The sequence below is a fragment of the Podarcis raffonei genome, chromosome 6 (assembly GCF_027172205.1).
Source record: "Podarcis raffonei isolate rPodRaf1 chromosome 6, rPodRaf1.pri, whole genome shotgun sequence".
NCBI classification, from domain to species: Eukaryota; Metazoa; Chordata; class Lepidosauria; order Squamata; family Lacertidae; genus Podarcis; species Podarcis raffonei.
In genome coordinates this window covers 56,294,296-56,366,384 of record NC_070607.1, presented here as the reverse complement: position 1 = coordinate 56,366,384, position 72,089 = coordinate 56,294,296, and the positions used below count along the sequence as shown (strand labels likewise).

The window sequence follows — 72,089 nt, the reverse complement described above, 5'->3', positions numbered from 1 at the left end:
TCATGGGAGCTGTGTTCCTGCTCAACCTGCTATCTAGGTGCAGCTTCAGAGTGCTTCCCATTCTCTTTTCCTGTGGTTCTTTCTCTTTTAACTGGACTTTGTCCATATAACCCTTCAAATAGAGAGCAGTTCTCTTGAATGTAGCACTCATGGTAACCTTATTTCCAACTCTAGCACCACCGGAGCCCTGGCATTGGAAGAGGGACAGCCATGGAGCTTTCTGTACCTGCAATGAGGAGGCGTCGGATGGCAGACCCCCCTTTCCCCCTGCAATGAGGTCAGTAATATGCTGCAGCTCCTGCAACACCCTCACAGAGACCACAAGCTTGGGCTCTTGCACATTATATCAATTTTAACTGGGTCCTCCTGCTGCCAGGTGCCATATAAATATTCCATTATTGTTAACATTCTTTGTTCATGTTATCAGCAAGCATGCTGCTTAGGGAGTCTGAGGGTGTGCAGACATTAGCACCTTAAAATGCAGCAAGGTCGTTTCCCCTGCTGTGTTTCAAACCACATTTTACTTCACGCCATTACCTGATTTGTTTCGCCAGATCTGCAACCCTTCTGAACTCCTATTCAACAAAGCAAACATCTGTGCATGTGCTGTCCTCTGCACATGCGCAACAGGTGTCTCAAATATACACGCCAAAGCTTAACTGTGGCCTATGTTTCCGAAACTCAAGAAACTACTGAAGCCATATAGCTTGTGGCTAACATCATGTGTGTTCTGCTTCAAGCATCAGCCCGGGGAGTGCGCTGGAGCCTGAGTAAATGGTAATGTGTACACAGCCTGGGATTTTGTGTTGTTTTGTTTAACCACTGAGGAGAACCATTTGGGATAGAAAATGTGTTCAGTTTTAATACAATTTTCTCTGACCTCGTTACTGTTTGAACATTGCACTATTTGATTTGTGACTGATGTCTGAGATACATATGTGCCAGGGCTAGGCCTTTTTTTGTTGTTGTTCATTTGGTTGATTACGATGGCATGATTCCCCCTTTGGTTTTTGAACTGTTCCCTTGACTTTTGCTGTTGGCTTAGGTTGCTCCTTTTTTTATCTTCCAGAAGTATTCTACTATTAGAACAAAGGGCTTAGAACAAGTGAGTTTACTAGGGCCCAGCCTTGGTGCCTGTGTTTTCAACGCCAGGCAAGTCTCAGCCTTGGTAGAGGTGGCATTAATAACTGTTATGTACAGGACTTCCGGGTTAGCGCCATCGGCTAATGGCGGATTCCCTCCGAGCTCCGGAGGGAATCGGCTCCGCAGGATCCGGGTTTTGCCGCTGCGGCGATGCGGGGACCCTCAGAAATCACAGGCGCTGAAGCCTGTGAACCTGGTGACTCGGCGGGCACCATTTGCGCCCCCCTGACCCGCGAAGGAGCCTTTTTAAAGGCTTCGGAACGGGGGACGGGGTGAGCGGCGCGGTGCTGAGAGTCGACTGCTTCTCCTGCGGAGTGAAGCCGCATGCCATGGTCGGAGAGCGCTGACTTCTTCTTGTGAACAATTGGACTCTAAAAGCAACAACCCGTGAGTAATACGGAAATTGGATTTGTAAAGAAAATTTTTTTTTGATTTAGGCACGATCGGGGAAGGCGCAAACAGGAAGTCCGTCTCCCCGTCTTATAAATAATCTAAAGCAAGGACTAGCTAACTAAGGTCAAGAGAATTTCTTCTTCTTTATTGGGTAAAAGACATTAATTTCACGATTTGGCAGTATAAGTAATTTTACTGGAGGATAAGAGCTAATTTTGAGAGCTGAAGTGCCACCCCCCCGGACCCGGGAGAGATCCGCGAGAGAGCCTGTTGAGGAGATATAGAAGAGTTTGACAGCTGTCAAATTAGCTGTCAAGAAGGAAAAAGAGAACTTTGTTTCTGCTGTCTCTGCTGGATATATTTGCTACAATTTGGTTATATTTTGTTGAAAACAAGGAAGAACTGATACAAACTAACTTGATTTTTGGATTTGAACTGGAAGGAAGATAAAGTAACCAAAATCCCTCTAGAGGGGATTTTGGGACATTACAAGAATGGCTGAAGGAGGAAAAATTCAAGCTAAATTGGACAGAGTGTTTCTTCTCTTGGGAAAGTTACAAGGCCAAATTGATGTTTTGGCTACAAATGTTGCAACTCTGGACTTAACAGTAAACAAATTCATTGAATTTGATAAGGACTTGACTCATGAAGTTCATGCAACTGGACAAGAAGAGAAACTTGAAAGATTTGAGAGTGTGGAGAAAGAGATATATGTTGTTTCTGAGGAAAAGGAAGGAGGAGATGTAATGTTGCAGACGACAAAGGAGAGCCAGAGGCCTGACATGATGGCTACAAAGGAAAATAAGTACTGGATGATGAAAATCTGTTTTGAATTGAAGATTGAAGAATGGAGAGATCTCCTTATGTGGAGATCTGAAGACCTATGGATTACAAATTTGATTAAGGTGGAAGTTGGAGCTTTTGGGACATTTGGACTTAAAAGGAGTAAGAAACAAGATTCGGGCTCCACTTTTAAGTATGGAGGTCTGGCTGGAAGAAATATGGACCCTATTGGGACAGAGCTTCTCCGAGTTCTGGTGTTTAATATTAAGGACTACCAAAAAAAACCGGCAGAGAGGAATTGAGAGAGAATTAAGAGCCTCGGACGTGAGGTCTCCAGGCTGATAGTAGACTAAGACTGATGGACATTTGTTGGGGATTGAAACCGGGAAAGGGGGGGGGTTTGGGAATCCAAAGGGTGCATAATTATAATCTGTTTTTTTTATTTTGTTTTGTTATTAGTATGAAAATTGAGGAATTCGTGGAACGGAATTTGCGTCGACTTTAGAAAAAAGTTTTAAGAATGAGCACTGATGTTTAAATACTGATGTTTATAAGTTAAAATTGGTTTTTCTAAAATGAATTAAATATAAAAAGGTCAAAAATTGGGGACAAGAACTTGTTGAATTAACAATTTGAATTGGAATATAAGAAGGGGAGGTGTGGGGAAGTCAGGGAAATATGTTATTGAAAATAAGGATTGTAAACTTTATGTGTTTTTAACTTTTTTGTTTTTTCTTTTTTTTTGATTTTTTAATGTATAAAGGTGGAAAAACTCAATAAATATCTTTTAAAAAAAACTGTTATGTATTGAGTTGAATAGGATCCAAAATGCAGCAGTCTGATTGGTCCTAGAACAATAGGATCCAAAATGCAGCAGTCTGATTGGTCCCAGAACAATAGGATCCAAAAGGCAGCAGTCTGATTGGTCCTAGAACAATGCAGCAGTATGATTGGTCTGCAGGAGCCACCCAATCCGGCTCCAGATGGAAGTGAATCCACAACCTGATTGGTCTACAGGAGAATTCCAGAATTAGCCAATCACGTGCAGCCCATTGTGTAAATAATGTATATAAAGCAGATACTTTGAGGGGACATCCATTCCTCCTCACCACTATGAGCTGAATAAAGAGCATGAAATCCACTCTCGACTCTGAGTATATTTCAATAACAAAGCAGAGGTTAGGTTTCTGAGCACAGCAAAAGTATATTTCCCTCACTCAGTGAGTAACTGCAACTCTTCCACCCACAGCTGGAAGGAGTGTGTGTGTAAGGTTCTAAATGCATGGCTTCAGACCCTGAGACCCAGAGCTTCTCTCTTTTTAGAACTGAGGGGTGTGTGTGTAAGCAAACTGCCAAAGTTGTATGAGGAATGTAGGCAGACCATTCTCTTTTCTTTTTCAAGGCAAAAAAAGAAAAAAGAAAAAAGTTGCCATATTTTCACTCCATAACTCACAGAGACATAAGCCCATTCAGTGAATTTCGAAGTGGGTTAAAGGTATGTCTCTTAATTATCCTCCCAAAATATTCTCGGTTAATGGCTTTCAAATGTTGGCATCTGTCCTTTCCTTGTGCACTTTGGCTGCTGGCTCCGTCTCAAGCATACAGCAACTCCTCCAGGACTGAGATATTTAAACACCATCTCCTCTCCGGTTTCAGCAGCGTGTTGTAAAGAAAACAACTCCTGCCGGCTGCAGCAGGAAATCACTATTTGGCTTTATGAGGCACTTCTTCCTGACAGCCCTCACTGAAAAGCCTTTGCGAGATTTACAGGGTTAGTATCCCACAGCCAGTCCAGCCCGGTCCCTTTTTGCTCCATCACAACTCCTCCTGGAAAGAGCAGAGCGGTGGGCCTGGAATGTGGCACTCTCCAGAATAAGAGACCCTCCACTCTATTCGCTTGTTAGGCTTGGCCATGACTGGAGACAAGAAATGGATGAGGAAAGGAGTCCCTTGCTGACAGCAGATCCAGGAACCAGAAACTAGGGGTATAAAAACAGGGAGGTCCAAAATACAGTCCAAATGCAGAATAGAGTATCTGTATAAACATACCGGAGTAGAGGCCCGAGGCAGTAAAAACATCCTTTGCTCCAATGATCCAAACAAAAGAAAACACAACACTTGCCTTACCCAGCCAGTGATAATAGAAGAACTTTCATTGAAGAAGAAAACAAGCCACCCCCCCAAAAAAAAACATCCACCCAGAAATATGGATTCTGGCACTAATAAGAAGCAAATAGCTTTACACACAAAGGTGCAACTTGCTGTTGGACCAGGCAAATGGATATGAGACAAACCCCGAGTACTGTGTTTGAGCCAATCATAGATGGAAGACGATTCCTCAATTCTGCAGACATAGCTTGCCTTGCCCACAGCACCAAGTTATATCCTCCCAACATCTGACAAACAGGATATGGGCTTTCTTTTTAGTAAACACTAATCAGCAAACTAATTTCTTAGGAATAAAACTCCATGTTTCTGGCCAGTGTAGGATTCCTACCAATCTTCTCATTGTACTACTGCAGCCAATGGGGGGGGGGAGAGATTGAAATTAAGAGGAATTTGGAAATCCAATACTGTCTATTAGCGTTGCCACCAGCTACATCAGCCTTCCAAAAAGCCTACAAGCTCACATGGTTTTTTAACTACACTATATCCTACCTCTTTCTATGTACTCACATTTGCTATGTATGGTCTAAGAAAAGAAACAACTTATATCGTGTTTCACTGTCTGTTTGCTGGAGAGCGAGACCAGTTTCATACATGCTAACAGCTTAGTGCTGTTAAACTTTTCTCACCGTACAATCGGTGTACAGTTTCTAAGGGCCCAACTACTTGTGATGTTAAATGTGACTCTGCATATAATGTGCTGGTTTTCTGAATTACAAATTGTATCAGGTTGTGGAGGGTGGGGAGCTGATAATAGGATCAAGGCAGGCACAGAGCAGGAATGTAACCCTTTCACTCCTTGCAGCCCCAATGAAAACCCTTTTTCAGAAGCTGGCATTTGCTTTTGGAGGAAATTTCCCATTGGCAAACAAGCAGTGGGTGGGACAGGCTCTCTAAAGCTCATATAATTTGCATTGTATGGATTTGAAACCATGTTTAAACCCCTACATGGTCTCTACACAGCATGTATCACATGGTGGCCTTTTCAGAGGTGTCTCCTCACCTGTGTTAGCTCTCTCCATTCTGAGGTGCGTCTTTACCATTTTAGATTGTTGGTAAATACACACCCCACCACAATTTTTTGGGTGCGAATGATGGAGACCTGATTAGATAAATGGATTAGTTGCTGCTGCTGTGTTTTGTTTTTTGTTTTTGGTTTTGTAAATTACTATTTAATGAATTGTTATGAGTGGTAGTGTAGTTTAAGGACTGTGTTGTTTTATGGATTTATGTACTATGCGAAGGGCAGTACAATGGTACCTTGAGTTAAGAACTTCATTCATTCTGGAGGTCTGTTCTTAACCTGAAACTGTTCTTAACCCGAGGTACCACTTTAGCTAATGGGGCCTCCCACTGCTGCCACACGATTTCTGTTCTCATCCTGAAGCAAAGTTCTTAACCTGAGGTACTATTTCTGGGTTAGCGGAGTCTGTAATCTGAAGCGTCTGCACCCTGAAGCATCTGTAACCTGAGGTACCACTGTATATATATAATCTGAAACAACAACAACCATTATTCGTCTATCTAACAAATTTCAAACTTCCTGCACATATGTTGTCACCTGTGATAAAGTATGTTCTGTCTGAAGTGACATGGCAGCACGGGCATCTGCTTCTCCATCCCCCTCCTCCAGACTCGGGTGAAATGGATGAAGCTAGAGGAAAGTCTCATTTCCCTTGTTGGGTTTCTTTAAAAAATATTTAAAAATTTAATATGTGCATTAGCCTGGTGCATCTATGCACATGCTTTTGAAGAGTGGCAGTGCAGAGTGGCAGTGCGGGGCGGGGGGGGGGCTTCTGGTAAAGCTGATAGGGTTTTCTTACACCCCTGTCAGTTTCACTTGAATCCACAGACAGAGGACAAGCTTGAAAGGCCAGGCAATGCCAAAAGGTGGTTTAAATACACATCGTTCCCAACCTTGTTTTGCTGGGACTGCATCCGAATGAGCATGCAGGGAGGAAATGTCTTCCCCCACACTAAGCCGAGGGGGAGTGGGTAGGTTTAGCAAGATAGAAAGAAACATTGTGAACTGTTCAAATGTGTAAAAGCAGGGGAAGAATCCCATGTGCTCATGAAATATGCCAGTGTGATTTTGTCCACATTCTTACTTGCTTCAGGAAACGTAGAAAAGTGGCAATTTATGAGCCTGAGTTAAACTGGTACAGTTGGGGAGTATGTTGCACTCCACCTTTTCTCAGCTTGTTACCCCGTCCCTTCCCTAGAGTACCATTCCAGGAGCTAAGAAGAAAGAGCCACCAGCTGCCACATTATCAAGGCCTGTCTGACACTACACTTGACACATCAGCATCAATACAGAGGCTGTTTGTTCACCTATATTCATGCAGCTGATTCAAGGTGGGCATCTGAGGATGAAGCTTAAGTATATCGGAGTTGAGAAGAATGCTGGTATTTAATGAAGTGAAGGCTGCTGGGATTTCTGCATTTTGGTTGGCTCCCACAGTACATGTGCGGGTGTGCACATGCACGCACATCTGTGGATTGGGAGAGTGAACACAAGCCATTATAAAGGCAGCAAACATCTGCTAGCATGTTGCGATGGCCAACATTTATATCAGGAAACTGATGCCGGTTTGGTGTGCAAATGAAAAGCAGCCCCAGACACAGCAAAAGTTGGTCAGCAGTAAGAACTGATGTAAACTAAACTGAACTAGAGTGGCCACCCAGGGCTTTTTAGTTTTGGAGAGGGGGCAGGAGGGAAAGAGGAGGTACCATTTATTATCTTAGTTGGTGTTTATAACTTTGAACCAAACCATAGCAAATTCATTGTTTAAACAAGGCTGCCTGGGAAATGGAGATAAACCCCCCCCCCCATGAAAAAGTGGTGTCCTCTGCTTGTTTAGTCTCTCTAAGCTAGTCATGGGCAATTGCATTCCATAAAAGTCTGAAAAATCATAACAGGTGTATTATGTGACTTAGACCATCAACACCTCTCTGATTACAAGAACTCTCTCGTGGCAAAATTCCCTCATGGAAATCATTTTGGCAATCCTATAAAGAGGTAATTTACTGTTTGCAGTGGAGTGTGCAGCACATGTACCACAAAGCCACAAAGTGACGAAGGATTCACCCTTACGCAACAGAACTGCCTCCTTCACCTCCCCATGTGCCTCCAGTGTGGTGTAGTGGTTAGGAGCGGTAGACTTGTAATCTGGTGAACCAGGTTCGCGTCTCTGCTCCTCCACCTGCAGCTGCTGGGTGACCTTGGGCCAGTCACACTTCTCTGAAGTCTCTGAGCCCCACTCACCTCACAGAGTGTTTGTTGTGGGGGAGGAAGGGAAAGGAGAATGTTAGCCGCTTTGAAACTCCTTCGGGTAGTGTTAAAGCAGAATATCAAATCCAAACTCCTCCTCCTCCTCCTCCTCCTCCTTCTCCTCCTCCTCCTCTTCTTCTTCTTCTTCTTCTTCTTCTTCTTCTTCTTCTTCTTCTTCTTCTTCTTCTCAAACAGGGGTGGACTTTGGTAATCTTTCATAATATGGCACCCTGTGCGAGGCCAACCTTGGCACCCCCAAATGGACCTTCTCAATTGTCGATCTCAAATCTGCATCCACTCAGCTTGGCGCCCTGTGCTGGGGAACTGCCCATACTGCCCTAAATCTGGCACTGCTCTCCAGTCTATTATGGGGTTTGTCCAACACTCTGGAGCAGATTTGTGGAGGGTGTGGGGCATGAACAGGGGGAGGAGAGGGGGTGAAAGTGATGTTGTGCAAGTGGAAATCTTTACACTAATGGAAGGAGGATGTTGGATACTGCCCATGGGTGTTGGGCTCTTGAGAAGATCACCTTTCTCCTTTGGATGCTGAGATGGTTGTGTGAATGTAAGTACTTGTACCTCAAACTGCTGATCATAGTTTTGAAAGTGCATCATGTCAAAGAGCAGCGGTTCTCAACCTGTGGGTCCTCAGATGTTGTTGGACTACAACTCCCATCATCCCTGAGCCTTTGCTAGCTAGGGGTGATGGGAGTTGTAGTTCAACAACGTCTGGGGACCCACAGGTTGAGAAAGGTTGTCCTAGAGAAACCTAGTTGTGCCACCAGGGCATTTCTGGAGCAAGAACAAGTTCTCACACTTGACTTAGGAGAACTTTCCTTATATAGCTGGGTATTGCTTGAGACAAAGCTCATTCTCTTCGTATCAACTACTTATTGAATCCCTTCCCACTCCCCCACCAGAGTAAACTCCACCCAACTGCCCCTTTTCTCCTCCAACCTGGTAGCAATGCAGAACTTAGAGGAATACGGACTGTGTTCACTCAGGGCTGTGCTGCCGGAGAAGCCAAAGTTCCCAGACAGACTGCAGTTTGGCACACGGAGGTCTTGGGCCTGCCAAGTTGGCCTCACTTCCAGTATTGCAGGATTCAGAGTGCTTCTGTTCCCACAAGATATTACATGATAGCAATGCAGATCAGATCTGGCTCTTCCACTCCTAGGCAACTATCAAACGACTTCAAGGCAGAGCAAAAGGGTTGTTTCTCGGAGTCCTGGAAATAAATGCAATGCAGAGTGCATTTATTCATTCATCCATGTACAGTATTTATAAGCCTGCTCTTCGTTGAATATTTTCAATCCTAGAGTTGGGGGACTAAGTAATAAAGCTAAAGAGCGGGTACCAACAACATACAAGCATTGCAAAAGCATATAGACTTGTGCAACAAACAGCTAGTGAATAATTCTATCATAAGGTAGACAAGCAAAACTACAATGGCAAAAATTAAAACAACCCACTTAACCAAATACATAGGTGGAAAAACACACAAGGCATTCAATCAGATTAAATGGCCAGTGGATTTAGCAATAGTTCCCACCCCATTTTTCACTTATGACTGACAACACTGCCCCCAAACACAAAGAGGTCCCCAGGCTGTGCCAACAGATTCTCACTCAGTGGCTTTTGAAACAACAGCTTATCAACTTTCACCCCCACTCTCCAAGCCGTCCAGGCTCTCGCTCTGAGTGGTATGAACTGTTGTCCACAAGCATCCACAGCAGGAAGCTATCACAACACGGGGTTCGTGGTACAAAACTACAAAACTTTGGCATTGGTTTGGAGGGCACCCAAAATGTGGGGGTTAATGAAGCTAACTACATACCCTCCAACATTCCTCAGAGCAAATTAGAAATGTGTAAGCAACTGCAGCATCTTGGGTGGATCAGCTGACTCCCCCCCGACAGCCCCCCCAGCTGCCCTGAGACTCCCCTTCACCCCAGTGCACAAAATGGGGAGACTCATCAGATTTCAAAAGGCATCACCAATTCAGCTCATGGGAGAGATCTGCTTCCAGATGACCTGTTTAGTGAGCATTCATTCTGATTTGTTTGCAGGGAAATTATACAGTGTTGCAATACCATGCAATTGTTGTCCCTCACTTCCCAGTGCTTTCCCCCATCACATTCCTTATTGCAAAAAAATCCACTTTTGTGGGCAAGTAGGTTAGTTGTGCAAAAACTCAAATCCCCTGTAATTGCACAACCTAAGTTCCTTGGCATGTGATTGAATCCTTCCCATAAACAATCTCTGGATCCCCAGAGATGTTTGCTTGATATCATAATTTCATCATTTATCTCACCCTTTTTATTTTATTTAATTTTTTAAAAATCTATTTATGCTTTCTCTATATACTACTCTGGGAGCTGTAGAGCAGCTAACAAACATTTTAAGTAACAAAGAGCCTGACTATTTTTAACACCTCGAAGTCAACTGGCAGTGATATTTCTGTGGATTCTGGTGTACCAAAGTCGTTTTCACTGTGTGCTTTTTGTTGACTTTTCCAGCCAGGCCTGTAAATGATAACAGCTTTCTGTACTCCTCGCAGCACAACTTCTGTAGCACTTTTCTTTCCTCGTCTCATTGCAGGTTGGGGGGGGGGGAGGAAAAGCCCCGCACAGGCAAAATCAAGCCAGCAATTGTCTGAAGCGAAGGGGGACAAGGTGAAGCTGCCTAGACTACAGCCGTCAAGCCATTTGTTTTCTGGAGGGAAAAGCAGCAAGGCGGCTGATGGATCTGAAATGTTAATTTCTTCCAGCTGTTGTCAGTCTGGCAGGCTCTCAAAGGAAGTTTAATAGACTGCAGCCTTCTCTGCTTGTCCCCCCCTCCCCATTCCACCAGCTCCGCTTAGCAGAGGCAGCGCAGCACAACCAATGATTAAACAAAAGTCGTGACTCCCACGGAATTGTTTTTCTTTTTGGCTTGGCTCACTTCAGTGCCATGTGTTTCCTTGCCCTTTAAATTTTCAGCTTCTTAAAGGGGAGGAAACGGTTTCGGCCAAGGGGGTAGGCAGCCAATGGGGGGCACGTTTAGATGTGACTGAAAGTCAGGTGACTAGCCTTGGACGCCATTTCACAGCACTCCACAGCATGTGCCAGTTTGGTATTGCGGCCAGACAGGAAGCAGGATGGAGAAAGTTTTTGCGATGAAGGCGAAGAGAAAGAAGAAAACCCTCACATTTTATTGATTTTTTTCCTTTGAAAAATGTGTGGCTAGAAATAGCATGTGCGGTTGAAAGCAACGATTGCTATAAGGGCAAGGAAAGTACCATATTGAACCAGAATACAGATGTGTTTACTACAATATCCTAAGAGCCAGTGCCAGCCCCATTGCATGGTAGAGCAAAGGATAACCACAACCTTGGCTACTCCACTTAAACACAACCCTCTACAACTGGCTGAGTGGAGGGTCAGTGTAACTCTACATCAGCCAGTGAAAACATCAAGAGAGCTGTCTGTCTGCCATTTAAAGCTCTTTCTTTTGTGGTGAGAGTCACCAAAAGTAATTCAAGACACATCTCAATGAGCCTGACCAAGTACTGGCAACACTTTTTCAGATTTCCTGACCCACACGCCCCTCCACTTCAGACATGCAAGGAAAGCACTTTGGTTCATGTTAGTCCCTCACCTTTCTACAAAGCTGTTGGAGACCAGCAAGAGGCCTCTCTGGTTCCTACAAGTGAGCCTTGCATTCACACATCCCACTGGAGAAGGTTTTCCTTGCAAAGGTTTGCTAGGTCACCAGAACAGGAGCACAGAGCCTGCAGTTTCAGCATCCCCTTACTGTTTGTTGAAAGTTAAGCTGGTGCCATTTTATAACAGCAGACAGAAGAGGAGGAAATGAAACCCTGCCTGAAAAAAATATATTTAAAAAGATTTTCTGACGTGTGTCATCCTCTAGGCTTGGGATGAAAAGAATGCAAGCAGGATTTAGATATAGATCTTGGATATTGCTCTTGAAATAGCAACAGAAACTAGTATCAAAAACATTTATATTTCGGAAGAAAAGGAAAGAGATGTGATGCGGGGCGATTTTGTGAGAGGAGCCAATCTACACTAAAGATTTTGGCTCAGAAAATTCAGTCACACTCTTTTTGTATTATTTATTCAAAGCCCACTGACTCCTCATTTTAATCCTTTTGTTTCATATAATTCTCACAACTACTTATAGGTCTCTTGTATCCTAATTTTATCAATGAGGAATTGAAGCTGAAAGGGGTTGTAATATGACCAAGGCCACACAATGAGGTGGTGGCCAAGGTGTGATCTGAAGTCAAGCTTCCCAGGGAGAAGATCAGCTTAGGACTGCAATGTCTCAATAATTCAACTGCCATCCTGTATGTACTTACCTGGAAGTAAGTGCCACTGGACTTAAGGGGATTTAATTTCTGAAACATTTGTTTACAAAAGCAAACTGGTCCACCCTGGCAGAAATAGCTTGGTTTCTTTCGAGTGAGAATAAAAAGCTTTATAACACACAGAGTGTCCCTCTATGCACTGACTGCAAAAAGAAAAAAAAGGAGAAAGGAAGGAGATAGATTAAATCACTATAAATTGCTGTGGTGATTTGGAGGCTAAATTTGAAATCAAGTTGGATTTGAGTTTGTTGATGTCTCTGGTAACCTCTTACATCATGGATGTTGGCTCATATTATGGATGTATGATCTGTATTGTTTTATTGGTACTGTTGCTGCAGGTTTATCATGGCCTTTAGCTAGAACAAGAAACATGTGTTGTGTTGTAAGTATTACTGACACTCTAAACTGCAAGACTACTAAGGTGATGGCTCCTATACTACCAGGTGTTGTTTTGTTTTTTGATGTAGTTGCTGTGGTTCTTCTACTCAAATGTTTCTCTTTATCCATTAGGTTCAAGGTTAATATCCTTCATCTCCATCTGGCTGGACATCTTCCCTGGGCCAGCACTTTGGCCGAACCTCAACTCTTAATAAAGGGAAGTGCATTTCCCAAAGCAATTTCCATGCAGAGGCACTGCACGAAAAGAGCTCTGTGCGTTAATGCCTTTTCTCGAGGTGGGAAAGCAGAGGCAGAGCTCAGGGAATGTAGTTCCCTTGCAGTCAATTAGCAATTCGACAATAAACTTTCATTATTAATATGCTCCATAATAAATTGCTGGTGGTTAAGCTGATGAAAATTAAAGCTCCCCTAAATGTAATCCATCAAAAGGGCCCTCTGGATGAAATTTGCTGGAAAGGCCATCTCACAAAGTCCATCTCACTTGCTGTTTAATAGATCTGTCTGGGGTTCCAGAAAATGGATTCCTATCTAGTCTGATCTGTTGGACCCCCTGACGGTATATGTTTCAGAAGGATTTCCATATTTATCCAGACACAGGTTTGGAGCAGGGAAGGTACTAATCCAGGGAAACTACTTATCTTAACCCCAGGAAAAATAGCAAGGCTCCAGACATTAGTATGGGTGCAGTATTGTTACCCAGTACTGGAGCATGGGATTCTGCTCAAAACCAAGTCAATCTATGAGCCCATCTAAGTCATTTCGTACTGTCTACATTGAGTGACAATGGCTTTGCAAAATTTAAGAAGGGCTTTCTCCCAATCGTATCTGAAGATGCCAGGGAATGCACCTGGGACTGCATGGAAAACATGTCTCTACCACTGAACTACTTAAATTAAGAGTCGCACAACAGAAATCTGCTTTGTGGGGAAAGCATCAACCCATTTCTTTGTCCTTTACTTGCTAGGGTGGTACATTGTTTCTAAACTGATTGCCCCTTGCCCCGAGAGTGTTTGGGGTCCGTACCATAATTGATTTATACTAACTCACTACTCAGCAAACAGCATTTTGCTACACAGGGCAAAGGAAGGGATGTACATATTTAACTCCCATTTGTAGGACTTGCACCCATGGTGGGGAAAACAAGCACCAGCAAGGCTACTATCATTGCAGCAATGTAGTCGTGAAAACTACCCCTGGTGCAGTTCTCCTTTCATGAAACTCCTTTCATGAAAAGTAATGGTGGACAACTTGTGACCCTTCAAATGTTGTCGGCCCCCATCTCCCATCAGCGCCAGGCAGCATGAATAATCCTCAGGGGTTAAAAGTGCAGAAGTCTTCCCAGGGGTCTGCAAGGACAACCTCCTCAGCAGTTATGTAGCACAGATTGCCACTTAGAAACCATCATTTTGTCTTCAATTGAAGAGATAAATAGCCCATCTGATTTTTTTAAAAAAATCCCATCTAAAATTCTGCATATGTGCTCGCCATACAGTTTTAAGTGAAAACTGATCCTGATTTAAGTGATCTAAATTCATATATTTACCTAATCTGGACTGATTTTCAGAGTCTCCCCTGAACACACAGGGCCAGGTGGCAGTAATTGCTGGCCAATGACCCGCAACCCCTTGGGAAATAGTCTGAGAAGCATGACGCTCAATGCGTCACTGCTGCTAACGTCAGGGGAAGTGTGCCTGTCTGGCCAGCTGGCGCTGCGCAAATGGGAGAACAACAAACCCATTTACTCACTGCCCCTGCCCAGTCAGGCTGCTCAAGGCCCACGTGACCCTCCAGGCCTGTAGGCATGGGACTTGCCTTGGCATCTGGACAGCTCTTCGTTTTGGAGAGGCTTCCAAGGGAACTGTAAAAACCAAGCGTGGCAGGAGATTAATTAATTGAAACTGAAGACATCTGTTGTTAATTAATTCCCCGAAGCATGGTTAACTCTTCCTTTGCCCACTGCCTGCAGGTTTCAAAGCTTGCAAACCCCTCCGTCCTACTAAGATTCAGACTGTGTCTGCAGTCTATGTTTGGTACGTAGGTGGCTTTTTGGGGCAGGGGTAAGTTGCTCAGATGGGATAGAGGAGGCAGGGAGCATTGTACAAAAGGGGCATTTCAACAAATGTGGCTTTCCTTGCCTCTGCATTACTGTATCCTGGCAAGCGGCACCTGCTAAAATTGTCTTGTTGTTGTTGTTGTTTAGTCGTCTAGTCGTGTCCGACTCTTCGTGACCCCATGGACCAGAGCACGCCAGGCACTCCTGTCTTCCACTGCCTCCTGCAGTTTGGTCAAATTCTCTTATGTAGTGGCAAAACTTATAAATAAATGAGGGGTGGGGGAGATACTTGCTTCAGTCAATAGGAATTCCTCCCAATGAGGAGGAAGATTTTGTATCCTTAAGCATCCACAGACAGGAATAACCCCATTCAGAAAAACCCCCTAAACATGGGGGATGGTTGAACAATTCAGTGTAGAAACTACTTGTGTTTATTTTTCTGTAAATATGAGTTTCCCAAAAAAACCTATGGGTATATATGTACTTGAACAAGTTCAGAGTTCCTTTCTTTTTATTGCCATGTAGTCATTGCCATGTAGTCATTATTTTTCAAGTATTAAAGTGGATTATAGGGTTAAATTTAAATTTATTTAAATAAATTTATTTATTTAAATAAATATATTTTATTTATTTAAAATAAAATAAAGTATTTTATTTTATTTTATGCTAAAGGGTGACATTTTGTCACTCAACAGTTATATCCAATTCTACAGTACTAGAATCATAGAATAGAATCATAGAATCATAGAGTTGGAAGAGACCACAAGGGCCATTGAGTCCAACCCCCTGCCAAGCAGGAAACACCATCAGAGCACTCCTGACATATGGTTGTCAAGCCTCTGCTTAAAGACCTCCAAAGAAGGAGATTCCACCACACTCCTTGGCAGCAAATTCCACTGTCGAACAGCTCTTACTGTCAGGAAGTTCTTCCTAATGTTTAGGTGAATCTTCTTTCTTGTAGTAGAATCTTCTTTCTTGTAGTAGAATCTTCTTTCTTGCAGTTTGGAACCATTGCTCCGTGTCCGCTTCTCTGGAGCAGCAGAAAACAACCTTTCTCCCTCCTCTATGTGACATCCTTTTATATATTTGAACATGGCTATCATATCACCCCTTAATGACTAATTTACTAATGACTTCCCGCTCACCCATCATCAATGTTTATAATAAAAATTTCCAACAATTGCATTTTAAAATTGCACCTGATGTGGGAAAGCCCAGTCACACAAGCCCCTCTAGTAGACACACTGATTTAAGGAGAGATGACCATCTATACCTCTCCACCTGGGAATCCTGCACAATTGGGCTTCCTGGTTGCAAGGAGGAGCCCTAAGTGCAAATGGGCCTGTCTCATGAGTTTTGAATGCACAGCCGACAAGGGTAGAGATGGCAAGAAGCTGCATTGCATTTGGGGATGTGACCAGCAGTGTGCATGGGATGGGGGAATGTCTGTGCATCCTAATGTTTATTGACATACTGGGGAAAGCTTTATGATTGATTTACACAGACCGAGCTGCAGCTAAAGGCATAAAAGCAGAGCAGGGCTTTTTTCTGATTAGTTGGCAAACTTACCGCTAGTCTATTCCTAATTGGGCTAGAGTGATGTTATGCTCCCCGCAAAGGTGGAAGAGATCAAGTCAGCCACGTCATATCCCACCCTGCTCCACCAAGCCCTTCCCAAGCATTAGGTACATAGTGCTGCTTGAAAGCTTTTAAGCAACAGAATTAAAAAAAAATACTGCTGCAAGCCGCACATTCCAGTTTAATGGGAATCCTTTGTCCAGCCACCAACCTTTGCACTTCTATCTGATAAGCTGCATGGACAGGGGCTAAGCGGAAAGGCAAAGCATGTAAGGAACCAATCAAAATAAAACTTCTGGGTTTAGAGGTTAAGAGTAAGCATCACTAAAGAGCAGATGCTCTGAAGGGAATGGGAATATGTAGAAAGAAGGAATTTGGATTGCAGGGGATGGAGGGGGAGCAACTGAGGAAGAGTGTGGAAGAAGCACAGAAGGAGGATTGGGGAGGCTGAGCAAACAAGAAAAAGGGGGCAAAAATTGCACATATACCTAAGCAGACCAGACAGACAGGATTGTCATTGGTGCATTTACTAACTAGCTGTCTGGGAACTGAAAATGACTAAGTGATAGGTTTCTGGCCAGGGTAATGTGAGACACACAAGGCCAAGAAAGAAAAGGAGCTGATATTGTATCTTCTAACCAGTCCAGCATTGGCCTAATGTCCAGCAGATGAATGTACATTGGACTTCAACTACTGAGTCAGGTCCCACAAAAGAGTTGAAAACAAAACAGGTTTATTAAACAGTTTCCCTCATAGGGGAAGCAAGTGGTAACCAGGAAAAGGACATTTTCAGCAGTGATGTCCCATCTATGGAGGACCTTCCCCAGGGAAGTTCACCTACGGCATGCCTTGTTGTCTTTGGCAACCAAGAGACATTTATTTATTTCCCCAGGCCTTTAAAGTATATAAAGTACTTTTGAGAGGTGGGTCTCCTGCTGTTTCTGCCATTGTTTTATGCCGTTTGATATGTTATTTCTGCATGTTGTGTTTTATTTGTTTTAAACCATGCCATGCACTGCCCTGGAATCAATGATGGAGGGAGGCACAGAATTTTAAACTCAAGTAAACAGATGTGACCTGGCATTCCTCTGCCCACTCCACCCACAGTTGTTGAGTGTATATTTAAAATGTCCAAAGCAGCAAAGGAGGATGGAGCCATTGTTCTTCCCACATCACCAGCTCAATTCTCCTACCTTGTTTGCGTGGGGAGAAACTGAAATCCTGCTGCTGCTTTTTCCTGGAGGCAGGAGAGAAGGGAGATGCTGGCACTGGTAGCACAGTAAGAGAGTAGCTCCAATGACAGCTTAACCTCTATTGCTGCTTTAGCAGGGATGGATAACCTATTAATCCCTGGAATGTTGTTGAACTACAACTCCCATCATCCTAGAGTCCACAGGCCATGCTTGCTGGGGCTGATGGCGGTTGGGAGTCCTACATTTGGAAGGTCCCAGGTTCCCCATTCCTATTTTAAAGCCATAGACACGATCTTCAGGACCCTTAGCAATGGTTACCCAACATTCAGCAAAGGACCCAAGAGCTTCTGATTATGTTTCAAGTCATTTAAATCTGTGATCTGTTTGTGAGGCCTCTAAAACTTCTTGCAGGCATTTTTGTCTAGAAATTTAGGGATTGTTGTCTCAGCAAGCCCCTGAAAACCAGCTGCTTAATAATATATTTTGCGAATGTGTTCCCCTGCCCCCTTTGTTGTATTTAATATCAAATTATTTGCCGTGGTATTTTTAGGAAATAAGATGTCCGCGAAAGCTAATTAGGAACATGTTAGCATGTGTGTAATTAATTAGCCAACATATGTCACATTTTGAAGAGCGTTTATGCTATTTATTCTTTCTTAACAAGATGGCCATCAATATGGAGGGAGGATGGCCCGTGATAATTTGCAAGGACTTGGTGCCGAATAAATGCACCCCTCCCATAAGCACAAGAGAAAACTTCCCCACAGGAAAATAGGGGGATTGGAAAGGCCTGGTCAGCAGACCTGGATCAGCCAAGGGCTCTACCATGCCTCAGCCCAGATGTTCTAGTGGGGATGGATTATTCTTTGAAGATGCCAAATATGTGCCTGTTTTACTCAAGAGTAGACTTACTGAAATTAAGGGACCTAACTTAGTCATACTCATTAATTTCAGTTGGTCTGCTCTGAGTAAAACTTCATTGAATACCACCCACAGGGGCTGCCCATTTAGTCCTAACTCAAAGCTCTTCCCAGACCCATTATATGTTAGATGATTGGAAAATAAAATGTGAGGAACCTACAAAGGCAGAAGAAGCTCTCCACTTCCGAAGCTTATTGCCCAAAATGCAAAGGGCTGGGAACAGCCCAGCAATGTCAGGGACAGGGCTAAAATCATCGTCATCGTCCATAATCATTTTTAATTGTTAAACTGTCCTTCACCCCATAGGATCCCAGGGCGGTTTACATAAACGTCAGATAAAATACCACAGAGCAGAATTTGACCTCCTTATCCAAACATATTACAATAATAAGGAATGACAGCACCAGACAAAATAATAACCGTTGGGCTCCACATGTTTATCTCCCAAAAGCCCAAAGGAAAAGATAGTTTTCAGTTGACGTCAAAACGCTGACTAGGGGGAGAGCTGTACCTCCACAGGGAGTTCCACAAACAAGGATGTCCTATCCAGTGTCACCACCGAAGCATGAGCCTGGCTGCTCCCCATCCCCACCCCTCCCAGCAGATCTCAAAGCATGGGGGTAAAGGTGCCATCATCCCACAGCGACTTTGTTACCTGTGCCACCAGTTCACGAGAGCACCATGTTAAGGGGGCTTATACAGAGAGCATTCTATCACGCAAAGCCTCCGCCGACAGTCTGGAGCACAACCCAGAGAGTTTTGAACACTTCCATAAAAAATGGAGCACTTTGGCTACTAGACCTTTTTTCCTGGATGCAGTATAATCAAACCCAAAATGACCTTATTCTCCAAACAGCGTTCATCATTAAATGCTAAGGAATTAAGAGATGTGCAAAGGCTCCAAAAGTCAGAACCACTCATTCCAGCGCAATGCCCCTGCAATTCTTCAGCTCTTTCTAGTCGTTTTTTTGGGGAGGGATATATCTAGTGAGTCCCATTTCAGATGCTCTGATCTGGGAATTACTCCCTGCCTGTCTCCGTCTTAAAGAATGCCTTCCCAAAAAGGTCCTCCATTTACAAATTTAGGCTATTTGAAACAAAACATTTTGTGCTTACAAGATGTGCATGGGCTTATTAATTAATCAATCACCACTGGCATGGTTTTTTTAAACACACATGCACACATATGGCAGCTAATGCTTCATGCACTTAATATGTGGTGTGTGCAATTTGTACTGGGGTAAAATGACCCCAGGAAAGGCGTCTGCTTATCAGTGTGTGGTAGTTTCACCCCTAAAGCCAGTACACAACACTGAAGTATTCTCTGGCTCAAAGTGATTTTTTAACATTTTATTTACAGTAACAAATAACAATGGAAAGACAAAATATAAACCCATCACTGAAAGGGATTTGAGGACTCCCACGGCAAGAATGTCTACATTTGGAGCGGTATCTGTTGTTCCCCTTTATGGTCCCAAAACAGGCTATCATTTTGGATGGCTCTCTTGGAAGGCTGTCATGTCAGTGTCCAGTATCAAATGGATTGCTGCATTTGCATTAGGCCTAGTGTTTGCCTGCTGTGGGGAAAAGGCACAGAAATGAGGCTCCTGCTATCCCCTTCCACACCTACGAAGTACATCCTCATCCTCAGGAAAAAGCTCCTTTAAAAGTATTGCATTCAAACACCAGATATGTCATCGAGATCCTTGAATGTGTATGGAGATGACTGGATGGGACTGTCTAATCTCAGCACCGATATGTCCACTGCAAAAGGTTGACTAAAGGATTTGGGTAGGGGAGTTAGGGGTGAGATACGAGTCCTCTTAAAAGTTCACAGAACAGGTCAGCTCCTGGCTGCTGACAATTGTGGAGGGGCTGCTCACAAGTCACTTTCTCATGGGATTAGGGGCTGCTCTGAGGCTTTGGCTTCCTTTCTTTCTGCCACTGGAAGAATTCTGCTACAGGGCCAGGGATCAGCCCAAAGCAGCTGCATGAAAACATTCCATCTTGGCACACTAGGCTAGCTGCCATCCTCTTGGGCGCCAGAGATGCTCAGTGGCTGGCCAGGAGAGAGCAAGGCTGCCAGCTAGTTGACATCAGTACACTTAAGGCACTTTTGCCAAACGAAAAGCACCAGAACTAAGGGGAGAAATACCCAGGAGTCGAACAGCAGCCGGACCCGACGGCCAGTAGGTGGCACAGCTTACGGGCACGCTAGACCCAGGCAGCACATCATGCCCATCTCTGGGCTCCGTGTGACTGCTCCAGATCCCTGCCAAGCAACATAGCTGGATGTGCAGCTAATCTTTGTCTGCTCTTGGCTCAGGCAGCAGGAACACTCCTCTCCCCCAGCTGCCATTGGGAGGAATCTGGTGGGAGGGGAGAGATAAAGCAAGCACGCCCACCACTTGTCCTTCAAGAATCCTGCACATCTTGTTCCCAAGCAGTTCTGCAGCCCAGAATTTTGGTCCCCTCTGCAGGGCTCATCTGCTGTTTCAAACTTAGCTTCTTTGGATTCAGATTATTGGATAGTGGGGGAGAACAGTGGAGAGACCTCATTGCCAAGGTTTCCCGCACATTCAGTTTATATTCAGGGCATGAGATCTGGCTGCATGTCTCAGGAGGAGAAGCACAGGCCACAGCACTCCATGCAGATCTCAAGGCAGTCAGCCGACTCACAGCATGCATCGATAATGCCGCAGTCCATGTCACATGGCAGGTCGCAATCGGCGCATTCCCCAGAGCCGCAGCAGCAGCAGCAGATGCAAGAATCCTCGGAGCTGCAGGAGCCACAAGTGGCACAGTCCAGCATGATGTTGCAGAGGGTCAGGAACTCACAGAAGAGGCAGGAGAGGATGCAGTGGACACAGCAATCTGGAAGCAGAAAGAAAAGAGAATATCAAAAAGCAAGCAAAAGAGAGCCAAGTGTGGAAGCTAAAACCAGGCATGGAGAGAAGTGATTGCACCAGAGTCAGAAGACAGGAAGAAACAGAAGATACCATTGTGCATAGCATTCTGCAAAGGCATTGCTCCAAAAATCTGCCGATGCTAAGAAAAGCACAAATGTTGCATTTCAGTATATCAAGGCATCTGGGGCCAGTCTAGTGAAAGAAGATGCTGCAGACACTTGGATGAGAGTCAGTGATTATCTGGGATGCTATGGCTAGGGAGAAATCACCTAGGAATCTCTTCAGTGGTCATGAGATTGAGAGCCTGGCCAGCTAGGGAGAGTTAACATCAACACTGTGTACAGTGACATGAATTAAGGCCCGAACCTTCCTTTTGAACATACATAACTATAAATCCTCCCTCTTCCAGAGAAGATTCCATAGTAAAGGGAACCAGGGGACAACTCCCCATGAAACATTTCCCACTCCTGCATTGTGCTTTAGTGCGCGGTGGAAAGTATAGGAGACTGTACCGCCACTAGCCCCCCAAAGGATGATATGTCCACCTCCCTTGTGAAGGCTGCATTTCTCTGCAATTGCCATATGACTAGATGAAGAATCTGGATGAATCATACACAAGTCCTAAAAGGAAGAACCAACAGCTGCTATGGTAGCTAAAGTAACTAAATCCTAAAAGAGGGAAGGCATACAGGTTCAAAAGCTAATGCAAATGAACATGTGCATGTAATCAAATTGTTTCAGACACTGAACAAGAGTTGTGAGAATAGCAACTCTTAAATCCATCTGCATAATTTTGCTTTCTTCTCTCTCTGGCCCATTTCTTCAGGCCTATTGAACTGCCCCTGATCTTGTCCTGGCTTCCACTTGCTGCCTGCATCCTTTCACTGAATCTGCCCTCTGTTGCATGGAAGCTGACCATTCTCCAGTCCTACCACTGAGACTCTGTGGACCCTGGCTGGCTTGCTGGCTGGCTGGGGTCCAGTCATGTCTGTCTAATGAATCATTGGCTTTGTAATTGCATGAACTGGAACTCGGGTTAGAATATCTCCTATGGATAAGACATGCATCTTAATGCAGGCATTGACCCACTCCATGTGTCTGGAAACAAAACAGGTAGCGTATATACTAAAAAGTAGTAATCAGGAGCATCAGTGTTTCCACCTTCACATTCTCTACCATCCAGTCACTGGTGTGGTGGTGCTTTCTGCTCTCCTCCTGATGAACGAAGCACCAAATAAACTCTAGTAGTAGCTGAAGAATATTAAGGTATGGGGAGAGGTACCTTCCTGTGCCTCAGTAGGTATCTGAGATGATGCAGATTTGGAGCTGCCTTTGCTCTTTTTACTGATCTGGCTGTTGATGGAGTGATGAGACTGTAGCTTCCGATGAGGCTTCTGGGAGCCCGACAGTGAGCTGCGTTCAGAGCACAAGGCACCATTCCCAGCTTCGCCGTTAGAAGCACTGAGGTCTGACACATGCCCAGCACCATTCTGCAGCAGGGGAATCAAAGTCGAGGTTGGAGGGGTCCGGACAGTTACTCGGCTTTGGGGCTGACCTGTTAGGGAGGAAGAGAAAGATTATGGAGCATAATGCCTATGCAGCTCTGACAGAAATATATCTAGGATTCCACACTGCCCTCAGAAGCATTGAGAAATTGTGGACTCTGTTATGTTGGGGGGGGAATACTTTGCAACAGTTTGTCCCTTCACATTTTGCTCAACCCACCTTTCTTTTCATAATCTTAAAAATAAGTTGCAAAACGATAACCTAAAGTATTTTCAGAACGTTTACAATATCCCTCCTCCAAGCAAACAACATCACCTCCACAGCTCCCTGAACAAAATCCAAATTGAGTTTTGTGATTTCATGTGTAAGCTATTTCTTTTTCAGCTGAATAACCATTATGAAAACTACACAATTAAAAGCTTTGTACCTACAGTTTGCAGAAAGTATTGTATTTGTCCAGAAGACTAGCTAGGCAAGGGGGGAGGCGGGCTGGTCCTAGAATAGACTTTGGTCCGAATTCAGTAATGGTCATACACAGCAGTGAGCTATCCTCCTGAAATAATCTACAGGGCCAGTGCTGTACAGTTTTGGTACAAGTTTGAAAGAGAATGAGATTGCCGGAATCAGTTCTGCACCTGGATACAGATCCTTTTGTGATGTTTGCTCACAGGTCCTCTACACTGTTGATTAGAAGTTTCCTTTTTATATGTTTTGCCCATTTTATTGCTTTGAATTCTCTCTTAGTTGGCTCTTAGAGGCTATAAGTACTGGATGTAGGAAAAAATCAAACAGACAAATATACTAAAGGCTAAACTGAGAGCAGGGTAAGTTAAACAGTTTTAAATGTATGCAGTAAATTTGTCTGAAGGAATGTGTGACAATGATGTGGCAAGAAAGATGAATAACTAATAAAGTAATGGAGGATGGCAACTGGTCATTTTAGGAGAGTTCAATAAATAATAAACAATATATTGAAGACATTTCTGTATGGGAGATAGTTTAGCAATCCATGCATAGATTGTCAGGTCTGATGATCATGCAAGCATCTTTCACCGCATGTAGAATCACTAAATGTGATGATGTAAGCATGGATGGATGGGGAACCTGTAGCTCAGCACCAGCCAGCCCAGCAAATAGTCAGGAGTTGATGTGGGTTGTATTCCATCATCTGGAGGGCCACAGGTTCCCCACCCCTGATGTACATGCAGGTTGCATACTCTTTCCTACAGTGTAAAAACATATACTCCCTGGCCTGGTTTTTGAGATCCAAAGTATGCTGATCTCTGGAAGAAGGTACCTTCTGAAAGATATCTGCTTCTGCTGTGGAGTTTCTCTCATTCATGGGTTAAAAAAATGTTACAGAATGAATTCTTTCTTGTTGGGGTTTTGTTTTTGTTTTTTGCCAGTCACCTTGGTTATTCTTTTTGACAGGAAAGTGGATTATAAATATTTTAATAATACCAAAACCCCAAGTGGCCTCCATTCTAAAATGTCTGAGGCCTTTTGGGAATGCTGTTGACTTTGAACCTTTTGTTTTCTGTACTGACCATTCCCTGTGGTTAAAAGATGTCTTTGTGCGCCTTGGCATTGCTTTTTAATAAGTGTGTGTAGAAATGTGGGGGGAGGGAGATTATAGGAGCTCTTACCTGTGTATTACACAAATCCGTACAAAATGTGAAATAAAGTAAACCCAATATTTTCCTCAGGGAATAGTAGTTTTAACTGATTATTCCTCCCCCTCCCACACCTTTTTTACTTCAATGAGTTCTGAAAAACAAACAAAAATTATACTAGCTATCAAGTGGAAATGTGGTTAACATCACATACTGTACATTCTTGAACATTCACATATCCACAGTAACCAAGAGGCAAAATAAGCTGCGACTTCCGAAATACAGGCTATTATTGTACTGAATGGTAACACATGTGAAAATTGAACGTATGCAATGGCTAGTCAAGAGTTAGCTGTGTGTCTCTTCCCTAGAAAATAAATGTTTGGTCCCAATGGCTCATTCAAGTCTCCAAATGACAATGGGGATTTAAAGGGGGGAATGGTCCCCCTGGCTATTTATGTGGAATTGTACTTATTTTATTTAATTATTATACCACCCTTCAGCTGGACCATAAAGAAGGCTGATCGCCGAAGAATTGATGCTTTGAATTATGGTGCTGGAGGAGACTCTTGAGAGTCCCATGGACTGCAAGAAGAACAAACCTATCCATTCTTAAGGAAATCAGCCCTGAGTGCTCACTGGAAGGACAGATCGTGAAGCTGAGGCTCCAATACTTTGGCCACCTCATGAGAAGAGAAGACTCCCTGGAAAAGACCCTGATGCTGGGAAAGATGGAGGGCACAAGGAGAAGGGGACGACAGAGGACGAGATGGTTGGACAGTGTTCTCGAAGCTACCAGCATGAGTTTGACCAAACTGCGGGAGGCAGTGGAAGACAGGAGTGCCTGGCGTGCTCTGGTCCATGGGGTCACAAAGAGTCGGACACGACTAAACGACTAAACAACAACAACAACAACAACCACCCTTCATGTGAAGATCACAGGGCGGTTCACAAAAATACATAAAACTGCAAAACGAGAACACAAAATATGTAATAAAACAAAAACAAACCAGTAACACCATCTCCCACAAACACAAGCACAGGATCATAGCAGAAAACAAAAGGGAAACCATGCTGGCCATTTGCTTGGACAACAGAGACATTCTAGACTCCTAAAATCAATTTTTGCTCTTTCTTGGTGGTGGGGAGGAGAGCAGAACTTATTTGGGATCTTCAGCCTACGTTTGGAGCCTTGGGACATGGACCTTTCCCTTTTATGAAGCTGCAGTCTCCTCTCTGGGCAGAGCCAGCCAAACCTCTGCTATGAATGGCATGCATCTGCTGGCCTGGGATCCCCCACCCCCCTCCGAGCCTCAACCACAAACTGTTCAAGAATGAAGAGCAATTGTGATTACAGACCATTGTCCGGTTGTGTCAAAGTAGCTCTGTTGACTTTAGGAGAGGTTACACAGTATGCATGGCGGCAGCAGTAAGACAGGGGGAGCCCTGTGTACAATAAAGACCTCCCATTGCTCTGCTACATATGCAACACTGGAAAGTTCAAAGCATGCACACCAGCCCAGTGGGAAGCAGTACTTGCTCAGATCTAAGTGGTGGCGCTCTATTAATTTTTGGAGGCATCACTTAACGATGTTGCGGCATTCTTACTTGAAATGTAAATGTACAGAAAATCAGTTTAAAGAGAAATTGGGAAGTGATGCAAAGATGTGAGTAACTTGCCCAAAGCCACCATTAAATAGGGGGAAATAAAATTATGAAATTCCCAAAATCCACCTCTCCCAACTCTCTCCAATTGTAGACATTAAAAAAAAAGGAGTGAAGGAAGTCAGGTCTCCCCCTTAATTCTAGCACTACCAAAGTGACAGTCATGAATGTAAAGTGTGTCAACTACTCCTAAATGCAAGAGATTACAAACTGCAGTTTGGCAGTGGCCAAGTCATGGAAATAATCATTTGAATGGCCTTAGCCAAGAAATATATTTGGGGATATGCAAGCACCATTGGAACCTGCAACCTCTTGCGTACGCTTCTGATTTTCAGTTTATAAACCAACTATCCAGATCAGGACAGGGTTAAGGAAAATGACGTGATTGGCCCCCAAACAAATAACTCGCCACACATTCACCTCATCCCGCCAAGCTAGGGCTTGTTTTTTCCCTCTGCTAGACTTTACATTTCTCTCCCCTCTCTGATCTGTAAACACGCGGTGATTCAGCAGAAAGGCTTGAGAGCAGAAATTGTCTTGAGCCAATCCAGGGAACAGACGCTGCATTCTCTTTGGGGTGTCAGCTGGACAGGACTCCTGAATTTCTGGGATGAAAAGGGCCAGGACTGAGTCATACTGAAAGCATCATGCACAACCTTCCAGCACAAGATGTTTCTTGTCTCCTGATAGTGGGGGAGCAGAGCAATGCACAGTAGGTGGCAAAAAGGCAATCTTGGTTTCTCTAGCATGGGTAACCTACCAGAGGGTGTTAAGTTGACACAGGATTCTATTTTGACACACATGGACTCAAGGAGAAAAGAGGTGGAATTGTAGGCACCAAGAAACACAGCTGCCATTTCCTGGATCTGAGCTTGGCTCTGCCAATAGAGACATCTGCCAGATACAGTAGGATGCCAATATTAGTTTGATGGTGGTAAGAGGGCATCTCTGGATCAGGAGCCAACATTTTAGAATGGCAAAGCACCAGAATGGCCACCTAGTTATCTTCAATTATTATTTGTTCCACTGCTCAGGAAGCTTGTGAAGTCACTCACATTAAGAGATGAATGACAGACGTTATATAGGAAAGCTGACTCATTAAAGGCTTATAGGGAAATATTACAAATATTACAGAGACCTGCATAAAGCAAAGCGTTTCTTCTTCTCATACATACCACACCTGTACATGAGGCTAAGCAAGAGAGGATTCTTCAGTGAACCAGAGCTATTGGTAGTTAATAAAGGCCTCATAAAATGAACATGGATATACTAGTTATCTTGTGGTTTTGCATAGAACTGGAATGGTAGGACCAGGCTCGTAGGAAGGGTTATTCTTCTGCTGGAGAGTTCATGCTCAGGAGAGGGAGACTGCTGGCCAATGAGTGCATTCATGGTTATGAATCACTCTCTATTTTTTATTTACTTATGAAACGTCTATACCACTTTTCAATCAATATTCCCAAAGGACATTGGATGGACAGGTGGCAGACACTGTCACTGTTTATAGTTGCCAATATCATTTTCAGTGCCAAGCATAGTCACTGACAACCGTACCTGGAGGGAGGGAGGATCATTATAGGATTAGGGATGGCAAAGAGACAAGAGCTCTTAATCAGGTGTGCTGAAGAGGGCAGGTTGGGAGGGAAGAGCACCCACACACACACTATCTGTGCCCCCATCCCTATCACGTCGTGCATGTTCCAGGGTGATGGCCTGCAAAGGGAAAGCTTCTTGTACTTGTGGAAGCTCCCACATGAATCAGAATCTTGAAAAATCACGAATAGAGAAGACTCCCCAGAGCAGAAATTCAGCCCAAAGGAATGGAGAGCTGAAGGGACAGGTCATCACAACCATAATGGGAGGGACAGGGTCACTGAGCAAGGCCTGCTCTCCCCACCTGCTCTTGCGGTGTGCAGGAAAATGGCTGAATGGGGCTTAAGGAGAGGACTTGAACCTTACTGCCCTCTGCCCAAACCCAATGTCCCACTCCCTACACCACACTTGTCTCATTCATATTGTGATATGGTGAGGCACTATCCTACCAGCAGAAGTTCCCTTTGCATACGCATAGCCCATGCCAACACAAAGCCTTTTCGAATTCAGCCATCTGTTAAATAAAGGTTTTGACCTATCCACGACCTGGGTGTGCAAGGATCAGCATTTTGAAAGCAGTTTGTGCTGAGGTTTTCATTCTGACAGAATGCCAGTTGTAAGGTTTCTCCCCTACCTTTTGACCTCAGAAGCCGCACATTAGCATGCTAATGGCAGCAGGACAATCAGTGACTGCACAAGTCTCTTGCTTAATGCTAATGGTTGCAGTATCCAAGCACACCTATAGCTCCTTATCTGCAACATGACGGGAGCAAAAGCTTTATCATTAGTTAAAACTTTTCTAAGAGGGAGAGTCTCCTTGCTATATGCACATCTGCCTCGTTTTCAGTTTCAGCTTAAGGCTAAGAATGAATTTCACCAGCTGAGTTCAAATAGAGCCCATGAGAATATGGGTTCACACACTGACATGACCTTAACTGCAGTGGCATGAGTGAACCATTATAATCATTATTTCGGGGATGAAATTATAGAGTGGTGAATCCCCTAATCAGATAATTACAGGTGGGAATTCCACTGATGATAAGAATTTCATTCCCAGCCATTTATTATAGTTTTTTCCTGGATTTTCAACAGAGTCTCCTTTCTCAAACCAGGCCAACACCCAATTCACCATTAGCAACCTGGACCGTTTCAAAAGCTTTCTCTGTTCCAGGGGTGAATAAAGGGCAAGTAGCCTGAAGACCCATTTGATACAATCCACAGGGAGCTTCCCTTATGCAAGCTCACCAAAGTGAACAGGAGCTGCACACATATTCTATTCATAATCCTTTGGTCCTGTTTTCTGAAGGAAAAAAATATGGGGGGAGGGAGGGATTAAGCCAAGCTTATTTATTTATTTAAAGCTGGGGTGACCAACATCTGATCTGACCCCCCTCCAAGCAGATTTTTCTGCTCTGCCAAAAAAGCAACAACACACCCAACCCCACTGATTTGGGCAGTAATGATGATTTAATTTCTGTATTTAAAATATCTCTAAGCAGTGCACAGAAAACTGAAGCAACAACAGACAAGTTAAACAAAAATATTATAGCACGCAATTACATATAAAAAAGTTACATTGATGCAAGATTACTAATATATATAAATCGGTATCAATTCATTTCCCCCCCACAGCCTCTAGGTTCTCATCCAGGGTCTGAACAAACTCTCAGCTGACCCACAGAAGTCTCACAATGAGAAGGGACCCTGGAAACAGCAGACATCACCCTAGTCTTTATGGTCAGGCTCAAGGTGGATGTTACTTCCTCAGGCTACCCACAGCTGGGTCCCATTCAGCTGCACTTTTCACACCCAGTTCCAGGTGCAGCAGGTTTGTTGAGTTTCCCATGGGGTCCAGAGGATGGGGAAATGGCCCCCTCCACTCACAGCTCTTTCTTCACTCTCTGTGCTTTTCTCCTCCTCCAGCTGTGGTGGCAGCAAAAAAATAATCAAGTGGACACAGCACTGAGGTGGGCTGAGAGGTTCGAGCTAGGGCTGCAAAATTGCCCCTCTTATCATTTGAGGAGCAGGGAAGAGGAAATAATTTGCACAGATCAGCAGAGGAGGGGGCCTGTGTGTGAAAATGTCCTGACTGGCCACATCCACGACTGGCACACAGCCCCAAGTATAGTGAAAATGGAGCCTTGCATCACCAGAAACATGTCTGTTTTTTCAATTTGGAGTAGACTCGGTTTTGTTTTTCAGGAGAAGGACCATTGCTTTTGAGATGTAGTTCAACAATAGAACAGAATCTACAATGGCTTCTTCATGTAGGGCTGGGAGAAACTCCTGACTGAAAGCCACTGCCAGGCAATGTACTGTATACAGTACTGAGCTAGGCAGACCAAATGTCTGACACACTGCAAAGCAGCTTCCTAGGTTCCTAAGGGAATGTTTGTACAGTAATGAAACAAACTCAACATCTTGGCCTCTCCCTACCCAATACCATCTAAAGAGTGATGATCCTACCTGCTATGTAAGCACAGCAAAAAGTTCCGACTCAAGTTCCAGAACTAATAGAAGTGTCGTAATCTGGTGGATGCATTAACGCCATGAGTATTCCTTTGATCTGGTTGCTCAAGTCATACAGTGGTACCTCGGGTTACATACGCTTCTGGTTACATACGCTTCAGGTTACAGACTCCGGCAGCCCAGAAATAGTACCTCGGGTTAAGTACTTTGCTTCAGGATGAGAACAGAAATCATGCTCCTGCGGCGCAGCAGCAGCAGGAGGCCCCATTAGCTAAAGTGGTGCTTCAGGTTAAGAACAGTTTTAGGTTAAGAATTGAGTACTTAACCCAAGGTACCACTGTACTGTTGTAAGGTAGCTAGGACTTGTTCTAGATCAGGGATGGGGAACTGGATCTTTATCTTTCCCCCCCACTCCAGGGACCAAGCCTGACAAACAGTTGATGTCGCAGTGACATCCAGTGATGCATATTTTTGTATAGCGCTGTGCATGGAAGCCCTGATGATCAGCTCATCACTGGAGCTTCAGAAGCACTGTACTTTTCAGGCATCAATGACCAGCTGATCAGGTGTGCTTGCAAAGTACTGTACACCCAGGCTTTGCAGATCAGCTGTTCCATGGTACCTGCAAACTCCCTTCAGCCCAGCCTCACCTTTACCTGCCCCAAACGTGATGACATTCGTGATAGCTTGGCCAAAATGGCATTATAGAGCAAACAGGGAGGCCTGGCAGGTCTAATTAGTTCTGCAAGTCAGAAGTTTCCCATTATCGCTCTAGATAAACCTATTTTGTCTGGATGGTTTTATTCTCTCCAACCCCTACTCTGCTAGCTCGGAAGAATGCAAAATAGGTTCCCAAATGGTGTTAAGTTGGAGTGGCTTAAATGGAAGCACAAGACCAACACTGGCATTGCCAGTTAAAGATGAGAGGTCTACTTCGGAAGACCTAGCCATGAAGATACTGTGACAAATGATTCACAAACAATTCCACTTGAATATGGAGATGCACATTAGGTCAGATAATGGCGGGGCAAAAACCTTGCTCTCCGTAATGTTCTTTGTGGCGGAGGGGGAAAGCACAATTTATAGCATGCTTGCAAAATCAAAAGCTTCTCCTAAGGAGAAAGATATCTCCTTCAAGGAATTTTCGTTCGAGGAAGACACCTCAGGGAGTGGTTTGAGGCGATGTTTGTGTGTGTAAAAACCTACAGCAGAGGCGCAACATCTGGGAGCGTAGCTGCTGAAAGCTCCCTCTTTGCAGAGGGTGCAGCATGACTGCAGAGTGACTCATGAATGCAGAATGTCAACAGGCAAGCAGCCCAGCACCAGATGCTCTCAGGCAAGCATGTGGCTTCAGAATTGCACAGTTTCATTACGACAGTGTTTCTAGTACCCTTTCCCCAGTAACCTTTTGTTCTATATATATGCCTGCGCAAAAAATGATTTGCAGAAGTCACCCAAAGTATTTTCCTAAATGAGGGAAAGCCTTTGAGGGATGAAAGGGCATGTTAGTGCCCAGAAGGGATCAGTCTTTTTAGGGTAGGGCAATCTCCCCTTCCTTGTTTTCCTGTTGTCTACTTATGGAAGATCCCTTTGGGAGCAGAAAAGCGAGGCGATGGGTGCTAGCCTCTGCCACTATGGTCGTAATAGAACCCTCTCAAAGCTTCCAGGGGGGAAATGGGTTATCAGGCTACCATGACATGTGTTAACCTGTAATGTTCAGTCTGGCCCTCAAAGTAGCTTCTGGTGCTACTTTATCTCAACACAGATCTGTGTCCCAAGACCCATGGCATCACCACTTTGAAATGATGCTTCTAGATGATCTGTTTCTTGGGCATTTAGTCTGAATGCCTACCTCTACCTGATTTAGCTGGAGGGCTTCCCTACCTAAAAACAGCATCAATAGATGTCAGTAATAGAGATAGGTTAGGCCAAAAGAGCTTTGTGCACCTGTATATCAAGTAACTTTCACACAAGTCAGTGTGTGCTTGCACTGACTGCTGAAGGGAGCTGTGCATTGTAGGGGAGCATCTGCACTTCCTGGCTCAACAGCCTCCATGCAAAGAAGTTACTCTCTTGATGGCAACAACCTCACATGTAATTACCTAGTTCTACAGGGTGGAATTCACTTCCCTGAGAATGGTATAAATCAAAGTTTAATCTCTCAACAGAAGGAGATTGTGCCTGTCCACCCCAAATTTCTCTGGATTACCCTGTACTGGCTGTTCTTCAGATTTCTAAACAACAGCTGTTGTATCCTGGTCACACTTCAATTTTTTTCTATCCAGCCACGAGTGAGTGCAAGAAAGGGGGTGGGGGAATCAGAAAGTGGGCAATAATTAGTTTTTGTATTTCCAGTTAAGGAATCATGTATCTATTGGAATTAGAAACAGACATTTAAGAACATTGCATGAAGATCCAGAAATAAGTTACTACCACTAGAGGAACAAAGGATTTATTATTGAAAATATTACCATCTTATAACCAGGAAAGATTTGGAAGCAGGAGAGTTTTATGGGCTACATAAGTGCCTCAGTCATTGACTGATATTCGAAAGACATTTTCTTAGCAGGGAGCAAAGTCAAAGTTGTTTAACAGTGGAACGGTCTCCATTGGGAGGCTGTGGACTCTCCTTCCTTGTTGGTTTTAAAGCAGAGGTTGGATGGCCAACTCTCATGGGTGCTTTAGCCGAGATCCCTGCATTGCAGGGGGTTGGACTAGATGACCCTCAGGGTCCCTTCCAACTCTACGATTCCATGATTCTACAAATACAAAACTGGTGTATGCCTCTCTAGACAACTTGAAGATCTCTGAAAATGGGAGGAACTATAATGTTACCTTTGCTTGTTTCTTGCACATTTGTGGACTCACGCCCAGCTGTGCAACAGTTCTGGATGGAAATGGTGAAGGAAATCAACAGGATGATAAACTATAAACATACCTTTAACCTTTTTAAAAAGTTCACTTCAAAATGAATTTGTATTAACAGTACAGTATCTTTACTAACAGCATAAAAAAAGATTATTCCTAGATACTGCTAAAAACAGAAAAGGCCCATCATTTAAAGAGTAATTGACAAAGGTTTTGCAAACAGCTCCATTGTATATAGGGAGTAAAAAATGTCATCCGAATAGGTAGTAGACAGAGAACCAATATGTAAAGAGTTGGTGACCTTTTATTTACTGAAAGCAAAGCAATCTTGTTTATAATAGCATATGTAATTTATTTTTGACAGTTTCATTACTTGCACCAGATTCTTCTTTATTTAAGATAATCTGATTTTGTCTTTCTAAAAAAGAGTGCTACCCCAAATTCATTGCCTTATCAAAAGTAAGTGAACTTTGGGGGAGGGATTTTGGTAACTTTTAAAGGTGGGATTGACAAATGTTTCATGAAACAGGAGACCTTACTATCAGTTAGAGGCAGGGGTAATAGACATACGTGTTATAGCTTCTCTCGCTACTGCAGAGTCGTCCTCAGACTTCCTCTTGGAGGGCGCTGTTCCATTCACCAGGGACCTGCAAGATGCTGAGTGTTCTTGTGATGGGTTTTCTTCCTTCACATCTGTGGTCTGATTATGAGAATGAGGAGCTGAGGTTGGCAAGTTTGGAGTAGTTGGTGCTACCGCTGAATTCGGCATGGAGGAAGGGCACGTGTTTGTATCTTGGCCTGAAAGACAGGAGACAGTTCCAGCATAAGTGTTGCTTTATGCTGATGACAGCAGGCTCACCTGATGCCTGAGGTCCTGAAATGGAGGTATCCTCACAACAGCTCTCACCTGATTAGAGAGGATGGATAGCTCACTAAAGTTCTCTCTCTCTCTCTCTCTCTCTCTCTCTCTCTCTCTCTCACACACACACACACACACACACTCCACTTATCCGTTCAGACCTACAAATCTCAGTTTACTAAGCAGAGGTACCTACAAGGTAGTGTTGTGCTGAAACCTGTCCTCCAAAGTTTTCTTACCCTGCAAAAGAGGGTTATTTTACTGACTAATCTGCAGGATGCTTTAGCATTGCAGCAGGCACAGGACTGAGCCTATTTTATTGTTGCAATATGGCCACAGAACAAAACACTAGAACAATTTTTCAGTGCAGCCCTAATATGCGCCCCGTGGCACCCCTTTATTGCAATACAACCAATGTTACTTATGTTTATTAACCATGGTTTCCTCTCACCCCCAAGGTCTGAAGAGAGGTACAATGGGATGCCATGTCATTTATTTTCAGACAAACATGTAACTATCATACTTCTTTTCTAGTGGACGTAACTGAGCCTGCAATCAAAAAGGAATGGGGTGGTGAACACTCCTCTTTGAAACCATCCCCATTCCTTCAAAACCATTCCACTTCCTTGCCCCCCGCCTGTCCCACTTTGATTACTTATTATATCCAAAGTGGGAAACTGATTACCAGGTTAGGAACAAACTAGGATCTTCAAACTCTGGTTCAAGATCCTGACTTGTTCCAGTCTTATTAACAAGATTTCCCCATTCAGACACAAGAAGAGCTGGCTGGGATGAGGTCAACAGCTCTTCTAGCCCAGCATCCTGTTAGAGAAGCAGATGGCTTTGGGAAGCCCACAAACAGGACATGAGCACAAGAGCCTCTGCCTACCTGTGATTCCAAGAACCTAGTATCCTCAGGTCTAATGGAAAACTAGAATTAATTAACCCCAGAAGTGCTGTATTGCAGCATGCAGAAAAGAAGAAAGGAGTGGTATGAGGTTGGAGTGTGCAGGTGCAAGGCCCGTGCATATATCGACTTAATAAGCCAATATATCTACGTTTAAGCCAGGCCACAGAGCTGTGATGCATTAAAAGTATAAGTAAAATGTATTCCATTACCATATTTTTAGTACCCTGGTGGGAAGGACAAAAGGGTGACTCAAATGCGTATTAAGCACTGTGCAACGAAGAGAATAGTTAAACTGTACAAATGCATTTGTAACAGGGACTGTGAAAGAAGAAATAAGGGGCGATACTTTTCCTGCATTGTTAAGTCAGGAAAGGGGAACTTGTGGCCCTCCAGGTGTTGTCATACTCCACCCCCCACCAGCATGGCCAACGGTCAGGGATGATGGGACTTGTGGTTCAGCAACATCTGAAAGGCCACAGGTTCCCCAGCTGTGAATTACGAAATGCGGGGAGTCTGACCATCTGAGAGCTTCCTAGGCCATATATGGTCTGTTGACCAATTGCCCTCTTAAGCTAATTTGCAATAAACCCTTCTGTCGGCCTGAGTTTGGCCTCAAACTGAAGAAAGAGCTCCGATGTCAGAATCTCTTTGCCATTAATGCCAAAGCACGGTCACTTACACTAAACCAGTTGTGCTCAATACTGATGTCTCATTTATTCCATCAGGAAAGAGCCAGAAATGTTCTGTGGATGAGAGACACTGGGGTGTTTACACCAGGATGCCATTGGCGTTCAGAATTAAATTTATCTCATATGCAAACCCCAATTATCGATGCCACTTTCCTTTTGGCACACAGTGCCTTTTGGCGCAACAGATGCAGCTATGGGCCCTCTGTGTTGGGGAAAGCTGCTCCTGCTGGATTTCTTGCCCAACACACACCTGTTGAAGGCACAGGAACCTTGCCAGAAAGAAGGTGGAAGCCCTGTTTCTGAGATCTTGACTAGTGGACAGATGGAAGGCCAAAAGGCAATACTTGTACTTAAAAAGCAAGCAACATCTAGGCGTTGTTGATTTTGGTCAGGCCCATGAAATTTGCTTATTGCTCACTCAGGGGAAGCACATTCCGCTTCACTACTTGAGGCAAAGCGGGAACGTGCCGCTGTCCCTGCTGCCACCTTACCCCCTCGCTACCTCCTCACGGCCAGCACCATGCCTCTCTTACCGGTGTAGTGCAACAGTGTCCACAAAGTGCCAGCAGTGGCACTGACTTCTGGTGAGATCTTGCAGTACCTTGCTGAAGTCTTGTGAGATCTCTTGTGTTCTGTGTATGCTGCTGATCACCTCTAATGGTATTGATCTTGTTTGTATGCATGTGAACATGGGTTTCCCCCATAGACACTAACTGCAGCTTCAGCATTCCTATACACAGGGGCTTGTTTTTTGCCAAACTTAACCTGCTGTAAGGGGCATAGAGTATGCTCAGGCCCCCAGCCGGCCACACATCACCTCTTGGGAGGGGGAGTAGGCCCACTAGGACCTTCCTCTTTCCCCCTCCCTGCTGTTTTGCTGCTCTGCCTACCCCCTATCCTCCTTCCATGAGAGAAAGTATGGGGCTGGGGCAACAGAAGTATATAGGTGAATAAATCACAGCCCATAGAATAGGTAAATAGACAGCAGATTGTGGGTGAAGTGGAGGGTCCAATTAGGACTTTGTCAATTTTGGTTCCTCTCCATTTCTTGTTTTTCAGGTCTTAAGCTCCATTTTCCACATCAATTTCCGAGTTTCCTCATCTATCTATCTATTCCTCATGAAAATTCATCAGCAATTTAGTGCATATTTCTCTGAATATGCATTTCTGTACCTAATTTTGCCCAATATACACTTTTTTTGCAAAGCAATTTCCTCTAACATACAAAGCATATGTGTTATTTTCACTAATAGATATGCATCCTTACGCACACTTTAGTAGATGCATTTTTGTATACTTTAATTGAGCTGAGAGATTGCTTAGCAAAATTCTGCGAAGTGCGCGTTTTGAAGGATGGCTATGTTTCAGTATTGCTGAATTAGCTAGGTTTGCCTTTAAGTGAGAACTGAACCAAATTTCTCCCCCATCCCTAGATCCAATCCACACACAGTGCGATGAGCCCAATAAAACCATGTTGGCGCTCCTGTGTGTAGCCAGTTGTATAGTACAGTAGCAAAAGTGTGCAAAAGGAAACCTGCCTTATCTCAGCAAACCACTTGCTACAATGGAGGATTTTTATCGGGTGAAACAGGGCCTGTTCTAAGGGAATGGAATAATCACACACAAATGACCAGAGCATAGATTCACTGAAATCACACCAGGACTCAGGGTGCTGCTGGTGGTGGGGATTGGACCTGCAAATCCCTCCTCTCCCTCTTTTTACCATCGCTCCCCCCTTCCCGGTTCAACCACAGACCTGTTCACTCCCCCCGCCCTCAGAGCCCCTTCCTGCTCCCTCCTGGCACTCAGAATAGCAACAATTTACACACAAGACAAGCAGCTGAAGTGCAACAGCTTCGGAGGGGTGGAACCACACTTTATATAAAGTAAATTACACCTTAGGTGCAGCGAGCGAGGCCAAACACCCATAATTACACTGACGGTAACAACAAGACCTACTCTCAGCCAGGCAGGGGGCTGAGGGCAGGAAGCAAGAGGCCCTTGGACCCGTTATTATACTCAATATAACAAGAGGTCCTACATGCAGGCAGACAGGGAGGAAAGGAGGCAGACTGCACATGCACATAATTATAGTGACTGCATCATGGAGCCCTGCGTGAAAGAGAAAGGGCTGGATCCTCAGGCCATTACACTTAACAGGCTACTTTCTATAGGCATCGGAAGGCTTCACATCAACCAAAAGGCTTGCCAGAGTTGGAGTTAGTGGCACAGCAGCAAGATGTGCTAAACACACAAGCTTGGATCCTAAGTTTAAGGAAGTGTGTAGCTTAGCCACTGAAGACTATGGCACTCAAAACATGGTCTCCACACAACACGTGCTCATAAGTTGTTTAAGCATATGGGAACTTTAATTGATTGTAGAGAATGAGGCATCTCGCTCATGCTCAGAGGCCTTTTTTCAAACTATTGCTTCGTGTTTTCTATTTCAGAAGCGCATACTGGCATAAATGCAACCTTTCACGTTGCTGCTTTCTGTTGTATGTACCTAGAGTAAAACAGCCACTTGAACAGTCATCAACACAGCAAGTTCTGCAGCTGGTTTCTTATGTGATTATTAGGGATGAGTCATAGCTCACTTGCAGATGTTGCAGTCGTATAATGACAGGTTATTAATTGCATCATTTTCACACTGGATCAGTTTAGATGACATCACCAAACCGCTGTGTTTGGCCACACACACACTTGTTCCCTCCTGTCCTCAAACACTTCTGATTCCCCACTATGGTTCTTGTTTCAAACAAACTACAGGTTGCCTGGATTTGGTAGATGAGGGTTAACTGCTAGGAACCTTTGGAGAGTGGGGCTACTTCTGCTCTTTTTTGGCACTGAGGAGCAGGGGGAGCAAATTATTTTATTTTATTTTATTTTAGGCAGGAAGGATACGCTGGAGTTTTGGTGACTGAGGTGTTTCGGAAATGTTATTGCGATTATCTGAACTGGAAACAACCAACTTCACAACTCTGATTTGGAGGCAACTTGTGGTTAGTAGTAACCACGGTTTGCCTGATGATAACCAAAAGGTTGCCATTGTGAATATATTCACCGAATGAACCTTCATACAATGAGAGTTAGAATTTACTAAGTTATTTAAAAGGGAGGGGGAGTCGCTTTAATGTGGTAAATCCCCCCTCTCATCACAAGAAAGAACATGGGTAGGCAAACTAAGGCCCGGGGGCCGGATCTGGCCCAATTGCCTTCTAAATCTGGCCCATGGATGGTCCGGGAATCAGCGTGTTTTTACATGAGTAGAATATATCCTTTTATTTAAAATGCATCTCTGGTTATTTGTGGGCCTAGGAATTCATTCACCCCCCCCAAAAAAAAAATATATAGTCCGGCCCCCCACAAGGTCTGAGGGACAGTGGACGGGCCCCCTGCTGAAAAAGTTTGCTGACCCCTGAGAAAGAAGATTCAAGCAACATATTCACCACACAAAATTTGATGCAGTTAAGATCACTGCTTGAATGTCTTTCAAAAGCCCCGAAGTAACAGCTCTTAATCTCCAGGAAAAAAGCCTAAAGAAAAAGAGAAATGTCAAGGAGCCTAAAACCCTTGCAGCTAAGGAAAAGACCATGCAGGCTCATACTTTCCATGGAATATATAAGCATTAAAAGTGCATTGCACTTTTCCTGACCTGGTTCAGCTGTGCTCATTGAGCCCCACTCCAGGGAACTTTACGTGGATGGTTTCTCCACAGTCTGCCTGTCAGATTAGCCCATATGAGAAGAAGGGGCTCTCTGAAAGCCCTCTCAGAGACACACACAGCCTTGTGTCCAAAAACAGGAAGACAAATATTGGTTTGGCGTACCAGGTTTTTTTCCCTCCTCGGTATTGGAATTATTTTAAGACAAGCTCTCTTTCTGGAGACGCTTTTATCAGCAAAGCGTCTCCTAGATTAAAGCTACGATTTCAAACAAATGTAGAAAGGTCCAAAACATTATCCAAAACAGTTCTATTATTCCAAGAGTACAATATATATATGTGTGTGTGTGTGTGTGTGTGTGTGTGTGTGTGTGTGTGTGTGTAAAAACAAAATTATTTTGGAATGCTCATTAGTAATTCTGACACCAAGACCTGCAAATTACTTCCTGCTAGAAGGGAACGCAGAGGTGCAGCAGGATAGAGAAGAGTCACAGACCATGACTCTTGACTGGAAGAATTTGGTTGCATCACTGAAACAGGTTTTTTTAATGAAGAATCTTGCTAGAATACCTGTCATAAAGTTGCAAAGCTCCCAGGATTTGAAGAGATGTCATCGGGATTTTTTGAACACGGCATTGCAAAATGAGCTATGCTTTTCCTTAGATACACCCCCCCAAAAAAATACCACGAACCATGCAATTTACTCAAAAGTAACCCCCATTGCCTCAACACAAAACATGACAACTGCTGTATTTTTATGTGATGGGCCCAAATATTTCACCTTGGCAAGCTTCTATGCCTGTGGAATTATAAACTAGTGATAGGTCAACTTTTCTCAGTTCAATTTGGACTCTAATCAGCAATTGCAAGTATCGTTGCAGAATGCTCTGGGAAAATCCAATTTTATTCTGAATGTTCTGAACTGATGTACCGTATTTTTTGCACCATAACACTCACTTTTTTCCTCCTAGAAAGTAAGGGGAAATGTCTGTGCGTGTTATGGAGGAAATGCCTACGGGTGGCATGCCTACGGATTTTCCTCCTCTCAAAGCTACGTGCGTGTTATGGTCGGGTGCGTGTTATAGAGCGAAAAATACGGTATATGTTTTTTGCGCATGCATGTTACTATTCTGGAACACAAGCGCATCCTTGGTAACTATAGAGTAGAAGAGCGGGGAGGCAACTCCAGCAGCAGCGGTGATGGTGCTATCACCCACTGACCAGACAGGCAGGAGATGCCACCCAAGAGAAATGTCTGTTGCTATGGTCAGACTTCAGTTTTTTCCTACTCCTATGCAGATACAAGTGGAGTCAGATCCTGGCAAGTGATTGTGCATTTGTGTTTAAAACCACCCCTAGTTAGACTCATGAATTGCTTCAAAGGTCACATTTCATACTGAATGCCTTTGGTACATGAACCTCTTGAAATTTTGACATTCCCAAGGGATTGCTCAGAAGCCATGGTAAAGGTAAAGGTAAAGGGACCCCTGACTATTAGGTCCAGTCGTGTCTGACTCTGGGGTTGCGGCGCTCATCTCGCTTTATTGGCCGAGGGAGCCGGCGTACAGCTTCCGGGTCATGTGGCCAGCATGACTAAGCCGCTTCTGGCGAACCAGAGCAGCTCACGTAAACGCCATTTACCTTCCCACCGGAGCGATACCTATTTATCTACTTGCACTTTGACGTGCTTTCGAACTGCTAGGTTGGCAGGAGCAGGGACTGAGCAACGGGAGCTCACCCCGGCGCGAGGATTCGAACCGCTGACCTTCTGATCGGCAAGTCCTAGGCTCTGTGGTTTAACCCACAGTGCCACCCACATCCCGAGAAGCCAAGGTACTGTCCTGTAAATTATATTCTCATGTTTAAAACATCTAGTCAATTGCAGAGAAGGATGGTTTCAAGGGGTTAAACTAACTGATATCAGAGAACTGAGCAAACAGCAGCTACTGACTTACAGCACCTTTGTCTGATGAATATAGACTGCACAGCAAGGGGGGGGAATCTTAATAGTCTCGTTTTACATTATGAGGCAAGGACATTCCTTTAATACATTTGGGCATTATAAACAGGGAAACATTGTATTCCGAAACCATTAATTCCAAACTTCAATGGCATCTCTAATGAAGATGCTGTCTAGCCAGTTTGAAGCCACAGCAGAGACTGAACTTATGAGATCTGGTTGGCAGAGACCCTTGTTTCATTCTGGTACCAGCTTAGAACATCTCTATTTCCCAAGGCATTGGTGGGTGCTAGTTACTTAGTTTAAGAGGAAAATGTTCTGCAGCTTTATGGGCAGTTTTATGATTATCTGTTAATTGCTGCATTTTTTATCTGATCCATTTTGCTTTAACTTGTTAATTTTTATGCTACTGGGATCAGCTGTCTTCCACATTGACACCATCCAAGTATAAATTAAAAACATTTCTTTGGCCAGGTGTTTAGGATGCAGCTAACTTAATAAAAAAATATTGCCTGTTGCTTAAGTTTTAATTGTTGAGATAGAAAATAAAACAATAATTAAAATTTTCTATGTGTAGTATTTTATTATTATTATTATCTGTCCTGGATTCCTGTGGGAGAAAGAGCAGGATAAAAAACAAAAAAACCCATAGATTATATAACCATCTTAATTGGCAAACAATGGTTAACACTTGCTCTTCAAAGCAAAGAAGAAACCATGATTTGAAGTGGGTTCCCCCATTTTGGGGGGCAAACACTTGCCACAGTTTGCCAGTTCAGATGCCTTTGCAAATTATGGCTAGCATTCAACAGGAAAACAAGAAGTTATAGTTCATATCTATGCCACCTTTCAGCCAAAAAGATCCCCAAGTGGCTCTCAAAGGTTAACACAAATACAAAATTAAAACTATAAAGTGAAATACAGTGGTACCTCAGGTTACATACGCTTCAAGTTACAGACTCTGCTAACCCAGAAATAGTGCTTCAGGTTAAGTACTTTGCTTCAGGATGAGAACAGAAATCATGCTCTGGTGGTGCAGCGGCAGTGGGAGGCCCCATTAGCTAAAGTGGTGCTTCAGGTTAAGAACAGTTTCAGGTTAAGAACAGACATCCAGAACGAATTAAGTTCTTAACCCAAAGTACCACTGTATATGAAGGTTTAAGATAGCAATCTGAAAATGCTGGCAGCATTAAGATAAATTCAACAGTGTAAATAAGTTTTGATGGATGTACTTTAATAATGGAATACTGAATGGTTTAGTTTATGTAAAATATACAGTGATTTATGGTATACAAAATGAACCATGGAAAGAGGAGAAGGGAAGTCATTGATATTGTATGAATGTTTAAATGAGTATTTAAAATTGTAAAACAGAAGGACTAATAAAAATTATAGATGATAATGATAGATAGCAATCTATCCCAATGACAAATTTTAACAAAAAACGTAAAATGCGAACACATTTTTCACACACACACGCAAACACACACAAACAAACAGTTTTCCCCAAATGTCAAAGGAAGGGGAGTAATGTCCTTTTTGGGTTGTGTTTATGCTGCAACATCACATTGCTTTCATGTTCATTATTACCCACAAAACCTAGATGTCTCTGAACAGTGCTGCTGCCTGACCAATTATGCACCACAAGCATTCTGGCATTTAGCATTCTGGCAGATCATGGAATCTGAATTATGTGTTAGTTTCAACAAAACACTGTATTTTAGCATCTTTAACACTAATAGATTTATCATGGAGTAGGTTTGGTGGACTAAAGCATTGGTCTTAAACTGGTGGGTCAGGATCTATAACTCGGTTGCAACCTGGTCTTAGTTGGATAACAACAGCATTAACTACCACCAAACATATATGTTAAAAAAGATTAAATAGTCCCACCACCACTATAACATACTTGTTTGGGTTAGATGTGGGTCTGGGTCTGAAAAGGTTGAAGACTGATAGACTAGAGGGCGTCTTCAGTTGGGTGCTGTAAAAGTGATGAAAACAGGGAGGAAACTTCCTACAAACTCAGACATCAACAGAGCTGTGCATACTCTGTAGACTCGTAATCTGGTGAACAGGGTTCGCGTCTCCGCTCCTCCACATGCAGCTGCTGGGTAACTTTGGGCTAGTCACACTTCTTTGAAGTCTCTCAGCCCCACTCACCTCACAGAGTGTTTGTTGTGGGGGAGGAAGGGAAAGGAGATTGTTAGCTGCTTTGAGACTCCTTGCTTTGAGGTAGTGATAAAGTGGGATATCAAATCCAAACTCCTCTTCTACTCTCTGTGATATAACTGAAAACCAAGGTAATATAAATTCTGCATGAAGAACTGAATTCTCACTCAATATATGCAAAATGCAACTTAAGTACACCTGCATATATTTGCCCATTTTGCATAGTCTTGCCATTCAGGAAGTCTTTTTTCAGCTGAAGAGCAGGGTAAAAATACTTTAAATAAATGTAATAGGAAACTGTGATGCCTACTATGTTAGTGCCATTTGTTTTATCTCTGTTATCTCTGTTTTTGGTGATGATTTGTATTACACAACGACTTCCTTTTTTCACCTATACTACTGGTCACTCTGAGTACATCAGTGTAAAAGAACAGGTTTTATATCAGACATTACTACTACTACTACTACTACTACTACTACTATGCAACGCATTAGACCTCGTTTCCACATAAAATCATAACAAGCCCCTTTCTTGATCCTGAGATTTTATATTTCAATCCTATCCATTTCTATTCAGGGATTATTTCCACTGCATTACATAGAGTTTGGTTTACTTAGAATTCCAGGATGAACCAGGTGTGGTCTACTTACATTCAGGTTTACTTCTTAGCCATGAGGTCTAGAAACTCATTTAAAGAATAAAAGCCAAGATGCACCTCAACCAATCCAACTCTGATATTTGTGTGTGTGTGTGTGTGTGTGTGTGTGTGAGAGAGAGAGAGAGAGAGAGAGAGAGAGAGAGAGAGGGAGAGAGAGAGAGACATAGCCTCTGAGTACAAGCTCAGCCACATCAAAGAAGCTTTGATACTTGCAATGTTATTCAATACTTTGCTGGCGATATGATTTTATATGTGCCCATTTCCAGATTTCTGTGCCAGATGCACATTGTAATCCTAAGCATGTTTATTCAGAAACAAATCCCAGTGAGTTCAATTAAACTTCCTCTCTAGTAAATGTCCTTAGGCATGCCACCTCAGGATGCATTGCAAAATGAGTCATTTATTCCATGTTCGCGTAATGTGTACCTCAAATACAGTGGACACCTCAAGGCAATGCTGTAGTAGAAGCATTGAGTGTTAGCAATTCTGAAACTTAGCACAATTTCCGCATTCACGCTTTTGAATGTGTAGGAGGGAAAGGGCTGCATAGCAAAGAAAAGAAAGCAGTCAATCATTTGCGTTTGTAAGCAGGGACCTTTTGGATATGCTGCCAATGAACCTTCCCCCAGTTCATTGAGATTTTGCATCATTCTCTCAGAGAAAGGCACATATAAATAACTTTGGTTGCAGACAGAAACCCACAAATGGGAGGATGTGTTTTGGTGGCAGCTGAGTTCTGTGAACTGTCTTCAAAGCTATAATGCTTGTGGGCAGACACTTGAGCCTTATAATAGGGAGGTCAAAACTGTGGTTTCACGAGGTCGATAGCTGCAATCCTGCATGAAATTTACACATGCCAATGTCCCATTATTTTCAAGTGACAGAAGGCTCCACTCAGCACTGTGTTAGGAGAATGCATATATGTCAACGATTGTGAAGTCTGGTGCAATAGTTTATTTTGCCACAAATGGGGCAGTGAGATACTGTATACTTCCTTCTTCTGCCAGTTGGCCACAGCGACACAAGCAACAAAGTAAATGTTTCTCCCCCTGACTGCTAAATCCATGAAAAGAAGCCTTGATACATACTGGCCTGAGCAAGATGTGTTGCATCAGGTTTTTGTCTACATGGGGAATGGGATTAACCAAACATGTGAGGTACTTCCAAATGGGCTGCTTATTTGCACAAAATTTGCTTCTCACACACTTGCTAGTTAAATCAACACACCACAGCATAGTCACACAAGCAACAGGTTATTGTCTTTGTTCATATGTTATGTATTTTTGTGTCTTTATATTGTAAACCGCCCTGTGATCCTTGGATGAAGGGCGGTATAGAAATTTAACAAAAGCAATACTTACCATTCTAGTTTATGAGTTTGTTCTCCAAACAGCTTATTTACATTCAGTCTGAAATGAAAGCACTAGAGCATTTCAGATTCAAAGCTATTTGGAGAAAGGGAAGTGGTGGCTGAGGAGTCCAAAAGGTAGGGTTGTACTGGCATACTGAAAGACAGACCGTGAAAGACATGCCATTTGCCAAGCTCCCTATGGGTAAAACCTGGTGCTGGATTTCTGATCTAATGGAGGCATCTGCCACTGTAAGAGAAGGGGTTTTTTGTTAATCAGTTTTTCTTTCCTGCTGTGCTATTTTCCATGCTTTGGGGAAGAGCCCCCCCCCCAAATAAACTAGAATGGGTTTTTTATAAGTGCAGGGAATTGTGGCAGGAAGACAGAACCAGAAAAATCATCTCTCCTCTTACATTAGCAAAAAGCTTCTGTAGACCCCACATTGCACAGCATCCTATCTTAATTTACTATATTTGAAAGAGGTCTTTGCAATACAACTTTAAAATGCTTTTATTTTAAATTTGGCTGAAAGCAGTAGTCCTTATTCAAAGTTACTTATTTTTAAGGACACAAATAGTGCATCGAAAAAATGGAGATGTGGTACATTCCCACCATTCATTTGATTTCTGTGCAAATGCAGAGATGAGCTTGAAGGCTGGGAAAAGATAAATATGGTACAGATCACCTTCAAGAGGTTTTGGAAACTGCAGACCTTTCACACAGATCGTCATGCCAAGGAAAATTATGGAGAGTCTAATTAAGGACATGCTGGTACAGTAATTGTATAACCTTCTCGGGTCAAACCAGCACAGGTTCTTCAAGGGGAAATTGTGCTTCTCTAACCCGTTAAGAGATCTTTTGAGAAGTTAATTGAAGATTAGATATATGGGAGCTAGTGGACATCATTATTAATGAGAATTATAATTTGAACACATCCAACTCTTTTGTCGCACATCAAACTCATCGCTTAGCACAGGTTTTATTAAAATGGTATCATCCAAGGCAGTGACTATGCAAGATCATGCTGCATTAGCTTTTCTATGAAATATGTATGCCAAAATGCTCATCTATAGAAGTTTCCAAGAGCTCAGTGCCTAGGCCCAACCCCAGATGAGATCTAAGGGTGTGTACACATTACCTGACTTCTGTGTCAGCTTTAACACCAGTTAATACTGACTCAGCATGCCAAATTGAAAGTCTGGGATTCAACCTTTGTTGACAACAGTCAAGGTGTGGATGTAGCAAAGAACGTAAACAGCATGTTAAGCAAAAGCTCAAGCCTGTTGCAATGCATAGATCCAGGAAAAGGTGCCAACATCATGCACCAGCTCTACAACTTTCTGCTAGGATGACCCAGCAGTTGGCTATATATGAATTTGTTAGTACACTTTTCCAACACCAGTACGCTTTCAATACAGTTTATATATAAACCAGGGTGGATATATGCACCCAATGCTGTTCCAGTTATGATCAAATTCTGCAACCTGCATGAGCAATTAGGCATATATTTTTTTGTATATTATTCTGCATTTGCTTGTGGAGCATCAAAGAATAATGCATGACCTAAGCACTGGAAATCTTGCTCAGCTCCCCCTAGACTTCTTATATTTACCAGGCATTACTGATAACACTTTCAAACTTCTCTTCACAGCTTTAAAGCTGTCTTGAGAGTGTGTGTGTTCAGGTTCTCAGGATGTTCAGTTCTCCAGTCCATACCAACTTCTCTGTTCTTGTGCCAGGCAATTATGGAATATATTTGGCCAATCCCCATAATTAGGAGGTTGATATTCCAGAAAACTGAGGCATGGTGTGGCTCATCAACATAATCAAGGCAGACCGGTGCATAAAGCAGAGCTGGAAGGAGACTGCCTATCACCAAGCTCAACTCTCTGCATTAATACTTGCACATTCATCCCTCCCACCACACTTTTAATGTCTGTTATAAGCAGAGAGCAAGATGAAGAAATCCAGAAGTCATTTTGATCTGCAGGGAGCAATGAAATCTACCTGCACTTACCACTATTCCCTACTCCATCACTCTTCAGGTCTGTTTTGAATGGTTTGAGCTAACATCATTGCTGTTCTCAAGTTCAGGACACCAACCCATCTCTGGACCACAGGTGCACCTTGTGTACCAATGCAAATACAATGTAAGCTTTCCATCCATACAAGACCCAGGCCTGCTTTATTGACAGCCTCAGTGCTTTATTCAGTTTGTTTCTCAGCATACCAGACAAGATTGAGGAACAAATGAAGCATAACCATGCCCTGTATGAAAATACATGTCAGACAAACTCAAGATTGCAACACTTCCTAATCTGAGTCATCATGATGTGATTGAGCTCCATGCAATAAATTGCTAACTATTTTGTGGTTTTTGCCATGTAAAATTGTTGATGCGTAGTGGAAGTCTGATCTTTTGCTACCCTGTACAGATCTAGCCTCAAAACTCCCTTGTAACATTGCTGGTTACAGTGAGACCACTGCCTCAGGTAGTTATAGACATACTGTCCCTGTATTGTTTGAATGTCTTCTGTTTTAGGTCCTAGGCCAGAGGTTTATAGGGTAGTTGTACTGCTATGTACAAAGGGAACAGTTAACTTGAAAACAGGATCATATCAGCAACAGGCAGACATCCTCACAAGATTACTGGAGACAGGCTTCCCAATGACAATGACATTTTTGAAGAGAAGGCTTATTCCAGTTCCATGAGGCTAGCAGTCACAAAACCAAGGCGCAATGCAAGTTACAGTCCACCAAGGTAGCAATCCATTGCATGCAACCTTTCTCAAGAAGGTTTTGTACAAAGGCTTAGGAATTAAAATTTAAAGCTGTCAAACTGGGTAAACAAGCAGGATGGCTTGTGAAACAAGCTGGATTGACGGTAGGGCAGCCTGAACTTTTGTGTCTTAACAGACAGACAAGATTTGAGGTGTGAAATCAATTAGCACTGCCTGGCAGTTCCTGTGCACACACACTATGGGCTTCTCTGCATTTCTGCTTGTCCCACAGGGTCCCTGTGCTTTCTGGGCTTGGGTCCGAGTGGTTTTGCATTTGTCCCACAGCTTCCCCCTGGAAAACACACTCTTTACTGCTGAATCGGAACAAACAGCAATCCGCAGAAAACCCAAGGGCACTGAGCCATGGATTTTCTAGGGTGTGTGTGAGAGAGAGTTAGGGCAAATGGAGGTGTGGGTAAGCCTTATGTCACCATATTGGGCAAGCATAGGCCAACTTGGCCCTCCAGATGTTTTGGGACTAAAACTCCCATCATCTCTAGTTAACAGGACCAGTGGCCAGGGATGATGGGAAGTGTAGTCTCAAAACATCTGGAGGGCCGAATTTGCCTATGCCTGATATAGGGTATATGTGTGTAAGTCAGGTTGGGGGAACATTTGGCTCTCCAGATGTTGCTGAAGTGCAACTCCCATCACTCCTGACTACTGGCCATACTTGCTGGGGCTGATGAGAGTTATGGTTTGGCAACATCTGGAGGGCCAAAGGTCTCTTACTCCTGGTGCAAGTAAACACAGCTGAATACAGGATGCATACCGGCAAGAAAGAAGTGACTTGCTGTAGTTTCTGTGCATGTGTCCAGCACATGTTTTTATAAGGAATTTTTTCGCTTTCAAACTTTATAGCGCTCAGCAGAATCAAACCTGTTTGATATGTAAAGTCCAGTTCAGCCTTCACCTATGCCAAACATGTACCAACATCCAGCACTTCTGAAGAAAATTGTATACTCTGGCAATAGCAGCATTTCCCCCCCAGAACAACTACCAATTAGTCGCTGGTAAAAAGACAAGTGGAGTTGTGATGCTGTCATTTCACTTCCTCCACCCCTCACCCGCCGCACAGTTACTGCTAAGCATGGCTAGGTTTGAAACACAGTACATGTTTGCATAAATAAGAGGTGTAATGGAAAATGTGTGACACTACACTATGAGAGCTTAAGCAGGGCATGCTGGTCCACAGAAATGAGAAACAGATAAATGAGAGCCAGCTAGTGCTTATGATTCTGGAAGGAAGCTTTTGAATCTTCCTCAGCTATAGATGTGAGCTGCAGAATGTTTTGGAAGTACATTTTTTGCACCCTGCTGTCTTGAGAACTTGGAACTTCTAAAATGCTCATGTACTGAGAGCAGGGATGGACGAGTTTGTCAATTTCTGTTTCTTGTTTTTCTAACCTTAAGTTCAATTTCCCACAATCCCACATCAGTTTGTGATTTTTTTTCTTTAAGTCCTCATGAAAGTCCATCAGTAATATAGAGTGAATTTCTCCTTACATACACATGTTTGTATGCAATTTCCCCTAATTTACACATTTTTGCAAAGCAATTTTCTCCAATACGATGCATATTTGCAATGTTACTGGCACTAGTATATGCATTTTAATGCACACATTACCCCGGTATATGCATTTTTGTACCCATTACTTGGCTGGAAAACTGCATTGCAGTGTGACTTCTGAAGGATGGCTGTGTCTCAGATGTTTCAGGAAGTGTGAATTAGAGAGAGTCATCCTTAAATGGAAGCTGAAATCAATTTTCTCCCCATTCCCAACTAAGAGTGAGTAGCTGATGTGAGGTAACTGTTAAATAGCAGCATTGCATTCCCACACCCGATATTCCTTCTCTTGCTAAGCAAGCCACCACAAATGATGGGTTCCAGAGACACCATCGATTCTTTCAATCAATTACTTTCAGTCAAACATGGGCCAATTTTTACCAAATTCAATTAGTGTTTTTTTTAAAAAAATCACATTAGTGTACCTAAAGCCCTAAGATCACATGGTGGCCTTCAGGGCATGAATTCAGCTTTCCCCAGACCACCCACTGCCACTTTGCATTACTCACCAGAAGCAGAGTAGATAAGCAGGAGATACTAGTTGAGACTGTGAAATCTGAATTAGGGTTCAAGGCCTGTAGGCATGGTGTCTGCACTGACATCTGAGGAGACCCAACCCAGATCTAAAACCATATTAATTCAGAGGGTCTTGAGTCCTGGGTGAAATAGATCCATTCTTGACAATGAAGGAAAAAAGCCCAACACCACTCAGATTTATATTAATTACCTGTACCTCGGCTCTAGGGCCAAATGCAGTCCTCCATGATTCTCTGTCTAGCCCTTAGGACTCTCTAGGCCAATCCTGTCTGTAGTAACTAGCAGGACTCATAATATCCCCTCCTGCAAATCATTCCCATCCACTGACTTCCTCATATTCCCTAGAGGCAGCACCCATCCCACTGCTAAGAGGGCCACACCCTAGCCGTCCAGAGACCTCACATGACTAGAGAGAAAGGAGAGGCCACTGGTTCTGAGCCCATCAGGCTCCCTGTCCACCCCCTCAGAGTCCCATCCTGAGGCCAGTTAAAGTCAGATCTTACTAGCATGGAGAAGAGGAGTGCCTATCTACCACTCCCTAGCCACAAAGAAACACCACATGTGGCAATGTCAAAGCTTTTGTTGCAGTTCATGCAGGTTTGCCAACCAGACACCCCAGCAAGTCTCCTGGCCCTTGGGTGATGGCTTTATAAACAGCACAGTCTTAAAAGATCTAGGCCAACCCAAAATGAACCCAGGTAGAAACATTTAAGTCCATGCATGCATCTCTGTGTGTTTTACTGAAGGTTCACGTAATAGTCTAGAGCAGGGGTAGGCAACCTAAGGCCCGGGTGCCAGATGTGGCCCAATCGCCTTCTCAATTCGGCCCACAGACGGTCCAGGAATCAGCATGCTTTTACATGAGTAGAATGTGTGCTTTTATTTAAAATGCATCTCTGGGTTATTTGTGGGGCATAGCAATTCGTTCATCCCCCCCCCCCCCAATATAGTCCAGCCCACCACATGGTCTGAGGGACAGTGGACCAGCCCATGGCTGAAAAAGGTTGCTGACTCCTGGTCTAGAGCCTTCTATAAAGTTCTGCACCCCACAGCTCCTGCTGATGTCACATGCCCTTTAATCTTGAGCCTCCTTGTACAACCCGTCATAGTTGGAATTTACAAGGTTGGCTGATGTGGTCAGTTGATCTTCTCTGAAAGAGCAATAAAAATTCTTAACACACACTGTTTTGGGAAAGACATGTCCCTGGTGCACCAAGCAGACCTTAAGGGGAATGGAAACCAACAAAAGTCATCTAATCTAAAGACAATTTACTAAGAACTGGCCAGAGGTCAGCTAGCTAATTCTTTACCCCTCCCTTCTTTGCATGAATGAACCTTGACCAGACTTTTAAGCTTCTGTAATCTCCCATATCTTCCAGCACTGTAGAATAGTTATGCCTTGAAGCCAGCACGCTCTTGTCCACCCTAGAGTCATTTCCTAACCCATTAAAGAAAAAATCAAATATGCTGCCTTCAAACATGGTGCCTTTCAGATGTTTTGGGCTACAACCCCCATCATCCCTGACATAGGCCATGCTGGCTGCAGCTATTGAGAGCTATAGCCCATAAGATCTGGAGGGCACCACGTTGGCTACCCCAGTGTTACTGAAAGTCAGAAATGTCCAAAATCAGAGCATGTCTGGATCTGCATCCACTTTTGTCCAACTAAAAAAACATAACGGAACACATTTTGAAAAAATTCTGAAATTAAAAAAAGATGTAGTTCCTATTTACATCAATGCCCTCCGACCCTTACAAGTAAAGCCAGTGCCACTGAATTCAGCTAAGTGATAATCTGTTTGCTAACCATTATTGTTTGGACCACCCTTGAGCACTTATTATTTTATAACTAGATTCAGGATCTTTGTTTTGGAGGCTTCTCGTGTCACACCCAGAAAGTAACAAGAATATTTTTTTAAAAAATAATAATCTGGAGTATCTGGACATTTCAACACAGCTGAAGGAAATCAGAAATCAGATGTCCTGTTTTATTATTGCTTATATTACAGCAGGGATGGGGAACTTGTGGCCCTCCACATACATGTTGTTGGTCTACGCCTGCAATTCTCATCACTCCTGATCATTGGCTGTGCTTGCTGGGGCTACTGGGAGTTGAGCCCAACATTTACTGTAGGGCTACAGGTTTCACACCTCTGAGAAGGGAAAGCATAACCACCCCCACCAGTGTTCCATTTTGGAGAGTATTGTAAAAATCCATACCACATTGTACATGATTTTCCTCTTCACCCCACCAGCATCTACACAGAACATGGGAGACTAGAAAGCCACAAGTTGTTAGAATGGAGAGTATTTTATTATGCGTTTGCAGATGCCATACTAGAGGCTCAGAAATAGTGACATTTCCAAGTGGTAAGTAACATATAGTGCATCTCCTTACCTTAGTACCATATTTATTGGAGACATAGTATTAAAAATGTATTGAAATCCTGACCTCAACGTGCTGAACGTTAAGTCTTTTAAATTAGGAAAGCCTAAAACAATGCAACAAATAGAGAGCTGGCATAGTGCAGTTGGCATCCATCTGTCTTGAGAGACAGCCTCACTGATGTAGTCCAAAGGAAAACAGAGCAATACATTTGGCACAAGCTTGGCTGCAAGAGTTGCCAGAAGGAGGCACCTTCCAACTGTCTTAGGGACTCCACCTGTGTAGGGTTTACTCCTTAGCCCTTTCTTTGCCCAAAGATATCCTGCAAGGCAGTGGTAGTTTCAGATCAGAGTTTTCCTTCTCCTAGATGGTTGACAAGCCGCATCTGCCCATAGTGTAGCAGTGGCTAGGAAACTGAACTATAGGAAGCCATGAACTCAGTAGGCGGCTTTGAGCAAGCCACTCTTGGTCAGCCCCCCACCTTGCAATAATACTGCCTTACCTTCATTCATTCATTCATTCATTTCACTGAGTCACTTAACCTATATTCTAACACTTATTCTATATTCTTGTAAGAATTATAGCATCATAGCACAAGAAGACTTCAACTGATAGATGGCCTTCCAGCTTCTGGTTAGAAGCCTCCAGTGAAGAAGAGTGTGCCACTTTTCCAGACAGTACCAATAGTTTGTACTTTCAGGAAATTCTTCCTAGAATTTACTTGAAATCCCTTTCTTGCAATTTGAACCCTCTGGTGGTTCAGGCTCCCCCCTCTGGAGCCACAGAAAACAAACGTGCTGCATCATCTATGAGGCAGCCCGCCCTTCCAATATTTGAAGATGGCAATTACATTGCCTTGTAATAAGTCTCTTTTCCAGGCAACCAGAAAATGCAAGTGTAGTGCTTTGAACACAGGCAGGCACCACGCAAATACTGTATTATTATTATTATTATTAGTAGTAGTGGTGGTGGTGGCGGCGGTGGCGGTAGTGGTATTAAAACTGACAAGTTCCTTCAGAACTTGCTCACGACAATTTTCACAGACTCCATCTTAAACATTTTATAACTGATTTACTCGTCTGCTTTAGTTTAGTTTGGGCTGTGACGAATCATGGCAGAGGAAAACAAACACAAAATAAGCAAGGTCAGAACAAGCAACCGTCCCTTTTACAGCACTTAATAACCCATCTTTGGTTCAGGCCTATCAACACAGATCAAGCCAGGGAGCCTTTGGGTGGAAAGAGCACAGCCTGCAACCTAGCATGCATGTGGTTTTACAGTTCTGGGAAAGAATGAGAATATAAGAATATGAAACTCAACAATACCCCAATGGGATGCTGTTTGGTTTCTGCAACTAATAGAATCTAGTCAGGCAATTTCAAAGGAAATCCAATTAGAAATTAGTGCAAGAATGCAACGCTTAAGCAGCAAAGAACAAATCCCAGAAGGGGAATTTATTTGTTTTGCTTTAAAATTGGAACCCTTGAAAAGGGCAAAAAGCTGCTTATTGTTTCTCCTCTGACTCTTTCAGTTTATTATTATTTTAAACATATGCAGATATGTCACAAGTTGTAATGAAAGCTGAAGAATAGGGATGGCAACTCATGAAAGAGAATTCTGGTACAGGGGTGGTTGCACGACTCAAACGGGATCTACTAGACCCATATATATTTTTTAAGCAATATGAACTAAAGTCACTTCTGGGGCTCCTCTGGGATTAGGGCCCTGAAGCTTAAGCTTCATGAGTTTCATAGTAGATCTGCCCCTGCTGATGATAAATATGTGCCATTAAATGTCATGTCAAAGGTATGAATGGAAAAGCTGGACACAACATATCTATATCCAATTACCGCCCGGTTTCGAATCTTCCGTTCCTGGGTAAGGTGATTGAGAGAGCGGTTGCTGAACAGCTTGGTGGGTTTCTGGATGAAACATTGGCTCTGGATCCATTCCAGTCTGGCTTCCGCGCTGGTCATGGGACCGAGACAGCTCTGGTTGCCCTAACAGATGATCTTCGTAGACAGCTGGATCGAGGCGGGTCGGGGCTGCTGATTCTTCTAGATCTGTCAGCAGCTTTTGACATGGTCGATCATGAACTTCTGGACCACCGCCTTGCCGACGTGGGGATGCAGGGCACAGTCCTTCAATGGCTGCGCTCGTTTCTCTCTGGTCGGGGACAGAGGGTGGCGCTTGGGGGGGAATTGTCATCGCGCCACTCCTTGGTGTGTGGAGTACCTCAGGGTGCGATACTCTCCCCAATGCTTTTCAACATCTTTATGCGCCCCCTCGCCCAGCTTGTCCGGAGTTTTGGGCTGGGTTGCCATCAGTATGCCGATGACACCCAACTCTATCTGTTGATGGATGGCCATCCTGACTCGGCCCCAGACACACTGACCAGATGTCTGGAAGCTGTGGCTGGATGGTTACGTGGGAGCCGGTTGAAGCTAAATCCTTCGAAGACAGAGGTCCTGTGGCTGGGACGGGACGATATGGGATTAGGGGGGCAACTCCCATCTCTTGCGGGGGCGCAGTTAGTGCCAGCACCGTCCGTTAAGAGTTTGGGTGTAATCTTCGACACCTCCCTTTCCATGGAGGCGCAGATTGCATCTATAACAAAGGCGGCATTTTTCCATCTCCGCCAAGCTAAGCAGTTGGCTCCTTACCTCTCTCGCCCTGACCTAGCCACTGTGATCCACGCGACGGTCACCTCCAGACTGGATTATTGTAACTCGCTCTACGTGGGGCTGCCCTTAAGACTGACCCAGAAACTCCAGCGGGTGCAGAATGCTGCAGCGAGACTCCTTACGGGGTCTTCGCTGCGAGATCACATTCATCCGGTGCTATATCAACTGCACTGGCTCCCGGTGGAGTACAGGATCAGGTTTAAGGTGCTGGTTTTAACCTTTAAAGCCCTATACGGCCTAGGACCCTCGTACCTACGGGACCGCCTCTCCTGGTATGCCCCACAGAGAAACTTACGGTCTTCAAATAAAAACATCTTGAAGGTCCCAGGCCACAGAGAAGTTAGGCTGGCCTCAACTAGAGCCAGGGCTTTTTCGGCTGTGGCTCCGACCTGGTGGAACACTCTGTCACAAGAGACTAGGGCCCTGCGGGACTTGACATCTTTCCGCAGGGCCTGCAAGACAGAGCTGTTCTGCCAGGCCTTTGGCCAGGGCACAGCCTGACTCCCTCCCTCGGCAATCTTCGCGGAGCTCTGGCCCAATGGTGGCCCTTGGCTTGAATTTAATTAATTTTATAATGAATGATTTTAGAGTGTTGTTTGTGTTGTACTTTTGTATTGTTTTATTGTTGTTAGCCGCCCTGAGCCCAGCTTCGGCTGGGGAGGGCGGGATATAAATAAAATTTATTATTATTATTATTATTATATTGATGAAAATATTATTATCAAACTGGGAAACAGTCAAAATATAAATTGATTTTAGATACATTACTTACAATACCAGTCGTCTTCAATGAAGAGTGATGATACTAATAGAGAGTTTGTAATTATGGGAACTGTGCCGTGGTACCAATATTATGGAATGCATCTTTTTAAAAGGAGGGAGAATTCGAGATGGTAATATCTGTGATTGTATGGAAAGTAACAACAGATCTTTGTTATTTCATTGTTTCCACAAAAGGCACTGTAGCATTTATGTGAAGATGGCTGCAGACGAACTCTGAAAAGTTTTTTTATTGACTTTTCTCAATAGTGCATAGTTTGTTACACAAAGAGGTGACTGTTAAAAAATTCAAAGGTTAAAACTTAAATGGAGCAATACATAGGGGGAGAAAACTCCTGAAAAATGAAACACCTCCTTTGCTAATGAGATAAGCTAATAAAAACAGCATAAGAAATGGCATCTTACCCCTTGTTAAGATAAGCAAGTTCAATATGGGAACGCCAGGCAGCACACTGGCCATATTCAAGATGCACTGCCAATGACATGCATATGCTGTCGAGTGGGGGGAGATTATTTAGGACAAAGGAACATAAAGTATTAGAAATAAATCTTTATAATCATTACCTAGGTCTCCAATTTGGCTTTTGCTTGGGTTTATAGAAGACTTGAGGCAAACAGAACATCAAGAAATGGTGACCAATTAAGTAATAACAACAAGAAATAAAAGTATACAATAAATAGAAACAGAATACCGATGGAAGGTCCTCAATCAGTATAATGGTTAAAAAAGACTTTTCAGACACCTTGTATTATAGTTAAATATATGGCAAGATCTCATGACAAAAATAAAAAGTTTAAGGCTGCAATCCCATACCCATTTACACAGGAGTAAACCCAGTTGAACTCAATGGGATATACTTCTGGGTAGACATATATAGGATTATGCTGTAAATAAAGTAAAAAAGCTATTAGAATAAAAACAGTTTGAAAACCATTTCATATAATCACTGTTTCCCTAGAATCTCATTAAATGCACCCACTTATGATGAAGTTTAGCGGATACTCTTACCAATGAAATTATTGATAACTTCTTTTTCCTGCAAGCTGGAATTTTTCTGAGATAGATATCCTTTTTAGGAATGACTCAATTAGGCAAAAGGGGGTGGGTCAGAATAGATGCTTTCTGGCACAAAGGCTTCAGTTAAGTTTTAAAATTATGATTATTCAGTGCTTCATGTATTTTGTCTTATAACCCACTTAAAATATATGGAGAAGCGATGAAACAATGCAAGATTAAGGTGGGGAGAGAACCCTACTTTGTTTTAGGGCAAAATAAAAATGTCAAGGCCAATATGTGATTTTTTAAAATGGTTTGTCTTTTGATACAATTTTGTACAGTTTACGGGTATGAGTGGCTTTATTTGAGGAGGTTTAAATCTGCAGTTGCCAAAAAAAAGTGGGGGGGGGAGGCTGCCCCACATTAATAAGTCAATGAAATTCCAGGTTTCTATGTAGAATTCATTTTGACCAGCATACATGGATACATACATGGATATCATTACAACAGCCTAATCTTCACTAGGATTTTCACATGGATTAGTTTAACTCTGATTAAAGCATATTTTCTCCTACTGGGACTTGGAAACACAAACTTCAATAAGCCAACCTTCAATCAAAGCTCTCACAGATTTAAATAAATGCTGGCCCAAAATAAATTCAATTCTGCGTGCATTACGAGTCACATTTCTATTGAGAAAGTTAAACAACAGATTAGTCTAATGACACCTCTCACGTCAAGGGGCAATCATATACACCTACCTTGGAGTAAGGCCCACTTAAGCAACAGAGGACTTACTTCTAAGTAAGCCTGCATAGGAATGCACTGTGGCATGCAACTATTGATAACATCGACATCTGTGACTGCATCAGCAGAATGTAGCCAATTTAGAAAAGCAGAATTGGACTATGGTCAGGAATGATGGAAGTTGAAGTTCAACAGCACAACGTTGGGGAGGTACCAGTCCAGGCAAGGCTGATCAAACCCAATATGGCTGGCAGCTGCTTTACAGTTTCTCTGGAGGTCGAAGGCTAAACTTTGGGAGCTTCTTCGTGAAGAACATACGCTCTGTCGCCAAGTTGCGTTGCCTCTCCCTGCTCTCAGACAGTATTCTGACTGTAGACATGTGTGATCAGAATTTTTTTATGCTGAGATTTTGCTTTCCCCCTCTCCCTCACTCCCCATCAGCAGCCAGCAGTTACTGACATCCCCATTCCAGCACTCAGCCTTTCCTTCAGAGAGACAATGTCCGTTTGCACTGGCACAACACGCTCAACCAGATGCTGCCTGGAAGGTTCCATCTTCAATAAGACAAGGAAAAACATATCCCACGATGACAAGAACAATCTCGGTCAGAGGGAAAGAATGAACTCAGCTCCTCCTTTGCCTCACAATCACTCGACTTGCCTTACATTTTCCTGTTTTCACCTGCCACTAAATGCTGGCAGAGCCAAGTAGCCGACACATGAAATTATGGATTTAATATATCAAGGAAGGATCTCCATGTGCAGAGGGTTGTGCATTTTAGGCAGAACAATGAACTGAATGGAGGCCACATCAGCACTCTGCTTGGCTGGGCCAGTTGAACTCTGAGCAAAGTATCAGTGGAGCACTCTTGTGAAAGATGCATTGTTTACAACTACCCAAGGGGATGGGCAGTCCAGCTAAGTTAGGATCTGGACAGAATGGCTTTCAAACCAGCACGATGCCTCAGGGCAAATTTGCCAGGAATGATCAGAAAGCTGCTGTTTATGCCCACAAGAAGTTAGTGCTCCCTGCCCCACCCCCCTGCTAATGCAGAAGTGGGAAGCCACAGAGCCATTAGCTCGGGCACCAAGAGAGCGATGCAAGAGCAGGAAGCTAGCCATGAAACAAACTTTTGTGGGCCGAAGGAAGGTGTATTGTTTCCTGGGGAAATGTGTGCATATCACAATTTGGACCAGCCTTCCCCAACCTGGTGACCTCTAGACATTTTGGACTCCAACTTCCATCAGCCCCAGTCAGTATGTATCGTTCAGCAGAATATTTGAAACAGGAGCCTACACAGATAATAGTGTTGCAGACACAGGCTTTCCTTGTGATCGACAGCCCTGCATCCATGTCTATACACATGCAGGTCTGCAGGGATCTCTCCCACTTCTACTGGCAGGAGCATCCCATGAGCAGAACTCCACTCCAGGGCTGGAACCATCACAGAAACCCTAGTTAGTGAGGAGGATCCAAGCCTATGTGAGGAAAAGTGGTATTTCCAATAAATAAACAAACAGCTAGGACCAGGCATCCATCCAACGGAGGCATATACAGTATGTGTAGAATAGGAGTAGCCATCCAGACATCATCAGACTCTGACTCTTATAATACCCAATAATAATAATAATTTATTATTTATACCCCGCCCATCCGGCTGGGTTTCCCCAGCTACTCTGGGTGGCTCCCAACAGAATTAAAAGCACAATAAAACATCAGACATTAAAAACTTCCCAAAACAGGGCTGCCTTCAGATGTCTTCTAAAAGTCAGGTAGTTGTTTATTTCCTTGACATCTGATGGGAGGGCCTTCCATAGGGCAGGCACCACTACTGAGAAGGCCCTCTACCTGGTTCCCTGTAACTTCGCTTCTCGCAGTTAGGGAACCGCCAGACTCACTGGGAATGATGGAAGTGGAGAGTTCAACACTATCTGAAGTTTTCTACCTTGGTGTTGAGTAACCTGTCATTCACCTCTAGTCTCTTTTACAGCAGATATACCCCTAAAAATGCAAAATGCAATGAGTTCCCATTTCAGTTGGGCCATCTACACGTTACTACAGCTCCATCTTCTGCACTATATATATATAAGCAGTCTCATGTCACAATAAACAGTCATGCCTTCACCCGAAGAATCCTTCCTCTCCTCGTTCTATGATTCTACAATAATAGTACATAAATATAATACATAAAAGTTCTGTGAAAGTCATTTAAAACACAACAAAAAGTGACTAAAAAGCTCAATAACAGATCAGCTACTTTGAAGTGGGCAGCTGAACTGTTTAGTGAAGCACTTTTGACTGGTTTCCAGAGTTTTCCTAAACAGAGTTGTTGGAAATTAAGGCAAAGTTTATCTGTACTAAACTTGTTAGAGTGAAGAAAAGCACAGCATAGGACAGGACTGAGGAAACACAGGCCCGTCAGATGTTGTTGTACTACAACATCCATCATCCCTAACCATTGGCTATGCTTCCTGGGACTGATGGGAGTTGTAGTTCAACAACATCTGGAGAGCCACAGGTTCCCCAGCCCTGCTGTTGGGAGAATTTAGTGCTTTCCAACTTTCAGTTCCCTTTGCTGCTTCTCACACTCCCATCCTACTGGTGGCTTGATAGAGAGCCTTGTATATTCAAGACTAAGTGCTTGAAGCTAATAACTTGAATAAAGGAAGGATCAGGCAGTGTAGAAGTTGAAGGTCCATCCACACAATGATTACGAAGGAAGAGACAGGCTGAATCTATTGCAATACAATCCCATGACTCCCACTTCATCTACAGTAACAAATGAAGAATAGCTAAGAGTATGGCTATTATTTGTCTTCTTTTAGACTTTTTGGGATTTCTGGTGTACCACAGACTCACACACAATGCTAGGCCAGGGCTGCAATTGCAGAAAGTCCCAATGTATGTAAAGTGACTTACTTCTAAGACTTGCTTGAGAGTAAGCCTATGTAGTAATGCAGCCTTGCACCCCAAGGCTACACCTACTCATTTTGCTCAATAAGATTTGCTCTCTTTCTGGCAAGTGTCTGCAATATTGCATTATGGCCAAACTAGATGTTATGCACAGGCATGTGTGACTGTACCTGAATGGTCCTTTTTAAGAAGCAAAAGCCACTTTGGAGTAGGGAGGTGCTTAGGCTTTTCTTAAACCTTCCTGCTTACCCCCTGCTTGCAGCTCAGAGTTTCAAATGGAGGAAAACACTCATTTAGAACTCCTTAGACAGGAAAGCTGGTGCAGGGGGCCAGGGGTGGTGAAGAGAAATAGGTGCTTCACCTTTTCCCCAGCTCTTCTCCAGTACCAATAACCAGCCCCCAAAAGCAACTTTTCTTGCTTAAAAAAATAGTGTAAGAGTAGATTTGGTCCTTAGTGTATATATTTAACACATACATGAACTCAGGAGACTGTCATTATCTTTTCAGAATTGCTATCCACAATTGGTGCTCCGACCGGAATTCTGTTTCCCAAACCATTCTGCTTGCTCTTGTGTTCTAAAGCAACTTTCTCATAGATTTCTTGCAACTGAAGATATATGCTTAAAAGTATGTAAGTAACACCTGGTGAAATCTCAGAAGCCAGAGGAGTTGCTGAATATTTTCCAGTAGTCGGAGGCCAAGTCTTAGTTTCCTGTATAGGGGTTTGGGGTTTTTTACCCCTTTATGAAAAATGCAAATATGCTCAATTTGCATAATTCAGACAAAGTTACAGAATTCTGCTCTTTGTGTTACAGGATTTGGGTTAATCTTGCACAGGATTTTGATATGCGTACACTTATTTGCTCTGACCTGCCTGCCGCCACTCATTTTGGTTAGGAATGGTTTGTGATATAGAATAATCCCTGAATCAGTGTTGAAAGTGGGGCCAAAAGATAACATGCAAGTACTTAACTGGGGAGTTATAGGTTTAAAACTACTCCTTAGTTACTAAATTCATTTCGCGGCTTTGTGAAGTGATTCCCTGGAGATCTCATGTACTCTCTTCCAGTACACCTGATCCTGATAGGACATACAAGAAAACTAGAGCACTTTTGTCTACACTGCTCACCTGTATGAACTGTAGGTGGATGGTAATGATCACTGTGCCAGCATAACCTACCCAAGTCGCTCTGGAACATAGAAGCCACTCATCATGGCCTTATGCTAAGTAAGACCATTAGATAATCTAGCTCACCAACTACAGCATTTCTTCTGGGTTGCAGATAGGGGGCATTCCCAGATCTACCAGGAGATACTGGGGGTCGAACCCAGGAACTTCTGCATACAAAGCTGATGCTCTACCATTAAGCTATGACTGCCTGTTCCCCAGAGGGAGGGTGGAACACCTTTTCATATGCCACACCACCCCTGCTCAGTTTCAGGGATGGGGGTTTGCTGCACTTTTAGCTTAAAGGACCAAACCAGAAGGTACAAAGAAGTTCCTGAAATCCTAAACTGTAACAACATCATGAAGATATACGTGAAATGAAAACATTCTTCAATGTGTTCTAATTCTTTGGGGGACAGAAGGGAGAAGAGGAAGGAAAACCTAGTAGAATACACGGCCAATTCACACAATCGCCATGCTCAAGAGAGGACACCTTCTTCCCCAACCCTCCATGGCTTATTTATTTGTTTACTGTATTTGCCTGCTGCTCAACAAGGAAAAGGTTATCTGGATGGCAAAAAGGGAAGAATTGGGAATAAAAAAATAAAGACAATAACCTGACATTTAAAAAACAAAGGTAACTGTGTTGGCTCACGAGGAAAAAACAAAGAAACCTCAAATCCACAGCTAGAAATACCTTTATTTATACAATCATACCTTGGTTTTTGAACAGAATGCATTCTGGAAGTTCATTCAACTTCCGAAATGTTCGGAAACCAAGGTACGGCTTCCAATTGGCTGCAGGAGCGTTCTTTGCAGGAGGCAAAGTTCACAAACTAAAACAACTACTTCCGAGTTTGCGGCGTTCAAGTTCCAAGTTGTTTGTGAACTAAGTTGCTCGAAAACCAAGGTACGACTGTATTACAAAATATGAAAACAGGAGCAAAAGGTAGCACCAGCATAACAAACGTACATCAGGACTACCAGTTCTCACAGGTCTTAAAACGTCCAGAATCTCAGAGCATCATAAAGTATGTTTAAACCCAAGGGAAATAAAAAAGAACATCTTCACCCAGTGCTGATCAGATCAGAGGCTTGAAGCCACTTGAGACTCTAGTCTGGGGAGGACATTGTATGCCTGAGGTGCTTGCTGTTCACGGCAAACTTGACATAGGATGCAAAAGCTGCCACCTTAAAACAGTGAGTCCGACAATCCGCTGGTCATGAGCATGGAAGGGGCAGGGACAAACACAGGCAAAGGGGGTGGGTCTCATGCATTGGCCTCCTATGAAAACAGGCAGAAATCCATGTAGGTTGAGGCAGTCATGCAATCACGTCACCCCACAGTCAAGTCCTGATTTCCCAATACAAGCTGGGAATTTACGACACCTTTTTTTAAAGGTCACTGCAAAGGTTTCATGGTTCACTTTTGAAGAACATAAACTATTATCTACGAAGTTTGGGTGGAGCTCAGATCCCCACCCAGCATGACTTCAACAGAAGGGCCTTAGGCAAGCTACTCCCTCAGACGCCATACTAGGAATGGGGAGACTCAGATTCACATCCCCACTCCCTGGGTGACCTTGGGCCAGTCACAGTCTTGCAGTCTAATCTTCCCCCACAGGGTTGTTGTGAAGAAAGAAATGTTTGGAAGATAAAAAAGTCAACATATAAATGACACAAACATGACGATAATACAGACCAGAGATGTCATCTTCTCAAGATGATTGAGGGGGCCCAATGTGACGTCCCGATGTCCCATGCACAATGTCACAAGGAGCATGGGGATGGAGCTGGACCCCCTCTGAACGTTGAGAGGGCCAGGCCCCCTCAAAAAATACACCGGGGGGCCAAAATTGGCACGTATGATACAGACCTAACTAGGGTTACAATCAAATCAAAGCACACGCAAGGCAAGTAACCATATAGTCTTTCCGTGTTAATCCCAGCCTCTCTTTTGTCTATTTTATCTTCTGTATCTGGTTTTAGATTGTAAACTTCTTGGGATAGAGACTTGCCCTCTTGTCCTCTGCAAAGCATAGGCACAACAATGGTACTCTATTAAGAAAGAGTGTAGATGAACTGCAAAAAACACTTCAAGGGAGGGTTTTGAGGGGAGGGCTGTAGCTTTGTGGTAGAGCATCTGCTTTGTATGCGGAAGGTCCCAGGTTCAATCCCTGGCATCACCAGGTAGGACTGGGAATGTCCCCCATCTGAAACCCTGGATAGCTGCTGCCAGTGTAGACAATGCTGAGCTTGATGAACCATATAGGCAGTTTCCTAAATTCTTATGGCCTTAACATCATGAATTATTTTGAGACCTAACCATCAGTCAGCCATCAGGTTCAATAAAATGACAGTAAAAAAGGGACCTCTGACCATTAGGTCCAGTTGTGATCAACTGGGGTTGCGGCGCTCATCTTGCTTTATTGGCCAAGGGAGCCGGTGTACAGCTTCCGGGTCATGTAGCCAGCATGACTAAGTCGCTTCTGGTGAACCAGAGCAGCACACAGAAACACCGTTTGCCTTCCCGACGGAGCGGTACCTATTTATCTACTTGCACTTTGACGTGCTTTCGAACTGCTAGGTTGGCAGGAGCAGCGACCGAGCAACGGGAGCTCACCCCACCGCGGAGATTTGAACCACCGACCTTCTGATCGGCAAGTCCTAGGCTCTGTGGTTTAACCCACAGCGCCATCTTGGAAAAATTGGCATTTGGTTACTGCACAGCCAAAAATTCCCCCATTCCCCCAATTGAGTTTTTATAAACGAGTTTCCAGTATTGTGTGAATCAGTTGCAGCTCAACAGGTCAGCAGTGCCAGGAAGGGGGCATCTCTGCTGAATCCTCTCCAGATCCCTCAAATGCAGTCTGCAGCCAAGGCTGCTGCAGGGGATACTGGAATGTACACTCCTAACTTCAGTGTACACTGCCCACTCCCCCCACCCCAGTTACAGAGCCCGAAGCTAGATCTGTTGAAAGGATTAGATGGAACAAAGAAGAAAACTCTTTTCCTGGCTGCAGCTCGGTCTAGAGGATGTTATTAAATTTAATATGATCAGGACTCGAAGTGGGGGAAAGGGGAGGGGTGGAGGAGACCAAATCCCACAAGGAGTTGGCCCCGGGCCCAGCAACACGCGGTGCCTGAAGGAAGACAAAAGTTCTTGTGAGAAGCTCGGGTCCCTGCACACCCCAGCCCCCAACGCCTGCGAAGTGTTTACAGTCCTGCAAAAAAGAGAATGGCGCATGAGAGAAAGAGGCTTTGGAGAGAAAAAGGAAATGGTGGGTTTCGTGCTGAATGAGGAGGGGAGGAGGAGGAGGAGACGACCCTCTGGCACGCAAGCCCCCAGCAAACGCGCTCTCGTGAACGCCCTGCGCTTCTGCAGGGGAGGGGGAGAGAGATCAACGCTCACATCCAACCCGAGAAAGAGCCAAGGCGCTGGGAGACTCGCGCAGCTCCAGCCCTGTGTGCAGCCTTCGAGGAGGAAAAGTCACACGCACGCACGCTGCATGTATGTTGCGCGCGCACACAAAAGGAAAAGTCTCCAAAACACACATGCTGGGCCAGCGCCTTAGTGGATGCGGCGTAAATCAAAGCGTAATGGGGGGCGGGGGGTGGAATCTGCCTTGCCAGACTTCGGATGTGTGTGCGCGCACACACACTGGGGGCCAGCTGGCACAAATCACAGGAGGCTTTCTGCAATATTCATACATACTAGCAAAGTTTCGACATGGGGGGAGGGGGAGGGGAAAAGTCTCTTTTCTCCCCCTGGAGTTTACCATTCTAGAATCAGGTCCACAGCTAAACGCGCGCGCGCGCACACACACAAAATCCACGAGAGCTTAAAAGTCCCCCCCACTCCCAACTACAAGTAAGTATCGAGGCAGTTTGTAAGTTTCGGGAACAAGCGCTCTCTGTGCTTACCTGCGCTGGGGGATGGGAAGGGCGCCGGATCCACCTGGGGGTCTCCATGGAGTGAGTCAGAGCGGCGGGACGGCTCGCTTCTCACCTGGGACATCGGACTGAGCCCTGCGAGAGACGCCACACGCAGAGAAAGACACACACAGAGAGAAGCTCATTGAAGACGCTCCCTCCACCGCCGGCCCACAAGGCGCGCTGTCTCTCCCATGGAGATGAATCAGCCGTTTAGGTGGAGAAACCGCGCCGCGCCAGCCCAGGCGCCCTCGGTCCTCTCGCCCCACAACCTGCCCCAAAGGCCATTCCCCTTCGCGAGGAAATCCGAGCCCCAAATGCCTGCTCTGGACACCTTTCCGCCCCTTGCCAGCTGCATGCAGGAATTCAGCAACACCTCTCTCTCCCTCCCCCTCTCCAACACGGCCCCCACCCAATAAATCGATAGGGGAAGGGTGGATAATTGGAAAAGGACTTACTTTGGGTGAATCGTTTAACGGCGCTCCCACAAGCCGAGGGTCATCTTACTGTCTTCTCCATACAAGTTTCTCTCTCGCTGCCAGCAACTCAGCCCCTTTTAAATTGGGCTCAGAGTCAAAGCACAACTTTTGGCTCTCTGCCCCGTTATTAAGAGTCTTTCACACACTTCATGAGAAATTGGGGGGGGGGCGCTTTGCTTCACTCCTTTATCTCCGCAGCTTGTCCTTTATTGCACTGTTTGGTTGCAAATGGACAAGTTTCTGCCTCTCCCCCTCGCCCCGTAAGCTCTGCCTCCAGCCTCTTCCACAGGAAATTGCATTCAGCCTTCATTACTCAGTTTCCTTCAAGCAGGAGATATTTGGAGTTCAGGCAACCTATAATAAGTTGCTTGGCGCTAAGGTTTCTGGTGGTTGTTGCTGGGTTTTTTTGTTTTTTAGCAGCAAAAGTAAACAGATGCTCGCACACAATTCCACAAACCCACTTTCCGCAAAGTTTTTGTTTTTTTTAAAGAAGAGGGAGGGGCAAAGTGAAGCCGATTTGCGCACTCCTGTGAGGGAAGTACCAGAACCCTAATTCAAAATTTACATGTGGCAGATCTTCAAAGTAAACTTTTGTGTCTGCTTACACACCCAACTTTTCAAAGAGTAGCAACAGTGAGACTAAAATCATATCAAAGGCCTGTTGCCAGCCTTAAAAAAAGTAGGGGGCAGTTTATCCCTGTCTACACACCAGTGTTTTACTTGTATTAATTAAGCCTCTGTTGATAATGATAATGATATTACTATTATGGTCGTACCTTGGAAGTCAAATGGAATCCATTCCAGAGGTCCGTTCAACTTTCAAAACGTTCGAAAACCTTGGAAATGTAAAGAAACTGAAGGTACATTCTTTCACCTCTGGTGGACATGCCCAAGGATTAAGGCTTTCTGGGAGATGATCTATAATGAAATGAAAAAGGTATTTAAATATACCTTTCTGAAGAAACCAGAGGCCTTTCTCCTGGGCATGGTCAGCCAATTGGTGCCAAAGAAGGATAGAACTTTCTTTATGTATGCTACAACAGCAGCAAGAATACTTATTGCAAAGTATTGGAAGACACAAGATCTACCCACCTTGGAAGAATGGCAGATGAAGGTGATGGACTATATGGAACTGGCGGAAATGACTGGCAGAATCCGAGACCAGGGAGAAGAGTCGGTGGAAGAAGATTGGAATAAATTTAAAGACTATTTACAGAAACACTGCAAAATTAATGAATGTTAGAATGATGTTGGAATGAATTTATGTGATTTTAGCAGAAATCTTATAAAGGTTTAGGAAAAAACAGACTGTTAATTGGTGAAAGGAGGGAAAGTAAAGTTATATTAATATCAAGATAAATTTACAGGACAAAAATTTGAAAAGAGGGAAAGGATTTGCTGAAATGGATAAGTGACCTAGAATACAAAAAAGGGAGGTGTGAGGAGGTCAAGGAAATAAGCTAATGAAAGAAAACAAATGGGAAGAGTTGCTGTATTTTTTTTCTTGATTTTTCTTTTTGTTTAATGGATGTTAATTCTTTGTTTTTTTTCTTTTTGATCTTTCTTTTTTCTTTTTTGTATTTCATCCTGTTTTGTTTAAAAGGATGTTTTTTTATGTTTCTTTTTGTACTTTTTAAAAAAAACTTTAATAAATATCTTATAAAAAACACACAAAACGTTCGAAAACCAAATCACAGCTTCTGATTGACTGCAGGAAGCTCCTGTTTGGGTTCCAAAAGAATGTTCACAAACCAGAACAATCACTTTCAGGTTTGCAGCATTTGGGAACTAAAACATCCCAAGTTCCAGGGTGTTTGGGATCGAAGGTATGACTGTACCTGCACAGCAGATTCTTCCATCGAAGAAAATAACCCCAAACCATTTTACACAACTTTTGCATGTATGGTATTGCTGGACTCTTTTGTTGTTGTTGTTTAGTCATTTAGTCATGTCCACCTCTTCGTGACCCCATGGACCAGAGCACTGGACTCTTACTTACAGCTTATCTCACAATCAATCCTTGATTTAGAAGTTGGCATACCTTAAAGCAAGAATGGGGAATGTTGGGCCTGCCAGATGTTGTTGGACTACAACTCCCATCATCTTTGACTATTGGCCATTCTGGCTTCTGCCGATGGGACTTGGAGAGCAACAACATCTTACAAGCCAATGGTTCCCCTACCCCTTTGTCTTAAAGTGTCAGAGCAGCAATCAAGGTGAATAGAGACCACTCAGAGAAGAGATTAGAGAGATTTTCTTACATACACACCCTTTTGGTAATTTTTCATTGTTTCATGTTGCAACATTTTCATAGAAATGAAAAAACCGGCCTGGTGGCCTCTCCCACCTGACTTTGTTTAAGAACTAGTCACATGGCAGGCGCAGCTGAGACAAGAGACATAACTGGCATTCTTTGCTTCCCCATTACAACTTTGGTCCTGGGTTTGTTAGATATCCCACCAGGATCAAAGGGAGCTGGCTAGCAAACGAGGCTCAGCAAATAGAAATTAGAAAGTTGTATTAGGTTAATTCTAGGTCATTAATTTTATTACCACCTGCGTCAAAGTGGCAGAAATTAGAGTTTGCATGTTTAGCTGGACTCATTGAATATGTTTTGTTTAGCTTCCTTTCTTGTTCCAGCACCTCCAAGCTTGCTTAGACTGCTGGGAGTTGTAATCCAGAACCTGAGGGGGGGGCACCAGGTTTGCAAAAGTCACTAGAATAGGTGGAGTAAAACTGGACCTCCAGGCATGTCACAGAGTCGCATCTTCACAGGAATGTTTTTTGGACTACCCAGGCTATTCTTTTCACAGTTTTGACAATCAACATTTCAACTTGGGAGGTGCCACGGGCCAAGGGTCTCAGGCAGCATAGGGCTCCCCCACTGCCTTCAGTATCAGGTAGCTAAACTTTTGAATAGCATCGTTTGACGAACGACTTTTGCAGTTAAACCGGCAGCTGATACTATTAGGATTTTAATTCACACCAGCTAGTAAAACTTGCAATGAAGTTGACATATAAACCTCAAATGAACGTAAGTTATGGGTTCAGGGCGGGGTAAGTACAATTTATGTTGACATATTTGTTTTTGGTTCAGATATCATTTTACGGCGAGATAGAAAGTTTGCTCAAGAAGATGTCAATGCTCAACCTAATTTGCTTTATGAGTTCCAGACTTGTACATCATGGGCATGTCCACCTCTGTTAGGTGTTTTGTATTCAGGTACTGTATACACTAAAGCCGTATTAGTCACCCATAAAAGTGTCTGTTTCTTTCCTTTCAGCATCCATTGCTTCCCTTAACGCAATGTTCCAAACTTTATTATGGTATAACAATGATCTAAGGTGGCATCCTTCAGATCTTTCCAGTTTTAGGCAATTGTGAGTCTTGCTGCTGCCAAGGTGAAGCATCCCGGAGTTTTACTGTTGAGGTCCATATTTTCTCCTGTAATTCTTAAAATTCCAACTAGCTAGTATAAGTATACCACTCTTTCCTTCAGTGTGTGGCAGTCTGGCAGTTCTCAGTGTCTCAATCTGTGGTGTATGAGAAAAAAAGACTACAGCACAAATCTTACGTGCAAAAGGTACCAGGTTTAATCCTTGGCATCTCCAGCTACAAATTGCTCAGCTGAGGAATCATAATAGCCCTGCTAGTTAATACTTGGGTCAGTTTTGTGAAAGACCTCAGAGACCCTGGAGGACTACTGCTAGTCACAGTACTGTTAAAACGGGTGCATGCCAACCCCAATTTATGCTGAGCGGTGCACAAGATTCCAGGAAGTTCCGGGCGCTCCCCCAAGGTCATGTTTCCATTGATATTCAAGATATGGCAGAGGCTGTAGTGTCTTTAAGGAATGTGGTTTAATTACACATACAGTGGTACCTTGGTTTTAGAACAGCTTAGTTTATGAACAACTTGGAAATAGAATGCTGCAAACCCGGAAGTAGGTGTTTCGGTTTGTGAACTTTGCCTTGGAAACTGAACATGTTCCGCTTCCTGTTGAGTGTGTTCCATTTGTAAATTGAGTCCCCCACTGCCAACCAGAGGCTTTCAGTTGAGTCTGTCAGCTGTTGAGTCCCAAGCACCCACCCAACACAGACGTGATATTTGGAGCTTTTGTTTTTGCTATTTTTATTGCGTTTTTGTTTGTGTGGCTTTTTTGTTTTTTTGACTGTGACTTGTTCTTCGTTTTATGGGACTGACTTGTGACTGTGGCTTGTGAGTTTGTTTTTGTGACTTGTTTTTGTGACGGTGTGGAACCCAGTTCAGCTACTGACTGATTGTGTGACTGCAGAAATGGATAAAAGCCCCCCATCCAAACAATGACTATCATCAGTGCACGTAAGAAAAAAAAGTAATTTTAATTTTTATCGTCTAGTGTTTCCCAACCTTGGGCCTCCAGCCGTTTTTGAACTACAATTCCCATCATCCCTGACCACTGGTCTTGCTAGCTAAGGATGATGGGAGTTGTAGTCCAAAAACAGCTGGAGGCCCAAGGTTGGGAAATGCTGGTACAATACTGTCTTATTCATTTTATAGTACAGTACATTGATTATTGCTTTCATTTTATGGATCAATGGTCTCGTTAGATAGTAAAATTCATGTTAAATTGCTGTTTTAGGGGTTGTTTTTAAAAGTCTGGAACGGATTAATCCATTTTGCATGATTTTCTATGGGAAAGTGTGCCTTGGTTTTAGAACACTTTGGTGGGAACCAAGGTACCACTGTATTTACATCTGTGTTTAGATGAAGGGGGTGCAGATCTTACAGCATTGTTATCCGTAGCAGCCCGGCATTGCAGTCTGAGCCATCGTAAGCACCATCCCTTGGTTCCTGCGTTCCAGCCAGCTCTCATGGCTGCTACCCTTCGGCTCCTGCATGGTGTTCTCTCGACTTCCTTGATTGTTCCCAGAAACCCCCTGCTCCAAGCCCCTCCTCTCCATCCATCTGCTATCCCAAACCTAGTTTTAAAAGGGCACATTTTTCCTGTGAGCGCACAGCCTGCCCCCTCCCCTGTTTTCAATCCTAAACCGTTCTTCTCCCACAGTAACCATGACAACTCTGTTTTGCACAGATCCAAGGATTTCTCTGGGATGGGCCATCAACACCTTTTGTTGTACTAACAGCCTCTATCCTAGGTGAGGCCCTGGCTTGAAAAAGGGAGCTTAGCCTGTATTTTTCCACTGGTCTGGAATATTCCCTTCCATACTCCAAATATTATCTAAATACTAGTGTTTATTAATTTCTGACCTTCAGTAACAGACTCTGGTACCCCAGTTATAACAGTAGGCAACATTGGACTGGGGGGGGGGGTCTCTGACCAGTTTCCTGCATTGCTAATCCACTCAGAGGATTTCTGATGGGTTTCAGAAATAATATCTACATAATTTTCAAATGGCAGAGGGAAAATCCTACTCATTCACAGTTCCACAGACATTTCAATCCTATGCATACCTACTCAAAAGGAACTCTCACTGAATAAAGGGTACATAGGATTGCAGCCTTAAAACCCCCATTATTTTGTTCATGATAATCCTGTGGGTTGATCTTACTGCTGCTGCTAACGAGGAGTCTTAAGGTACCAAAAAGTCAAAAATAGTATCCCTCCCCCGCCCCGCTGGGAGGTTCATAGATGCAAGTTGGTTCGTATCAAAGTCAATATAAGGAATGAGAGTGGAGAAAGGTTGGCAGGAGAAGGATAAGACCTGATCAGTGAATGCTGGCAGTAGCATGCAATCAAATGTTTCATAGGGGAACAGTTAGGGCCAGAGGCGCCAGCTTGCAAGAGCAGATGGGGTGGGGGCAATGTGTGTGTGATGCGCCTCTTACCCCAAGCCAGGCAGAAGCTCCCCAGGATTTGGGAAGGAGGTGTCAGGCCTCTGACAGGATCTTACAGCCCTCCTGCCTCCTTGCCAAAGCTGGGTGGGCTTTGGGAAGGTGGCAGGAAGGCTCTTGGACCTGTCT

At 43.7% G+C, this 72,089-nt stretch overlaps 1 protein-coding gene across 1 annotated transcript; it reads right to left on the bottom strand.

The window, feature by feature from the left end:
- Nucleotides 1–19,604: 19,604 nt before the first annotated feature.
- Nucleotides 19,605–66,601, bottom strand: MDFI (MyoD family inhibitor). The gene is made up of 5 exons (XM_053393119.1): nucleotides 66,104–66,601; nucleotides 65,637–65,741; nucleotides 33,463–33,690; nucleotides 22,461–22,733; nucleotides 19,605–21,143 (listed from the first exon to the last, which is right to left on the bottom strand). The coding sequence occupies exons 2-5, from the start codon at nucleotides 65,728–65,730 to the stop codon at nucleotides 20,887–20,889; spliced, it is 852 nt and encodes a 283-aa protein (XP_053249094.1). The 5' UTR covers nucleotides 65,731–65,741; nucleotides 66,104–66,601; the 3' UTR covers nucleotides 19,605–20,886.
- Between the last annotated feature and the right edge of the window lie 5,488 nt (nucleotides 66,602–72,089).

Coding starts and splice junctions, on each gene's coding strand:
- MDFI (XM_053393119.1), bottom strand. CDS start 65,730: ATGTCCCAGGTGAGAAGCGAGCCGTCCCGCCGCTCTGACTCACTCCAT. Junction 22,734..33,462: donor AGCGAGAGAAGCTATAACAC/GTATGTCTATTA, acceptor CCTCCCTAACAG/GTCAGCCCCAAAGCCGAGTA. Junction 21,144..22,460: donor ACCTACTGAGGCACAGGAAG/GTACCTCTCCCC, acceptor TTCTGCTTCCAG/ATTGCTGTGTCCACTGCATC.